The 72,089-nt window shown below is 38.5% G+C and overlaps 4 protein-coding genes across 11 annotated transcripts in view; 3 read left to right on the top strand and 1 right to left on the bottom strand.

The window, feature by feature from the left end:
• Positions 1 to 3,126, top strand: part of pou6f2 (POU class 6 homeobox 2) — a 159,477-nt gene extending 156,351 nt beyond the window's left edge. For 7 of the 8 annotated variants that reach the window (XM_066646815.1, XM_066646813.1, XM_066646817.1 and 4 more), the window contains one exon: positions 177 to 3,126. In XM_066646815.1, coding sequence (XP_066502912.1) covers positions 177 to 681 — 505 coding nt within the window. In that variant the 3' untranslated portion in view covers positions 682 to 3,126. The remainder of the gene's footprint in view (positions 1 to 176) is intronic. The other variant, XM_066646818.1, reaches the window with a different exon arrangement.
• A 23,546-nt stretch (positions 3,127 to 26,672) lies between these two features.
• Positions 26,673 to 28,791, top strand: otulina (OTU deubiquitinase with linear linkage specificity a). The gene is made up of 3 exons (XM_066642097.1): positions 26,673 to 26,906; positions 27,004 to 27,125; positions 28,117 to 28,791. The coding sequence occupies exons 1-3, from the start codon at positions 26,796 to 26,798 to the stop codon at positions 28,553 to 28,555; spliced, it is 672 nt and encodes a 223-aa protein (XP_066498194.1). The 5' UTR covers positions 26,673 to 26,795; the 3' UTR covers positions 28,556 to 28,791.
• A 4,155-nt stretch (positions 28,792 to 32,946) lies between these two features.
• On the top strand, positions 32,947 to 47,574 carry LOC136669483 (uncharacterized). Its single transcript, XM_066646808.1, has 11 exons — positions 32,947 to 33,071; positions 34,422 to 34,831; positions 35,204 to 36,655; positions 37,632 to 37,793; positions 40,023 to 40,289; positions 40,634 to 40,716; positions 41,967 to 42,073; positions 43,969 to 44,112; positions 44,522 to 44,653; positions 44,760 to 45,029; positions 45,135 to 47,574. Exons 2-11 carry the CDS (start codon positions 34,683 to 34,685, stop codon positions 45,360 to 45,362), a joined length of 2,994 nt encoding a protein of 997 aa, XP_066502905.1. The 5' UTR covers positions 32,947 to 33,071; positions 34,422 to 34,682; the 3' UTR covers positions 45,363 to 47,574.
• Positions 47,575 to 47,663: 89 nt separating this feature from the next.
• On the bottom strand, positions 47,664 to 69,380 carry ankha (ANKH inorganic pyrophosphate transport regulator a). Its single transcript, XM_066646807.1, has 12 exons — positions 68,621 to 69,380; positions 65,533 to 65,749; positions 64,068 to 64,186; positions 63,792 to 63,875; positions 61,374 to 61,544; positions 59,229 to 59,363; positions 59,039 to 59,131; positions 57,187 to 57,279; positions 53,467 to 53,596; positions 51,938 to 52,061; positions 50,610 to 50,709; positions 47,664 to 50,221 (listed from the first exon to the last, which is right to left on the bottom strand). The coding sequence occupies exons 1-12, from the start codon at positions 68,714 to 68,716 to the stop codon at positions 50,078 to 50,080; spliced, it is 1,506 nt and encodes a 501-aa protein (XP_066502904.1). The 5' UTR covers positions 68,717 to 69,380; the 3' UTR covers positions 47,664 to 50,077.
• Between the last annotated feature and the right edge of the window lie 2,709 nt (positions 69,381 to 72,089).

Raw genomic sequence — 72,089 nt, 5'->3', positions numbered from 1 at the left:
AATGTAAAGAATAATAATAATAAATTAAAAATAAATACCTTCTCACAAAGACAACTCTCTGTCCCATTGGCAGCTGGTACCAGGAGGCCCTTCTCGGAACACTGGTTCAGGCAGGAAAAACCCCTTGCCCGGTCCGGGCGCTCGAGTAAGCTTGTTCTCTCTCAATTCTCCCCCAGACACACCATCCTGAGAAGCCACTTTTTCCTACCACAGGAAGCCCAAGAGAACACTATAGCTAGCAGTCTGACAGGCAAACTGAACCCTGGCCTTTTATATCCTGCCAGGTTTGAGAAGTTGGACATCACCCCAAAAAGCGCCCAGAAGATTAAGCCTGTGCTGGAGCGCTGGATGGCCGAGGCTGAAGCCCGGCATCGCTCTGGCATGCAGAACCTGACCGAGTTTATCGGCAGCGAGCCCTCCAAAAAGCGCAAGCGCCGGACCTCTTTCACACCGCAGGCCCTGGAGATCCTCAACAGCCACTTTGAGAAGAACACGCACCCCTCCGGCCAGGAGATGACCGAAATTGCAGAGAAACTGAACTACGACCGTGAGGTGGTGCGTGTCTGGTTCTGCAACAAACGGCAGGCATTAAAAAACACAATAAAACGGTTGAAACAGCCAGAGCTCGGGCCGGTGGCACCCATGGACCCTCTGACCGATACTTTGGAAGAGCACCCTTAGGTTAAACTGGACTGGTTTCTGATATGAGTGCTGAGGAAAACTAGAACCACATACCAATGTCTAAACCTCCAACCAACCGGACTCTAAAGACCCAGGAATTTCCTACACATTGTACTGTGAAGGACTGTCAACAAGGAAGCGAACAGAAATATTACTTGCAGTGTTATCGCAACAGTGAATTGAAAGTGAGAGACATGAACAAAAACAAAAAACTAAAAAACTGAAAAAAAAAACAAAAAAAGACAATAATAAAGTCAAGTTTGAGGGAGTATAATACTGAAATTGGGGTCCTCTTCCAGGATGAAGAAAAGAATTAAAATACAGATACTCAAATCAAGGACAACTAAGAAACTACTACTACCAAAGTCTGTTGCATCTGATTCCTGAGATTTTTTAACTTGTAAATGTGTTCTAAATTTTTACATTTATACTGACAAAAAGACAAAAAGAATCTATGTGTGCTGGGGCGGGGAGGGTGTAACGGTCTATCTTTGTCTCACTTGATCACTTGGGTTTATATGTAAATATTGAAAAAAAATTTTGTCTTCAAATTGAAATCACAAACTCTTTGGAAACTTTGTCTCAGAGATGTCTGCATCATATGCCTATTGCCCGTTCTTCAGTCACCTCACCCGTTTGTAAACGTATGATTTCTAAGAAACTTTTATCTCTGGTAAAATGGGTTTCAAATGTATTTCAAAAGGTGGTCCATATTGCAAAGGGATTCTCAGTGAACCAAGAGCTTTTGGTATACCCACACTGTTGCAGCCGTGACTTTAAACTACAGTATGTCATTGTATTGCCAAAGCCTTCTAGCCAAAGAACATAAATCTTCAGCCCCAGGAAGATGCTACATCTGGGCCAAAATGTCTCAAAACTTTTCTTTTTCCAACAGCTTTTTCAGGCCTGCGTGTTCTGAAGGACACAAATAAGACGTAGTTCATTGTGGGACATTTTTTTTACAGTTGAATTTTTATTCTACTTCTTATTATTCTATAATTTTGTTGCAGTGTGTTTCTTTGTATGTGCCAGACAGAAAATCCCATCAGAGGAACGAGAATTGTGAACAGCTTCAAACATTCAAGTTATTAAACTGCCCCACTGTAGTAACGTGAACGATAGAGCTTCAAATGATTTCAGTAAACTGCTAAATGACGAACCCTTTAGGCCATTCTCAACACCTGATGTGTACCATTTGTTTTATTTTGCTTTTCTTTTTCTTTCCCCGTCTAGAACATTCTATACGACAGTTGAACATTTCACAATGATTAAAGAACACGTATTTACTTACGCCACCAAAACTCACAGCTTGGGTTATTTTAATCTCGAATAAGAAGCACAGATCCTGGCTGCTGCTTTGGGCAAAAGAACAACAGTGAAAGTCACAGCTTCGTCTTAGAACTGTCATGAAGCTTTGGCAGCTTAGCTTAATATTTTGTGTGCTCTAAACATTTTACAGCTTATGCCATTTGCCACATTATATGTTCATTTACTCCAAAAATAAAAAGGAACACGCTTTATGCAAAAAACAGTTCATATTACATTTATTACCTATTATAAATCCTAAAGGACAATGTGAAACTTTGTAATTCTTTTTGCTGCTGTGGTCATTCATGTGTCATGTTTTGATATATCTTTGACATTTCAATATCATTTTTAGTTCAGTTGTTGATGTCATCAACCTTAGGTTTTTAAAAGTGTTATTACAACATTATTTAGGGAAATAATATTTGAGCAAATCCAGGGAATTAGGAGAATCACAACGATGCACGTCGGCTTTAACATTATAAGTTCTGCAATTCCTTGCTGATCATTTGAGCAGTATGATGTCTCTGCTCTTGAATGAAGTACATGTTTGCTGAAGATTCTGAAATCTTCCAACTGACAGTATGGCTGAACCCCCATTTCTATCCAACGCATTGTATTTCATTTGCATTTCTGAGAAGCTTTGGTTTGGTTGGTTGCAGAGACAGTGTATCGTTTAGAGGCTTAACAATGAAGCTGTAACCAAAAAAAAAAAACAAAGGAAAGGGGAAAATAATCAACCAAGAAACAAAGAAATGAGTTATGCCTTTGCTCATCTTTTCAATGCTGGACCAAAGCTCAATAGTATTATGCACATTGTACAGAGAAATGGCTAAATGTTGCTGACAATCTTGAAATATTTACCTGTTTGAAGAAAATGGATGAAATTAAGTATATCGTAAAAATTACCTCATATCTGTCCTGGTACGTAGTGAGCAACATCATTTTTTTTTTCTTTTACAAAAGGGAAGAAAAACAACAACAAATTTGTGGAATTGTGTATGTGTGTGTAAGTAGTTTCCACAGACCATGGTAGACCAAGCTTCTCAAAGGCAAACAGGAGTCTATCAGTTACCTTTTGGTTTCATGCTGTGGTTTCCCAGGGTCACATGTATAGACCATTTTCAACATTGCTGTAACATGTTTTTGTTTGTTTGTTTGTATGTTGGCCACTCCCTTTGCTGTGTGAGGTACACTGATGAGTTTTATTGCCTGAAATTGCCCTATATGATAGGGAACGAAGAGAGCTTTGCGACCGAACCAATTGTCTTGGACTAAAAAGATTCCTAGAAAACACACACAGATTACACATGTAAACACACACACACACACACACACACACACACACACACACACACATTCACAGAACAAGTATGAAAAGTTGACCATTGTTGTAACTCTCCACACCTCGAAACCAAAGCTGAAAAACCTGCTAAGGTTGCTTTAAATTTTATAGACTGAAAACTGTACGTAATATATAGAGCAATATATGTTTGGTCAGTTAAGCTGCACTTTGTGTATTCCTTAACAGCTTCAAATCTGTTACATTTATTTGTACCATAACTATTAATAATAAACAATGGTTTGACATGAAACAGATGCTTTTTGATGTTCTTTCTGAAGAGTGTTAAATATTCTAACTTAAAGGCAGGCGCAGTAATGTGAATGACTTTCATTTGATCAAATAAGACTCCATGTTTGTGGAGGCCCAGATTCACACCATTTTCTGCTTGCCATAAAGGAAGTTGAATAGTTGAAAGTTTTTGTTCTCCAATGTTTGTTTCAGGTATTGTGTGGCATATTATATAAACAAAATATATAATTCATTCTTCAGGTTTGTCTTTTCTGTCCATGCTTTTATAAGCTGTATAATGTTCAGAGAAGCCCAGCATATGGCAGAGGATAAAGTGTACAAAATGTTTAGAGTTTTTAGTTATTTTCTCATATTTCCATTACAATAATATTTAATAACCTTTGAATTTTGACAGGACAGCACGGTGGAGCAGCAGGTAGTGTCGCAGTCACACAGCTCCAGGGACCTGGAGGGTGTGGGTTCTAGTCCCGCTCCGGGTGACTGTCTGTGAGGAGTTTGGTGTGTTCTCTCTGTGTCTGCGTGGGTTTCCTCCGGGTGCTTCAGTTTCTTCCTACACTCCAAAACACACATTGTTAGATGGATTGGTGACTCAAAAGTGTCCATGGGTGTAAATGTGTGTTGCACTGTGAAGGATTAGCGCCCCCTCCAGGGTGGCCTTGCACCCAGTGATTCCGGGTAGGCTCCAGACCCACCGTGACCATAAATTGGAAAAGTGGTTACAGATAATGAATGAATAAATGAATTAATTTTGACAGATGTTTCTCAAGAACCACTTTGAAGTTTAAGTTAAAAAAGTTTAAGCTGTGTGCATAAGTCTTGTGCCTGTATTATACCACAATGTTTGAAGCACAATAGCACTTCACAGTAAGACCTAGCCCGACTACAGTGACCCACCCCCCCCCCCAGGCAAGCTTAAATTTAAAGTAATTCAGTTATTTTTCAGTTGTATTTTTATTCATTTATTTATTTTTAGGTTTAAGAATATGTTAGTTGTGATACTTCCTCCTTCCAGCAGCCATGAATATATTTTACGTATTACGTTGGAAAACTCAGAAAACACAGAAAAGTATGTAATTAACAGTGTTTGCCAAAAGTTTTCAAGTTACTGCTCAGTCAGTGACAATTCACACTACCAAAATGGTGAGCTGTAATACTTGCACCTGCGCAGCTTTCAGACAAGCTGTTCATAAAAGTTTGGTGCTAGTAACAGTGTTCATACTTTCATGTATTATAGAGATTAACAAGTTCCTTATATGCAAAATGGTCGCGCTGAAAAACATAAATATACAATGTTTTGCTAGTTGTGCATAGGCTTATTATTCTGCAGAGAAATAATGAAATAATGGCTTCGGTCATTTTGGATCATAGAGGCAGGAATACTTATCTCAAGTTTATAACATCCCACACTAGCATGGGACTGAAGAGGATTATTTTTGGAAATGATCAATCCAGGTGTCTCAGTGAACTGGGCACTAGTCTGTTTGCCTTTTTTTTTTTCCTTTTTATGGCACTCTTCTTTCATGCTATTGCTGATTGGCAGCGAAAAGCCACAAAGATCTTTCCATTGTGGTATTCACACCTAAAAGCAAAATGGACAACACGCAGTGCTCCAGGGTTTTGGCGATGATTCATTTAGGCTCCCATAGGGTCAACAGAAAGGAATCTACACCAGGACTGTTGCACATCAATATTTCATCTCTTAGCCATACTAGATAACAATAATGAGACAAGTCTGTGAAGGGGGGCTAGAGAGGAAGAGAGACAGAAAATGATAGAGAGAGAGAGAGAGTGAGAGAGAGAGAACGAGAACATCTCTAGACTGAAAGCCTCTGGAAACTAAACTCCAAAGTTTTGAGGCAGCTTTCCTGTCCACAAAGCCTTTCAAAAGCTGACTGGCTTACCGAATGGAATAGTAAATAAATAAATAATAATCATAAAAAAGCACACACAACATAAATTATTAACATTAGGCTGAGAACTGATGTCGAAGATGTTTGTGTCGTCCTTTTTCTCCCCCTCACCCCTCCCTCAGTGTTCTTTCTTCCCCCTATTTTTTTTTAAGTGAGGAGGTAGAAGTTGGACTATTTGATGTTCTTTTGTGTCCCTTTTCACAGCTGTACCATTTTTACTCTTTTAGAAGAGTAATTGTGCAGAGACATGCTGTATCCCTCCTGCTATTGTTTATCAGTTCTCAGTCTGTTTTGGCATAGCACGTAGAAAGAAGAGTGAACCGGGGCTTTTAGCAACTCACTCAACTGTCTATGTTTCAGTGGAGTATACATACTGTTTAAGACTTTGTTTAATGTATTTAGGGCAAAAAGTCTATGCGCTAATGCTTCGTAAATGTGCGTGTATGCGTGAGGCAGCCTAATAAATGTATGCCAAACCTTCTGCATGGCAATGAAGCAAAGAAAGTTTAGACATTGATTTGGAATGATTGTATACATTCTTTTAAGTTACTGATAGGGCTGTGTTTCAAGCTCATTCCTTTCAGACAACAAACTGCCAAAACACTGTAATATACACAGAAACTTTTTCTGTAACTTGTTTTTAATGCGTTTTTTGCTTTTCCTTATGCCACTCTACTATTGGGAGATTTGGAATCTACAAATACACAAACTGTGAACTAATACAACCCAGTGAGTTTTATACGCTCTTAACAATGGCGGCTAATTACAGTTATGAAAGCGGCTTGCATCAGTAACAGTCAGAAACTGGGAAACACAAATTTTCCGTCTTGTAAACAGCACCCTAACTGCGGACAAAGTCGTATTTACCGTTGGTATAAACTCGGGATTCTAGTTGATACACGAATGTACGAGTGGTGACGTATCGCGACCTTTAACCTCTTCCCCAGGAGAAAAGGGCAAATATGCATTTGAGTAGTTTTATTATGAATATTCTCTGTAAATAAAAAACCCGTTTATTTGTTATTTAATGATAAATCGTTAAATATGTTATTTAAATATTTTATTTAATGATAAAGTTTTTGGGGATATTGTGTACAGTGGGTGGATATTCAGCTAAGCTCCCAAACGCAGTGGAGTCGTATTTACTACTTAACCACCCGGTATATACCACCTTCTGATGAGTTAACGTTAATATTAACTGTGTTCAGGTTGTGACATGCAGCAGGTTAACCTTAGTATCTGGCTGTGTCCCAAACTGCACACTGCTGCACGGAATAATATTATATATATATATATATATATATATATATATATATATATATATATATATATATACACCACCCTTAGCAGGGCTGTAGTGTAGTATGTAAAGTTCCATAGTGTGTTGTTTGGGACACAGCCTCAATCTCTAAATTAACGTTAATCTAATGCTGTTCCACATCATTATAAATGCAGTATTTACTCCCTTATCTACATAGGAGTCTGCTTAAAGCGATCTAATATTTTGGGTATAGGGTGGGCTTTGACTCAACAAAAATGTTCATTCTCTAAAGTGTCCTAGTTATTGTTAAACACTGTGTGGAAAGTGCCATAAACCTGACATTTCTATAGAAGTGTAGCTCAAATTAACATGACACTAAATGAAGCAACTCTGGCTGCTAAAGTAAACAGTTCTGCAGTAAACACTGCTAAATAATGTTAACGACTACCTCAAGGCAGCTTTAGTGATTTCAGAAAATTTCACATGGCCTTAAAAATAACTTTTAAAAGCACCATGCTTAAGATTTTTTCCAAGGTCTCTTTTTATCTTTTTCAATTCAGTTTGAATTTGGACTCTTTGGAAGGATATGTACAGCATGTTATTCTTTGATGAAACCCATTTTTTTTATTTCTTGGCAGATTACTTGATTAATTAACAAATTACTGACAGATAACTTTCATATTTTTCATGAAGTATGTCATCTTTAATAATATTATTGTGAACAAAAATAAAAGAACAACAAACAAAGAGCAGTATACAAACAAAAAACAAACAAACAATATAAAAAGGGCAGTCTATAAACAGATCAATGTGAATTAATAATTTTGGAGTTATATTGTATAAAATATTCAAGTGAGAATTAAAGTCAGAGAAACCATTAGTTTGCATCATGTTACAGGCCTCAATCACAGCATCTTTAATATTGTAGGCTACATATATTTAATATGATTTTTAAAACATTTAAAAAGTAAAATAAAAAAGTCCCCATGCTGAATTTCAAACTCTTCTAGCGGAGACTATCTCTCTTTCACTGTAATCAAACACAACTTTTAGGTCACAGGAAGTGAGAGAAAGAAAAGGGTGAGATGGGGGTTGGGTGGGGTGACATTATGACTTGTCAGCAGCTCAAATGGATTATGTTTCAATATCAGTCGGGACACTACAGAAAGAAAAATGAGAGAGTGCAGTGTACGTTTGCACGCGAGGGTGTGTGTGTGATGCAGATGGTTTTAAATTGCTCCCTTTGTTTTTCCATCCGAAGAGAGGTGCTCTCATGCCTTATCTCTCTTATGGACGGCCAGCGAAGGCCGATGTTCTGAGAAAATGAACTGTCGTGGCATCGCTCAAACGCCACTCCTGTACCTCCTCCTCCTCTTCTCCCACACATACACACACACCTTCACAAACACTCTCACTCTAATTTCACACCTACAACCCCCCCCCCCCCACCTTTGCCAGCACACTCACACACATTCTTATTGTCACACACACATACTAGTAAGTAACATATAGCCACTCTGCTGCCTTTTGCACACACCTTGTTGCCTCCAGAGGGGCAATTACCAATGCTCATACGCTGTCCAAGGCGTCTGTGCATAGACTCGTACTTTTGGCCCCTCTGGCCCCTGTCCATCTCAGCCCCCCATGATTAGTGAGGAAAATAACGCCCTCCACGCTTTGTGCTGATGGAGCCGTGACTGGGACAACACAGGCCCTCACCCTCCGCTCCATTTACCTTCAGTGGCTAGAGCTGAGGAGCCACGCCAAGGGGAGTTTTGTACAGATTTCCAAGCAACCGATGACACATTACAAGAATGATTCTAAACTGTTTTGTTAAAGGCCAAATATCAAATGTAAAGTTGCAACCAAGACACTGGTGTCTGAAGTTTGCTTTTTTTAAATTTTTTTAAATGTGAGCTATCAAATTATGGTTAAAATAATAATAATAATAATAAAGGCATTTACCGACCAGTAAGTAACAGCGGTATCAGAAGAGGAATAAAATATATCTACATCAAACTGATATTTAGCTTTGAGTGATATTTAACAATGTGTTTATCATACTACAGAACAGTAGGGTCTTTAGGGCACACTGGGCTATAAAAAATATAAAATAAAATTTTAATTTATTAATTTTACTGTAGGTTGAGATAAATGCACTGATTATTTTAAATTCAGCAGAATTCAGATTTGCAGAAAGGTCATACTGCGACATACTAAACAAATCTGATATTAATATTAAAATATCAGATCTAAAAGATTGTTAGCTCATTGTTAAGCTCATCATTTCTTTAAATTTATCGAATTTCTTTAATTTCTTAAATTAGAATTAAAAATGGAAACTTTCACAAGCTGTTTCAGACCCGCGGACACTATATTTAAACCTGCCACATCTCAGTCTAAATACTGCTAGACAACAATGTCTTCTTTTTCTCTCCATGCGAGACAGAGAAAAAAAATAGTGGGAAGAAACACGCTTGGGGCAGAAGCCTTGGCTGGTCGAGCAGGAGGCTTCGTTCATTAGAAGCTGCGCCCTGACCACTTTGGGCTCTCCTGGTCTGCTTTTCTCCCTCTTTCTCCTTCCTCTCCGGGCCATGATGAAACCCTCTTCAGCCACTCGGAGAAGAGAAAGAAAATGGCTGCCGAGGGAGGGCCAAATCATAGAGGGGAATCACACAGAGAGGCTGGGTGTCAACAGGCCCATAATGATACCTGATGGGCCCTGGAAAACACTCTTCTGTCTCTTTCTCTGTCTCTCTCTCTGTCTCTCTCTTCTCCTTTTGCCCCCTCTCATTCCAAGCCACCTAAGTTGCAATGCACTTGAAAAGATAATTAGAGGTGGTAGGCTAAAACAGAGAAGGTGCAACCATCTGTAAACACACACACATACACAAGCACTTCAACCCCTGTTTTCAATGCCTGAGCCTTTTGTTTTATATACCTTTTCCCTCAAAAGTCTTGCTCTGCCCCTTACTTTGAAAAAAGGTGGATAGAAAAAGGAGAGAGAGAGAGAGAGTTCCTTCTGCAAGTCGCCAAGGTGCTCTCTAGTCCATTGTGCAGTGTGCTGTCAGGTTAAATTAGGGAGTACAGGCTCCGCGAGTGTAAAAAAATCAATACTTGATGGAAGATTGCTCCCCGGAAAATCTGTTTTGATTCCAGGATTAATTCTTGACCAAAGGCTCCGGCGAAATGACATGCCATTAGGGCCGAAAATGAACACATTCGGCGGTGGAAATTGGATGGAAATGTGTCAGGTGATTGCCCCGGCCTGCTTGTTTTGCTCTCCCAGAGAGAGAGAGAGAGAGAAAGAGTGAGGGGGGAAGAGTATAGTGCGCCACTGGAGCAAAGCACAGGCTGCAAGAAAAAAAAGGGGGCCAGAAAAAAGCCTCAGAGCCTCCAGCCCCCTTTTCCACCTCCATTTTCAGTGGCCCTCTCGAGTATTCTCCCGCACTATTGTTGTCCGGCCTCCTGCAAATGCACTGGGCGCTGGGGCTCGAACGCATTTGTCCATCGTCCGCATCTCTCCTGTGTGTTTCCTCCCTTAAAGCACAAGATGAAGGATGGCCACGTCTTAAGACAAAAGAAAGTAGGAGGGGGGGGCACTTTGTGTCCAGACTTATTGGTGTCACAGAAAGAGAAGGAAAATGCAATATTGATAAGAGGAATAATGCGTTTGTCATCACTAATAACATGCTCCCAGCACCTGTATAAGAAACAAGCAACAGAAAAAGTGCCCTCCCATTTCATAAACGTTCAGTGAGCGTGAAAGGAAAAGCATGTTTTTGTGTTAGTCTTTGAGTTCTTGAAATAAAAATTAGATGAGAAAGGTTATCTGAAATAGGCCTACGGTTAAGAGTTTGCCAAAATGCACCACTGTCAAAATTCCACCAAGTGAATGAATCATTAATAAACTTTTACATTTGCTGTCCGAATAATAGAAACAGAGACAGACGTGTTACTTAAAAAAAAAATTATTTAGAAGCTTATTTTATTTATTTCATAGTAAAAAATCAGCCAGTGGACCAGCTCAGCAAGTGGGATAATCAGGATCACTCATGTCGGCTCAATCAATCCATTATTTAAAAGAAAAAAAAAATCTGAAATCTTTATTTCACCAAAATACACTGTAAAACTTTAAAATTCTTAGAGGCTGTAGTCAGTTAAGTACAGAAACACTGGCAGGTAAAATAAGCCAGTTATCAGCTCCATGCTCTTGTCTACACCTGAATTAAAGCATCGCTGAGCTGGATAACGCTTTGATCTGATGGCATGGTGGATTTAGCAAAAAAAAAAAAAGCATGAAAAAGTTAGCAAATATTATGTTAATAATTTGGCAAGCAAAAAAGATTATTATTAATCGATGATAATAATTAATGCTGTAAAAAAACTGATTATTAAACTTGACTCACACCCATCCCTATTCTGAGTATTAAATATAATGTTTAAATTACTCTTATGATTTTTCCGTTATTTTATATTTTTGCTTTCCTTTTGTGTAGCATTTTAAGTTGCATTATTTGATACTATATAAATATTATTATTATTATTATTATTATTATTATTACATACTGTGTGGTTACATTGAACACATTTTTCTCAATAATAAAAAAATAGAAAAATAAAATAATATTAAAATTATATATACACACACACAACACCTAGCTTTCCAAGTCCAGAGTCTGCATTTTTAATTACCAACAAGTTAAATGTTGTGGCCTGTATCTCAAACTGCAAACTGGGCCTTCAACAGGAGAACTACATAATCATGACCTGCCACCGCACACAAACATATAGAAATGAAAAATTGCAACGATGAGAGCCATGCCAGGTGGTTTTATGTTAAATTTGCATAACTGCAAAAATATTTGGCCCATCAGGGTGATGATTAATGAGGGGGTTTAATTAATTTTATTGCAAAGGTCACATATCTGGCTTAAGTGTGGCATTTTCACTTTGACCGTCCGGGCCTTAATAGGTGGAGATTTTAACACGAGGTGAACATGTGAAGGAGAGTCTAATAAATCATGTTACTCATGAGTCGTGGCCTTTCCTATAGGGTGACTGTAGCCTAGTTTACTTAAGTAATATTGATTTTTCAGTGTGTTCATTGATTTCCCTAATGTTTGACTAATTTGTAAACTGTTTGGGCATAACATTGAGAGGTAAAACATAATCAATGTCAAATGGACAACACTGCTGAAATGGCGGTGTCGCTAATGAATTAGCAGGGTAAATTCACATTATTTGTACTATGGATGAGACCAGATGTGTACATTATTGCACGCAAATGACTATATTTCTTAATTTCCGAACCAGAATACAGGTTTCCCGTGAATGAAGCACGGAATCTTTTGGATGATACCGGATACAGAAACGAACGACATTAAACACGAATGTGGCGCCATCTAGTGGCAAAATGTTTCTGTCGCTATAAGTTTATAATCTTGACATTTTAAGGGGTATTTCCTAACGATAATGCTTTTAGGCTCTCCAATACCCCTGTGAGGAAAGGGAGCTACCCTTCAGAAAAAATACACTGATAACTAACATTGAATTCTGTTTCACTGTTTTAAAATTGGACTGATTTGCTGAAAAGGATTAAAAAGGATCACAAAATGATAAAAGAATTCCTTACAACCTAACAACTTCATACAGATTCTAAACGTGAAAAGTGCTCATCTGGTGTTTACTGCAATTCAAAATGTCTCTTTATCTGAGCCACTGTCACAATCTGGTTATTCCTGCAATGTTTATGGTCACAGTCTGCATTTACACTGTGACGGCCTGCCACCTTGTGCTGTGCCTATAGTGATCAGGATTATGCAGTTAAAGAAAATTAATGAATAAATTATTATTATTATTATTATTATTATGCTTTTATGTCAAATTTAATTTAAACCTGGGATTCAACCCTGGACCCTGTAGAATGGAGAGTCCACTTCTGAAGAGTCCACTACCAATTGTATATCCCCCAGTGTGTTTCTACATGACAAATATCAGAAAAGTAAACACATACATGTCAAATGCAGGTATATTTTAAACAACAAAACTGGATTTCGTTTGATGCTGTGTAACCATATGCACACAGACCATATACACAACAGTTTGTAGACACATCCTTTAAAGTCATAGGGTACTTAGGTAAAAAAAGTAAGTGTTGAAAGCCAAGAGATATCTTGTTATTTATTTATCAATAACTATGTACATCCCAAACTACAAAATACAGAAGAGTGTTTATTTGCACATGAATGCCATCACCGTTAATTTAGAAAATGGCATGCTTCTTTTTCCCATTGTTTTATCCAATATAATAAACTCCAGAATCTGCCATGGATGTACAGCCTCTGTATGTCTATTTATATATAAACATATAACCTGCGGTAAACTGGACTGCTTTCAGAATATTTAGGCTATATAGCGTAGGTACCCCAAGTTCCGGCCTCTTTAATTAAAATATTGGAAATCTTAGCTAACTGCTTGACTTTGAAAGAAAATATGTTTTTAGATAAAAACGCTTTTGTTTAAATAGGTGCCAATACTGCTAAAATTATTGGTGCCCCCTAACTTAGGCCACCTCCCCTGCTTGTGACAGTCAAACGAGAGTGGTTTTGAGAGGTTCACAATAAGATTACATTTGTCCTGTGTTATTATCCGTACTCTACATGTAAGGGCTACAATGGCGGTAGATTTTCCCCTCAGATAAAAGGACGCTAACCGCTAAGCTAACTTTTACACTGAGGGAAATATCTGTCAAGAAATGGAAATGTGTTGTGTTTCACATGCAGTTTTGCACACAAAGAATTACAACACTGTTAGAGATACTTAAATATTGTTTAGATGTGTGATTTTTTTGCAAAACTGATGTTTAAATGCCCTACTAAGGCTTGAAAAAAAAAGTCAATCAAATAATTGTGGCTAATGTTCTATGGCCAAGTTATAGTTTGTATCATAAACGCAGGTAAAATAAGCTAATAACGTCCTTACCACTAGCGGATATTTATAAGACATTGTGTACACTGACTGACGAGAACATAAGCCTAGGTTAGTATTTTTATGTCCTCCATCCTGTATTAAGTAATCTTCAATGTGAGAACACTTTTTAAAACCACCATTCACCAACAATAATAGAAAATACTATTGTTGTTTGTGGGGTGAGTAGCTAGGCCAAGGCTAATCTGCTTTTTGGCCCTGGATAAATGTGGCAGTTTTTATGTAGCTAGATGGTTAGGGACAAAATGTACAGGAATGAAAGATAATCACACTTTTAAAAAGTATATAATTTTGTCTATTACCTAGAGTCATTACTCTGATGGAGTGAATTCAAGAGACAGAAAAGTAAATATTTATTAATGTATTATCCCCTTATAAGTCTTCAAAAGGTTGAGATAGGATATTGTAATTCCACAAACAAACAAACTATCTGAAGTTAACTAATTTAGTCTTAAACATAAGTTGCAAAATACAACCTTGAATATTCTAATCTTATAAAATACCATGATATTTAATTGACTGTCAGGAAAATGCCTTACTGTCAATTAGAAATGTAATTCTTACAATAATCACTATGTTAAATAACTATGTTAAAATGTGTGTAGTATTCAGTATATTTTACTAATGAATGTCAATTATGTGAATTATGTCTTGGTTAGGAGTTCAAAAGAATTTTTGGAGAACTGTATTTAATGACATTCTTCACAACAGCAGTTCTTTTTATTTCTGTGTGTGTAATTCAGTCCGACCTCTGAATATTAGTGTTCTCCAGTTACCAGTGACAAATTGTTTATAAAAAAAAAAGAAAAAGAAAAGTAGCGTTTTTTTTTCTTATCCAGCACTCAAACAATCCCACAAGGCACTGCAAAATGTAGCGTTCAATCCATGTACACTAGCAGATATCAGATTACTCATAATCCATTGCATTGTTTGGTGAAAACCCACATGAGGTAGTTTTTGAAATCATTCACTATTCTCCTGAATTCAGTTCCCTATAATAGTGCAGTATATAGTGAGCAATATAGGGTGCCAAAGTGAATAAGAAGCCATTTTGGACACAGGGACAGTGAAACTGTTTATTAGGAGACAGTCCCTTGCCATGGATTGACTAATTTGTTAATATTAGATTATTGCTTCATTTTACATTTTAAAAGGCTAGTGGATTCCTTTGAAGTTCGTATCAAACATTGTTTTTTCACAAGAACATTTGAAGAGCTCAGACTTTAGACACTTTTAAATCATGTCTAAAAACATTCCTGTTTGAAGAGGCTTCCAGCTTGTTTTAAAATACTCTTCACTTTTTATTCTGAAACGGCACTTTAGTTGACTTTCGCTTTTTATTGTATCATTTTAATTCTTTCAATTGTTCTAATCACGTTTTTTGTTTTATTGCCAAATGTAAGTAATCTAAATGTCTTTTATGTATTTACTTTTATTGCACTGTTTTAAATGCCTTTCATGTTTTCTTGTTTTTATTCCGTCTCTTGATTTAACTGCTGTTTACTTTTTCTCTTTTGACTCTGTAAAGCACTTTGAATTGCCCTTCTGTATGAAAGGTGCGCAATAAATGAACTAAAAAACATCTGAAAAAACATAGTTAGCTTTTTACTATTTACTAATAAAGTTTTGCACTGTGAGAATGGCAGTTTATTTGTTAATGGAAGTCCAGGTGATTATTAGAGTCAATGTTTCATAAATAGTTTCAGACATCTTTGCATCTCTTATCTTTTACATACAATGTCAATTAAACCTTATTTTTGAGTCAGGAAAGTTGTGCATGTTGTTGAGCCAGGAGCATTTGTTACTGAACCATGAACGTTCTTACTGAGCCAGGAACTTTGTTGTTATTGTTGAGCCAGGAATATCATTATTATTAAATATTCTTCTTATTATTAATTCATATTATACATTCATATTCATATTTTACATTGTTATTATTGTTAATTCATTCCAAAATATATCTTTTTTTGGGGGGTGTTTCAAACCCGTTACTGTCTCCCTTTAAATGCCAGACATGTTGGAAGGTAGGGGCTTCTCCCTGATTGGCTGTAGAGCGACCCCTCACTCCCCCTCCTGTGTTTAAAAGATCTCAGTGGGGGAAAGGCAGCCAATAAAAGAATTCCAAAATTTGAAAACATGTTTATTATCTTGATTATTGTATGTTGAGCTTGTGGCTGCCAAATAAAACCTTTTCAGTCGTCTCTCGCGCTGTGTGGGTCTGTTAGGCGCTGAAAACGCATGCGCTCTGCTGAAGCGTGGGTCTGTGTAAGTCCATCGTTCTTAGGTGCGGATCGCCATAGCCCTGCCCCTGATTGGTCTACAGACTTGATTGACATGTTGTTGGAAGGCTTAGAGCCAGCACTCCACAGGGCTAACATTGTTTTGTAATCCTGTTGCCAGTACAATTTACATTTACGTTTTGAGGGGGACAACCGAAGGTAAGCGCTGGTATTTTCTGTGTTTCTGTGTAAGATGCTTCTGAGCTCTTCGGGCTTCATGATGCAGCGGTTTTGTTTTTGTGAGGAAGAGATCTGAAGTTTGCAATAACTATTTATTTCGGTTTTAATTCCGTAGTCACTTCATAGTAAAATGGCTTACCTCTTCGTAATGGCTTACCTCTTCACAGAGAGTCTGCCCGATCCATTGATGTATAATATGTACACATTGGCCCAAACATGGCTCTGTAAAAATATGAACATCTATACTGTCACTAATATTTTTCGTAAATTTCACGAGCAAAAGATTAAATGGGGAATATGAAATTAACACAACTTTACAGTCTACCATTAATATAGAGCATGGTATAATTACAGGGGTTGGACAATGAAACTGAAACTTTTTAAACTGAAAAAGATTTATTAGTATGGTGTAGGGCCTCCTTTTGCGATACAGCGTCAATTCGTCTTGGGAATGTTCAATTCATCTTGGGATTTTAAGTCGTTCTTCTTGCAGGATAGTGGCCAGGTCACTACGTGATGCTGGTGGAGGAAAACGTTTCCTGACTCGCTCCTCCAAAACACCCCAAAGTAGCTCAATAATATTTAGATCTGATGACTGTGCAGGTCATGGGAGATGTTCAACTTCACTTTCATGTTCATCAAACCAATCTTTCACCAGTCTTGCTGTGTGTATTGGTGCGTTGTCGTCCTGATACACGGCACCACCTTCAGGATGCAATGCTTAAACCATTGGATGCACATGGTCCTCCAGAATGGTTCGGTAGTCCTTGGCAGTGAAGCGCCCATCTAGCACAAGTATTGGGCCAAGGGAATGCCATGATATGGCAGCCCAAACCATCACTGATCCACCCCCATGCTTCACTCTGGGCATGCAACAGTCTGGGTGGTACGCTTCTTTAGGGCTTCTCCACACCGTAACTCTCCCGGATGTGGGGAAAACAGTAAACGTGGACTCATCAGAGAACAATACATGTTTCACATTGTCCACAGCCCAAGATTTGCGCTCCTTGCACCATTGAAACCAACGTTTGGTATTGACATGAGTGACCAAAGGTTTGACTACAGCAGCCCGGCCGTGTATATTGACCCCGTGGAGCTCCCGACGGACAGTTCTGGTGGAAACAGGAGAGTTGAGGTGCACATTTAATTCTGCCGTGATTTGGGCAGCCGTGGTTTTATGTTTTTTGGATACAATTCGGGTTAGCACCCGAACATCCCTTTCAGACAACTTACGTCCACAGTTAATCCTGTTGGATGTGTTTCGTCCTTCCTGGTGGTATGCTGACATTACCCTGGATACCGTGCACCAACCATGTCTCCTCTTTTGAACTCTGGTATGTCACCTGTAATGTTGTGTGCGTTGCAATATTCTGAGCAAAACTGTGCTAATTGATCCTCCACACTCTACTCTTACTGGTGCAAAGTGCAATTAATGTAGATTGGCCACCAGGCTGCTCCAATTTAGCCATGAAATCTCCCACACTAAAATGACAGGTGTTTCAGTTTCATTGTCCAACCCCTTTATGTTCCCTAACTAAAGGACTGCTTATGTACCCTTGAGGGAGCCACCACAGTGACAGTTTTACTGAGAGTGTAGACTGTAAAACATATTATTTGTTTGGTGAAAGTTTTATCTTTGTTTGGTTTAACTTTGTCTTTGGTCGTCTGTGTTTTCTTATTGTACAAATGCAGTGTGTTGTACGTTAGAAACAGAGACTGTGTATAGACCTAAATGTGAGTGTTGCTGGTGGAGGAATTTGAATATTTAAATAATAATAAATGTAATAATAATAATGATAATAAAATAGCAAATGTCTTTAGTTCATGGTTCTGCTGAGAATCTGTTCTGCAGTTAAAATGTCTTTAGTGAGAGCTGTAATAGGTCATAACACATAACATAACATAAACTTGGCATGTAGTATGTATTTTTTTCTTTTACCTTAACTTTTAATTGGTTTGTCTTTCAGGAACGCTGGATCTTTACTGAAGAACACTGTTGTTTTCTGGTGTTTTGCTGCGTTTCTATTGGTGGAAACAGTCTTCCCATAATGCAGCTCACCCTAAACCTCATGCACTTTTTCACCCCAACTGACATTTAAAAAAGTGTTTTGTATATTTTACCAAACCAGCCAATCAGCAAAGCCAATTAAAATGAGTCTTTATATGCCTTGTGAAATGACTAGGGTTCTCAATGACGGTGAAGATGAAAAAAAAGTCAGATATTTAAAGAATTCCACCATGACAGAGAAAACTAGTTCCACAGACTAAGTATCAGCAGCGACTGCAGACTCTTTCAAACGGATTCTTAAAAGCTGAGCTCATCTGCCAGATCATACTCTCCCTTTATGAGGCTGGTGTGGTGTTCCCCCAGTCGGAAACTCGTTCCCCTTGAGGTCTTTCTCGTGGGGGACAGTAGACCATTCCCCCTTCCCGAGGAATACCTCATTCTTCTTCAGGCTTGAAGCACCTTCTGATCCACATAGAACCAGTGATGCTCTCTGGCCCGGTGTGGGCAGAGAATGAGGTAAAGTCAGGCTGGCAACTAGCCTCTCCTGCTAAGGTGTGTGTGGAGCATACCAGCAGTGGGTGGTCCCTCTGGCCCCACCCACACTGGGCAGAGCTTAAGGCATGCAGGTAGGAGGCTCACCCAAACTGAAGGTTCGGGTTACCTCAGCACCACCCACAGTGGAAGATAGAGGCAGCTTGACCCTCGCCCAAATTTAATAAGGTGCGAGTTCTTTCTACAGAACTTCTGCTTTAACACTCGGTCTCAGGTTAAGGGGAGATGTGTGGGCGGTTCTGAATGGGTCATGTGATAACGCTGGGTTTTTTTTTTAGTCACCATGAATGAGGAGACTAGAGCTCTGAGCTAAGCTTGATCAAACTGAACCCACCATCTGGTTTGATCATTTGATTCTTAATCAGGATGCTGTGTTCATTCCTGTGGTGTTTGTTATATTCTGTCCGAAATCAAGAGCTGTTCAAAAGCTACTGTTTTTTTTGTAAGTTTTTATATTCCAGTGTATTGCCTCATTTTGGAGTTTAAGCTAAAACCCTTAAACACCCAAATATATTATATATTCAGGATGGAGACTGAATGAAACACCACCCTTTTTTTCTCTAAATTTTTCAGACATTTTGGACTAGTTTTCTCATCCATGGTGAGTGATTGTATGTATAATCAGCATGGCGTTATGAACAAACAATGTTATTTCTACATACAAAAGCTGTAAAACACTCTTTTTGATGATAAAAAACACTTTTTTTTGTCAACAGTGAAGCCACTGAGGTGTGATATGGGAGGGTTGTGTTAGGAAAGGCACTCGATGTAAAACCTGTATCAAGTCTCTTGTATGGTTTATATTCTTGGTTAATGGGTAACCCACTCTTAAAACCTCTTGCTGAAGCAGCTGAAAGTGGAACATTTGTCTCATTTTTAAAAATAAATTTGATGTGAAACTGCAGATTTTTTTTCTGCTACCACTTAATCGCACATGCAACCACTGTTCATAAGTTTTTTTTTTTGTTTTTTTTTTTTTTAGACTCATGATTTTTATAGCAAGCTTTGAGGCTGTAAATCGGAACACAAATCAGAGAAGGGCTTTGTTTTTTTCATTACATGAAACAAGCCAACTATGGTGTGAACCTCACAGAAACTGAACTTGGACCACTTCAGAACATGGTCTGAGTTTAGTTCACGTTTGGGTCCCTGTAGAGACGTCTGAGATGGTTTCTTGTGTTCCCACATGCAAAAGACACCATGAGTCTGTAGACATGTCCAATTGAATCACTGGAAAGGCCTTAGCTTGAAACCACTTTAGTTAAAAAAAACTTGCTTTAAGACACTATTACAAATCTTCATGCATAAAAATACAAAAATACAATACAATAGGAAACCTTGTTCAAAACAGGAAATTGTTCATACCTACATCTTCATTAAGTAGTCAAGAACAAAGTCAGCCAATCAGGAGTGGAGTTTGTAAAAGAGCGACTCTAAAGTGGAGGAGGACAAATAGCTCCAGAGTCAGGTAGGATAATCACAGTTTTAAAATAAATAATGCATTTTTAGTAAACAGTGGGACAACATAAATGTAAACACAAACAAAAATAGAAACTGTGAGTATTTAGTGAAGCATAGTCTGTTTACAAACACCTAAAGGGAGCTGTTTATAATTTGTAATTTTTTCATGTTACTATGCTACCATACATGCTAAAAACATTAGCATTGTCTAACTTTTTGCCATTGTACACACTTCAGAGACTAATTAATCCTAATAGTACTATTTAAGACATAAAAAGATATTTAGGTTCTAGAGAATCATGAACACTGATAAGGAAACAAGAAGTAAATTATTATAATCAAAAGCAAACAATTAACAAACTAAGTGAACAAAACGACCAGTGGCACACAAGGTAGACTGGATTAAAATGCTAAATATTAAAATATTCTGGTTTTAATTGATTTTAATAGTTCTTGGAGACACTGAATATCTAAGTTTGGAATTAAACAAAAGCACTGAGGATAAAACGCTTTAACTTTGGTTCTACAAAGGACTTTTAGTTTGAAAATAGCTTTTAAAGTGCTTTAGAACTTTAAACTGATCAAACCAAAATATTCAGTCAATCAATCTGAAATTTATTTAAGCAAACTGTCTATTTCTGTTGAAGGAGATTTTAAAATTAAAACTCACAAGTGTCTCTTTTGTCTAAAAGCTTATTTGTAATAATTAACTTTACCTGTTTGTTGTCAACACCAGGCTTCCATTATTGGACCGGAATATCGCCCCCTGGAGGCTGACTTGAAATATCAGTGGAAATATGAGACAAAATAGTTGGTCTAATATTGTATATATTTTTTATTTTAAATATTTGTGTTTTTTTAATACTGGAGAATTCACCTTTGTGCTGTGACCAAAACATGTCACTAGAAGTATTTAGCTGTGTTAATAAAATGACTATGTTTTAACTGAAAGCAGTTTTAAACTTAAACATGTGCAGTTATAATGTTAAATTCATTAAGTCCACATGCATTAATTGTCAGTTATAGCGCCCAAAAATGGCTGATGTAACCTAAACTGTATAAGGGTTACAGATAATGAATGAATTAATTAATCATTAAATGTAATAGTCTAATAGAATTCTGTAGAATAAACTTACATTAATATTAATCTAAATATAACAGCATATGTACGTGAATACATATATGTTTGAATATTGTTTCTGATTCAAACTAATTTGCTATTTTCTGTTACAAAATATATTAAGTATTCAATGGCAGTACAATCTTGAAAAAATAGATCAAACCTTCAGTAAGATCAATCTATTATTGAGTGAAAATACTGTTTTGATACTGTTTAATTCTTTTATTAAATATGGTGTTGCAGTGTAGCTTTGATGAGTCTAAGAGCCTTGATTTAGTTTAGGAGCAGGAAAACTGACACACTGACGTTTATAAAGATAAATATCTTTGTTGCTGGAACTAATCCCTTTGTTTACATTGTTAATTTTTGTAAATAATTTCAAAAAGACGAGATGGTCTTTACAATGTGAGAAAGTATGATGATTAACAGAACAATAGAAATTGTCTTAAAGGCTTAAAAACTTCTTACATTAATTCTGAAAAACTAGAAACAGAAAAGAAACAAGTTATAAAAACATTAGTAGGATATGATTGGGTAATGTTACTTGCATATCTTTTTGCATGTTTCTTTTTTTTTTTTTTTTTTTTTTTGCATTTATACAGTTTTGTTTGCTTATTGTATCTAATTCATATATTTAATTCATTGGAAACCACTTGCTTTGTTTTGGAAGCTACTACTGGAAACAAGACTAATCCACATTTATCTGCTCCTACACTCTCAGTAAAACAGGAACTGTACATTATTGTCACTAAAGGTACAAACAGTGAAAATGTATCTTTAAAGGAACACCAGAGATAGCAGATGTGAATATTCGTGAGCTTTTATTATGGAATTTTGTAAAATAAACTAATAAAAAACAAGTCCTGGAGATTAAATGGAGAGAATGAAATTAACACAACTTTACAGTCTACCATTAACACAGAACATGGTACAATTATGTTCCCTAACTAAAGGACTGCTTATGTACTCTTGAGGGAGCCACCACAGTGACAGTTTTACTGAGAGTGTAGACTGAAAAACATATTATTTGTTTGGTGAAAGTTTTATCTTTGTTTGGTTTAACTTTGTCTTTGGTCGTCTGTGTTTTCTTATTGTACAAATGCAGTGTGTTATACGTTAGAAACATAGACTGTGTATAGACCTAAATGTGAGTGTTGCTGGTGGAGGAATTTGAATATTTAAATAATAATTTATGTAATAATAATAATGATAATAAAATTGTCTTTAGTTCATGGTTCTGCTGAGAATCTGTTCTGCAGTTAAAATGTCTTTAGTGAGAGCTGTAATAGGTCATAACACAACTTAAAAATGGCATGTAGTATGTATTGATTTCTTTTACTTTAACTTTTAATTGGTTTGTCTTTCAGGAACGCTGGATCTTCACTAAAGAACACTGTTGTTTTCTAATGTTTTGCTGCGTTTCTATTGGTGGAAACAGTTTTCCCATAATGCAGCTCACCCTAAATCTCATGCACTTTTTCACCCCAACTGACATTTAAAAAAAGAAATTAGCATATTTTACCAAACCAGCCAATCAGCAAAGCCAATTAAAATGAGTCTTTATATGCCTTGTGAAATGACTAGGTTTCTCAATGATGGTGAAGATGAAAAAAATGTTTGTTATTTAAAGAATTTCCACCACGACAGAGAAAACTAGTTCCACAAACTAAGTATCAGCAGCGACTGCAGACTCCTGTTTCAAACTGTTTCTTAAAAGCTGAGTTCATCAGTCTGATCCTATTCTCCCTTTATGAGGCTGGTGTGGTATTTCTCCAGTCAGGAACTCATTCTCCCGCAGGTCTTCCTCAGGGGGGACAATAGACGCCCCCCCCCTAGAGAAACACCTCATTCTTCTTCAGGCCTGTGGCACTTTCTGGCCCAGAGTGGGCAGAGAATGAGGTAAATTCAGGCTTGGCAAACAGCGTCTCCTGCTAAAGTGGGTAGAGCATACCAGCAGTGGGTGGTCCCACTGGCCCCGCCCACACTGGGCAGAGCTTAAGGCATGCAGGCAGGAGGACCACCCAAACCGAAGGTTCAGGTAATCTCAGCGCCACCCACAGTGGGAGGAAGAGGCAGCTTGACCCACGCCCAAATTTAATAAGGCACAGTTTCTTTCTACAGAACTTCTGCTTTAACACTCGGTCTCAGGTTGAGGGGAGATGTGTGGGCGGTTCTGAATGGGTCATGTGATAACGCTGTTTTTTTTTTTTTGTTTTTTTTTTTTAAGTCACCATGAATGAGGAGACTAGAGCTCTGAGCTAAGCTTGATCAAACTGAACCCACCCTCTGGATTGATCATTTGATTCTTAATCAGGATGCTGTGTTCATTCCTGTCATATTTGTTATGTTTTTGTCTGAAACAAAGAGTTATTCAAAAGCTGCTGTTGTGGGTTTCTAGAGTTGAATCTTAAACACTGCCATTTTTAAAAAATAAATTTCTCAGAAATTTTGGACTAGTTTTCTCATCCATGGTGAGTGATTGTATGTATAATCAGCATGGAGTTATGAACAAACAATGTTATTTCTACATACAAAAGCTTTAAAACTCATTTTTAAGTCAAAAGTAAACACTTCAGGCTTAAAACGTACGAAACGTGATTGTATTTAGATTAAAATTCATTTTAGGAGCAGACTTCACATTTATGGTAAGAGCAGAGCCCCTGAGACACTGTAAACATGGGCCCTGGAGTAGCACACAAAGCATAAGCCATCATTTTTAGTCCCACATTGAATTTGAACAGTTTTTTTGTGTGTCCCTTTAAATGGTAATGTGAGCATCACACTGAAGACTCTCTCTAGCCCTGTCCAGAATGGAACTGTAAGCATCTGGTCTTCCTCCTAGTCTACACTTCGGTGACATCAACAACATGTGGACCTACAGGGCATATGGTTGGGTAGAGATGGTATGGACATGCTTCTATACCAATCCAATAACTACGGCATTGTCCCTCGCAGTAATTTTGGACGAAAATGTCAGTGTCTAGTCAATGTACTTTGTACAAACAGTTAAGATCTGGTGTGCCATAAAACTCAGTGTAGATGCGCTAGTGGAATGAACCGCCTTCCCATACTCCACTGTGACTTTACAATTTTCAAAATATTATGACCTTAATCTCCAAATAAAAATGACTTTAATTTAAAAATACGTGACTTTATGACACAGTGTATAGTTTGTTTATCCTAAGTGTCCTCCTCTGGCTGCAGTCCGGCCCTCCAAAAGACTGAAAATGTTCAAGCTGGCCCTTTGATTAAAAAGTTCGAGGACCCCTGATTTAGACCCTCTTTAAACCTGGTGTTTCAGGAATAGTCAGGATACCTCCAAAACATCAGCCCTGGAATCACATGACTTCATTTTAAGATAAGACACAACAAAAGAGTTTTCCAACAGTAAAGATTTTATTAAAAAATCAGTTACTGAGAGTTTTCTTGAACGAGAGTTCTGTGTTTCACAACACAATCTTTCTGTTTTACATTTATTTAACAACAAAACATCACCCATACACATAAACTAGACCATGAGGTGATTAAGTGTATTAACTAGTCTTCTTATTCATGATGGACTTCATGACCGCTCTTGTGATTATTACCTTTATTAGTTTATTGAATTTGTAAACTATGTGAACATCATGTAAAACTACAAAATTAACATAATAATGTAAAAATAACAATAAAATAATTGCACCACATGGAAAGGGCATTTTCAGGAAAGTGCTTTTCAGGATGGAGGTTTTAAGAATATAACTACCATACAAAATGGTTCAAAATAACTAATAAATATATTAAATAAAAAAAAAGATTATTCATACTGAAAGTCACAAAACAAAGAAGTGTAAATGATGAGTTCACATTGTGTGATCTACTGGCGGCAGTACTGAGGCACGGATAGAAATGTAGGACATGCTTTTTCTTGGCTTGTAGATAACAAATTATTAACAAAAAACTTGGAAACATCACCTTAAAACACAGTGGCCCTTATTCTTCAAAGTTGTGTACAGTTCTTCAAATCTGGGCAGGCCGGGCAGCACTGTGGACCACTCTGTGGATTAGTGAACAAAAGTTAGTGTCTCTAACAAGCCAGCGCCAGTTAATTTCTAAACCGCATCAATTTATTTATTCATTTTTAACATTCTTATATTTACTTTTTATCTTTAGAACAAGAAATACTCATTCTGATCAGTTACACAGTTCATATTGATGAGTTCAGTTATTACAAAATATCTGCCTTTGTTATTCAGTTTCTTCTCAAGCACCTTATCAAATTACAACTACAGACATTCTGGCACAACAACAGGGACAACATTCCTGGCTCAAAAACAAGGCTTAATTGACACAACATGTAAAACATGAGATACAAGGGTGTCCGAATAAAATGATGAAACATGAACTAACTAAGCACTGAGATTACACAGGCATAAATACAGTATGCTGGCTTTATTTAAATAATCATACGATTTCCATTAAAACTTGTTTTCCTTTCTCACAGTGCAAAAAGGTGTCAAGTTAGGAACCTGTTCAGACGAAGTAAATAGTATAAAGCTAAGTACTTTTAATCAGATGTTATTCAGTTTAGCAAGCTGTGAGACAGATTATTATGTAAGTAAAACCAATGTTCAATACTAAGCTTGAACTTGCCTTTAAAAAATTTGTGAGGCAATAAACTAATATCAAGAAGTTAGCATTAAAATCAACTTCCCAAAACTGGGCTATTGTGTATATTCTCTTTCAGATTTTGCTTCCCATCCACAATGTAAAAGCCTTAAAGCCACATTTTAATTTCACATACAAACGCATTACCACAAATTACAGAAAATATATGATCTTTCCTGTAAACAGTGCATTCCAGACTAAAGCTGGAAATGAGATTAACTAAATCTTTATGGTAACTTTACATGGTCGCAGCTGTAATGACGTCACAGAGATGTTACATCTGATTGGATACGATGGTTGTTGGTCCTGGATCTGCTTGGTAGATGTAGTTCATTTTTTGTGAACCGCACAAAAGCAAATTGCTCCACAACCCTTAAGAAGGTTAATTATTGCCCCTTATATCCGGGAGAAAATTTGAGCTCACCCAGTTTTGCCAATCTCCATCTAAAAGCCTCCGACTACAACAAAAATGATACAAAGTATTGTAGCTTGATATTCACCGGGTGGGGATAAGGTCCAGTGAGCCCATCCCATTACATTTTTTAAAAAGAACCGCATACACTGCTGTTAAATACTCCATTTCACTTGGCGTGTGTTTGTATACGCTGTATGATCAGCGTGTTAGTCCTCTATCCGCCTGTAGAGGGCGGTATTTTGTTTGTCTGGAGCCGGTCACTCCCGAAGAAGCTGTAGCGATCATGTGAGCGTGTGTTCAGAGATAGATCTAAGCCCCTCTCCGGGGTGTCTCTGACTGGGTCAGTTTAGCCCTGTACAAAGGCTGTACCTGAGTGGACAGAGGTCAACAACATGTCGTGGGTGAAAGCAGTGACGAGTAGTGACGATGTTTTCGACGAAGACGAGGATGATATCAGCCTTCAAAACAAAGAATGGAGATACAATATGGAAAAGAGAGTCAAGGTAAGAGTCTGGTCGACAAAGCACGTGTAACGTCTTTTATTGCTTTAGCTGGTTGTAGTCGGAATGGACACTCTCAAATGTGTTTTTTTTCTATTAGGGTGGTTACAGAGATGGAATGGATGCAGGAAAAGAGGCTTCACTGCAGGTTGGCTTCAACTTGGGCTACAGAGAAGGTGCTGTGGGAATGAAGGCCATTGGTCAGTTAAAAGGAATCGTTAGGTAAGCGTCTTTAAATTGTGCTCCCACCTTCCGCAAATGCTGGAATCTCGAAGTTTCGGCCATTTTTGCTGCTGTCATAAATAGTCTCTGTTTAATAAATAACGTCCGTTTATTTTATTATAACTCTTTTTACTTTTTTTTTCTATTTCTACATTTAAAGAACAGTTTACATAGGGGTACCCAATCCCAGTCCTGTGGAACCCAACAATTCTTCATCCAGCACCTGTCATTAAATTACTACCTCCTTATGTTTTGTCAGGAAAAAAAAACAAAACAAAACAGACTTAACTTGATGATCATAAGATCATCTTAGAACCTCAAAAATGAACTCTAGACCCTTAAGTCAGAGGTCTTAAACAGATTTTTTTTTATTTAATCTAGGTAGCAATCAGTTTAGATTGCCACCAATGTCTACTCAAATTCAGGACTGGACTGTGGATTTAAAGTGTTAGGCCTGTCATGGTCGTCACATTTTAGCTAAAAATGAAATGCTGTTTAATAGTTGAATTTAGTATTTTGTATTTATTTGTTAACTTCAATTAAGTGTTAAGACCAGCTAGGTCTAAAGTAAGGCTGTTGATTCTGTAAGGCTCACAAATTGCCTCAATACTGTGACTTATGCTTGCTTGTGTTTACATGCATTTACTTCAAGCCAAATTATGAAAACTCACATTCACTTTTGTTTAATTTGGCATCAATTATTGCGAATGCTGACAAATATGAAAAACGTATATACAGTAATTGAAAAAAAAGTAGTCATTTTGACAGGTCTAGTCGGAATTGAAGACCTGTTCCCTAGATGTTCCAAAGACATTTAGGCAACATTAACACTTTGGGGCATTGTCATGACAGCACCAGTATTCAGGTTAAGTCATGTGAGTTCTTCATTATGCTTGACTTCATTATGTCCATTCACTTTCCTGCTCACACCAGACATCTCTCTCATTGTCCATAACGGTTGTTCCATATGCATTGTCTGTGCTTTCCACAGTGCTCTACAGTGTTGGTGTCAGTCTCAGCCCTCTAGGATCTCACAGCTATCCAGCATCACAGAGCTGCTGCAGAGGATAGATCAGCATGAACAGGACTTGGTGGATGCCATGCGGAAAGCTCAGGAGCAGCCTCCTCCCAGTGTGACGGAGGTGGCAGGAGATATGGAGGACTTGGCTGTAGATCAGAGTGAAGACAGTGGAAGCTTTGGCTGTTGTAGAAAAGATGGAGATATTGATGGCTGCTGTAAAGATGGAGAGATGGACTGTGGTGGGAATGACAGGGACATGACTAGAAGCCTGTTCAAGATTTCTTCACAGAGTCTGCTTCAGACAGGACAGAGTCTGAAGCAGTTGCTTCAGAGTTGTATGGAACTAGTGACTGATATGGGGCTGCCTGAAGAGTTGATATTTCATATCCAACAGTTGAGACATGTGTGAATTGTTCAAGGTTTTAGTAAATTTCTAAACAACCTGCTGAATATTGCTAGTGTGATATGACATTGACATTCCATTTTATAAATTATTATGCAAAAGTTTACTTTTACAATTCAACGATTTGCTGTGGGCTAGCTTATTGGGATGGATATGTAATATTTAATACTGCATGGACCTCGATCTGACTGGATTGTAAATCCATTTAGATTATGTACACATTTCTTGTCATCCACAAGACAGTAAAGAATAAATTATTATTATTTTATTTATCGGGCAATGGAGAGTTTGTTTGTTTTGGGGTGTATTTATTTTACTTTTTGACACAGGACACCTTACTAAAGGGTAATGGAATTTATTACTTATTTTACAAAATATTTTAAAGCCCTATCAAAACTACAAGTGAAAATTTGGTCTGACAACTGAAGAGGACAAATGTCAAAGTTATGAGCCAAAAATATTAATTCAGGCATAATGCTGTGTAAACAAATAATGACCACAAATGCACCTTTACTGCATGCATTATGTTAATAGGTAAATGCAAAACAAAATATTAACAGGTATGATCATAGATACTTTATAGAAGTTCCAGATCCAGATGTTGTTATAACTATTTCAACAAAATGGATTGATGTTTAAAAAATTAAGGAAAAGGAAGTAATATCAATGACCATTAAAAGGGTTCTTGTTTTTTTGTCACTGCCTACTGTAAACAGAGACATCTGCTATGAATTAATTTGATTAATTTGGGTTACCTGTGTAATTTAGCTCTACATATAACTTTGTACATCTTTGAGATAGGGTTGTAATTGCTATGTAGTAAATATGAGTTATTTTGCAACTCCATCCAACCAACCTCAGCCACCATAATTTCACCACCACACATTTTCAAAAGATGAGGGACATATCCCTTCTTTCCCCATGAATTTGCATTAATAACAGAAGACATAGGCAAAACGGGACCTTCATGTGCAACTAAAAAAGTAGTGTCAATGATGTGAAGAGTAATAGCACCCTCTTTTGGGGTAGTTTTTAAATGTGAGTGGGTAGAGAATTATTGTCGCTTGTGGTGCAGTTAATGACAGTGAGTGATTGGGTATGAGTTACAAGCTGGTTCTATTATGTACTTCACACCTAGAAATTTTGTCTTATCATATTTCTGGAACCAAACAGTGAATCCACTACTGCCTTCACATCAAGAAACATTCAAGTCAGACATGGCGAGCTCCAGACCTTTTTTTAGGCGAGCGCCAACGGCACCAGTCCAAGAAAGTAGTACACAACGTTGAGTTGTTATTCTACCCTTCAGGGTTGTATTTCATAGGGTTATCTTAAATGTGAGCTCAAACTAAATAACAGACAGCTGGTGTTTGTGGAGGAAGTGTTACACTAAGCTGTATTAGCTGTGTTCCGTGTAAACAGACTGTTAAATATATTGGGGTTGTGAAACAGGTTGAATATTACAGAACGAGTCTACAAACAGCGGTTTTTTTCCCTTTCGCTCTCTCCCTGTCTCTCAACGCACTCACTTTCTGTGCTGTGATTGGTTAAGAGCGAGTCGTTTCCTGTGCTCTGATTGGCTGATCGCTGTGGCGAGTTTGAGCCAGTGAATCAGTTCAATTGATTCGGCACCAATATTAAAGAATCGACTTGTTTGACTCTACGATTCTTCATACAAAAGTTATTACTTATCTGTAATTTAGTCTGCCTCCTGGTTAAGAGCCAATTGGCAAAGAATTACATAGAAATCTTCCACCAGAAACAAACTAGACATAAACCGCTGAACTGACTGTATGTCTAGTATGTCTAATTAGGTCTAGGCAAATGTGTGGGTGTATGTGGCTAGTGTGTCTAAGGCAAGTGTAATTGGGTGTGGGGGGAGCAAATTTTACAACTACCATTGTCACAAAGCAGCTTTACAGAATTCCAGGGCCCAGCTCTTAGTGAGCATTACAAATGTGACACTGGCAGAACACTGGTAAGGAATACATTTGAAAGGAACTACAACTGCTAAATAGGTTAACCCATCTCTAAACAGTTCATCTGCAATTGTTTTGCACTAATTTACACATCCCATATTTCAATCAATTAGTGCTTCTGGGAAATTGGGGAGGCAATTCAACATCATCCAAAATAAATAAAATAGAAAACCTGAACCCTCACAATTAAATTTAAAAGTGAAACTCATATAGATGCATTACAAAGAGAGTAATCTATTTTAAGCATTTATTTGTTTTAATATTGATGGTTATGGCTTATAGCCAATGAAAACCCAAAGGTCATTATCTCAGAAAATTAGAATATTCAACTCGAAACACTTGCAAAGGTTTCCTAAGCCTTTAATATGGTCCCTTAGTCTGGTTCAATAGGCTACAACAACACGTGGAAGGCTTATTATTTGAAGATTGAATGGAAGGAAAAAGTGTGGTAGAAAAAGATACACAAGCAACAGGGATGACCATAGCCTTAAAAGGATTGTCAAGAAAGGGCCATTCAAAAATAAGGGTGAGATTCACAAGGAGTGGACTGCTGCTGGAGTCAATGCTTCAAAAGTCCAAAGACTTGTTTTCAGATGAAAGCAAATTTTGCATTTCATTTGGGAATCAAGGTCCCGGAGTCTGGAGGAAGAGTGGAGAGGCAAACAATCCAAGCTGCTTGAGTCTAGTGTGAAGTTTGCACCATCAGTAATGGTTTGGGGAGCCATGTCATCTGCTGGTGTTGGTACATTGTGTTATATCAAGTGCAAAGTCAGGCCAGCCGTCGACCAGGACATTTTAGAGCACTTCATGCTTCCCTCTACTAATTATGGAGATGCGGATTTCATTTTCCAGCAGGATTTGGCACTTGTAACTGTGCTTGATTGGCCAGCAAACTCGTCCCATTTAAACCCCATATAAAATCTATGGGGTATTGTCAAGAGGAAGATAAGAGACACCAGACCCAACAATGCAGATGGGCTGAAGGCAGCTATCAAAGCAACCTGGGCTTCTATAACACCTCAGCAGTGCCACAGGCTGATCACATGCATGCCACGCCGCACTGATGGAGTATTTAATGTAAAAGGAGCTCCAACCAAGTACTGAATGCATGTACTGTACATACATTTCTGTATTAAAAATCATTTTTTAAAATTGGTCTTATATAATATTCTACTTTATTGAGATAATGGCTTCTGGGTTTTCATTGGCTGTAAGCCATAATTGTTAACATTAAAAGAAATAAATGCTTGAAATAGATCACTCAGTTTGTAATGAATCTATATGATCAATGAATTTCACTTTGTCAACTGAATTACTGAAAATAATTTCCTTTTTGATGATATTCTAATTTATAGAGATGCACCTGTATTTTGGGACAGGCAATTTTTGGGTCAAAGGTTTTGGTACTTAAGGACTACTACCAGTGAATATCACCTTACTGCCATAACCATGTGGTGGGATGGGGTTGTGCTAGAAGATATAACATGAGTGAAATAAACAGTCAGCATCATGGAGGAGCATTTAGGCTTCGAAACTGTTCCCCCGACAATCTCAAAGAGGCACATTCAGACAGCCAGGTTTTCTGGCAGGATAAACCTAAAGGACCAATACTTTCAAGGTGCTGTCTAGTGTTGGAGGTGTGGTTGGAAAAAGAGGCTGGATGTAAATGAATATATATTCATTCATTCATTGCCAGTAACAGCTTATAAAGTTCAGGGTCACAGTAGGTCCAGAGCCTACCCAGAATCACTGAGCGCAAGGTGGGAGCACAGCCTTCCAAGGGTGCCAGTCCATTACAGGGCACTACACACTCTCACGGACTGTGGGAGGAAACACAACACAGAGAACAAACTAAACTCCTCACAGACAATCACCCGGCTCAAATGGCAACCCCAGGACCCCAGGTGCAGTGTTATATCTAAACCAATTTTAAGGCATTTAGGACAAGAGTGACCACACTCTCTGGGCTTTAGATTGACTTTTTCCAGGGCACAGGTCATTGGGATATAAAAGGTGAGTAAAAAGTCGCAGGACACCGTTTCACTTCTGTGATATTCATGACCACCTTCCCATTGAAAAAAACTTGATCCAATATGGTGGCTTTCAAAAGGGCAGCCATAGCCTAAAAGATGGGTCCCCTCACTAATTACAATTGATGTATTGGGCAAACTTTCAATAAAAGAATTTTGGAAATCAATTCTGAATATATTTTTCTGATGAATAGAGATGAGTTTTGAGAGTTTAGCGCATTAATCTCCCCGACCCACCCAGGATCAAACCATTATCTGAGAGTAATGTAAGGAGGGCAAATCGACGAATGAATAAATTGCCAGAGTCGACTCGAACACGAACGACACAATCACTGAAGTGAGCCTCTGTCCAATCAGAGCGAGGAGGCGGGGCCTGTCAGAAAACGGGTATAGAGAAAAATAACGCTTCCGATGAGGGAAAGTGAAACTACAGCGAGATAAAAATCATATAAAAGTTCCTGCAATAGAAAACGGGGAGCTGTCTGCACCCCGGGGAAACGGCAGAGGACTTAGGTAAGAGTAATTCCACTGTTACAAACGTGCTCTAAAGCTTTAACCGAGAACCACACGCACAGAGAAAGAGGGGTTCAGTTGTAGCCGTTAGCCAAATGCGTCGCAGGATTGCAGCTAACGTTAACGCTCTGGAGGAGCGATAATAACAGCGGGGTACCTTGGTTCTAGGCGGTGTGAATTGGATAATAGATGTAGAAACCCTATAACGGCCGAATGTGCTGAATTCGGGTCTCATTTCGGCTTCATACAGAGTGTCTGTGGGGGCTGTGTAGATAAGAGGTGTGAACAATCACTCTTTTCTTTGGTTTATATGCGAGGCACGTCCGTGCTGTGTACAGAGTGATACCACGATGAGGAGAGACCAACTTATAGCTAAGCCTCGATTTAAAACACTCCGAAAACGACAAGCTTACTACTGGATCGAACCGTGTTGAAATAACACACTGCACATAGCGCGAATACTTCAGTGAAAGGGAACCCCGGAGCTCCAGGTCTAATTCAAGTCTTTCTGAAGCTTCACTGACTTGTTGATTCAGTCTGACAGCTTTAGCTTCAAGAGTTACGAGCACTGCCCTTAAAGAAGCATTAAAGGTGCAATAAGTATGGTCTATTATTTTTACACTAATTTTATGTGCAATGAAGAAATAAATTGCTAATTCGTGATGGAAGGAGTCTGTTTATGCTCCTCAGGCTGGGTCTCCCACATATGTGGCCATGTTTAAAACATGTTTTGTGCAGAATATTTTGATACAGACAAGACCACTATATGGCATATAACATACAGGGGTCGGACAATGAAACTGAAACACCTGGTTTTAGACCACAATAATTTATTAGTGTGGTGTAGGGCCTCCTTTTGCGGCCAATACAGCGTCAGTTCGTCTTGGGAATGACATATACAAGTCCTGCACAGTGGTCAGAGGGATATTAAGCCATTCTTGCAGGATAGTGGCCAGGTCTCTACTTGATGCTGGTGGAGGAAAACGTTTCCTGACTCGCTCCTCCAAAACACCCCAAAGTGGCTCAATAATATTTAGATCTGGTGACTGTGCAGGCCATGGGAGATGTTCACCTTCACTTTCACGTTCATCAAACCAATCTTTCACCAGTCTTGCTGTGTGTATTGGTGCATTGTCGTCCTGATACACGGCACCGCCTTCAGGGTACAATGTTTGAACCATTGGATGCACATGGTCTTACTGGTGCAATGTGCAATTAATGAAGATTTTCTGCCGTGTTTTTTCCAGAATCTCAGAAACTTCCTGATCTTCTGGAATGCAACAAGTACATGGCATACAACACACTATAGCAAATTTTCTAATTCTTCTTTTTGTGCTTTGTTGCTTTCAGGTTTGAACTGATGTCCCTGCACAGATGATCAACTGTAAATGGAATATAAACTCACATTTGTGCTTGATGAAAAGACAGTGGACATGTCACAGTGTATCTAAAGGAAGTTGGATATATGGCAGGGGATGTTTTTGCCTATGAAGAGGAAGTCTATGCGTTTTTGTTACAGAACATTGTACATTGTAGATTTTAAGTGGATGCGTTCTGCCACACTGGGTCTGTTGATTGTGGACTTGGGGAGAGCAGCTATAAACCACAGACATGGGGAACTTGTGCTGTCCATCGAATCCCTGCAGCAATACGGTAGATGAGAAGAAGGTTCTGCTGAGCCCGTCCGAGTCAAAGGGCTCAACCAAGGCAGACGGGACAGAGGAAGTTGGCTTTATCCCAACAGGAGAAGATGAGGAGAGGTGAGGTATATGTTTACATGACTGCCTATGTTAAAATGTTTTTTCTATATATTATTTCAGCCAATATTGTCAGTCAGAACAGGTATTATTCACCCTATAACTGTCATAAAGCCACAGTAACAAAAACAGCATGTTGAATTTTAACAGATTGAAAAGAGCTTAACAGTCATGTAAAATTGGCTTGTTATAGTTGATTTTAGTACGTAGATCTGAAAAATATTTCCTCTGAAAGTGGGACAGATTTAATAAAATATGATAAAGTTAGATTGAATGCCATGAAAAAAAGTTCCAAGTAGTTTGAGGTGTTAAATTTCAATTCACTTGTATTATGTTATTAGCTTATTTTCTTTTAATATATTTATTTATTCACAGCTCCCAAAATGAAAAAGAACTCACAGAACCAGACAAAGAGGTTTTCACCGATCAACCGAATGTAGATAACAAAGCTGCAAATGTGCAGAGTTCATATACTGCTACAATAAACTCATTGCACACAGAAGTCTCTCGTGCTGCACAAGTTAGTCAGAGTTCTTCACCAGGAGTGTCAGAAGAACCAGTGGAAGCAGTCTTAGAAATCACAGAAACCAAGAAAGAGGATGGAAAAGGAGAGTCTCAGATTACTGCCGAAGACCTATCTACATCAGGAGACACACATAAAGCACATAAAGAGGCAGTACTAGCTGAGGCGGCAGAAGAAGTAAAAGCTCTGATAACTGATAACTTGCTGGTAAATGTGGATGAAGCTGCAGTGACTAGAATCAAGGATGGATCTAAAGATGATGAGACAACTTTGGAAGCAGCTAAAGTGGACACAAAGCTTTGCAAAGTTGAAATGAATGTGCAGGAGTTGGATTCTAAGGTGGATACAGAGAACAAAGCTAAAGTGAATGTAGAGAAGGAAGCAGATAAAATTAATGTAAAAAAGGAAGCAACTAAAAATGGTATGGAGAATGAAGCAGCTAAAATTGATGAAGAAAATGAGACAGCTAAAGTAGAAGTAGAGAAGTTGGCTGCGGGACTGGACCTGAAACTGGAAGCTGAGGTGGAGAAAAAGACTTCCAAAATAGAGACAAAGTTGGAGGATATGGAAATGGACGTAAAGAATGTGATAGCTGAGGTGGAGACTAAGAAAGAGGCTACTGAGGTGGATGTAAAGGAGGTGGCTGGAGTGGAAGCAGAAAAAGAGGCTGCTGTGGAGGAGATAGAGACGGTTTCTACTGAAGTGAATAAAGAGAATGTAAAAGCTTCTGTTAATGTTTCAGTTGAGAAAGATGTGTCTCAAACCATGCAGCACGCTCTGAATGACTCTACAGCTAATGAACATGAAGAAGAAGATCTAATTCCTCCTGACGTAGCACAGAAAATGAACAAACCCGATAACTCAGCGAGAGAAAACGGCCAGACTGAATCTCAGACACCTCCACCGGTGCCCACAAGTGACTTGGTTGTGGTTGAAAAACCACTGTCAGCTGAGGTGATCACTGAAGAACCTGTTGGAATGCTTGTGCATAAATTGGAGGAGGAACATGAAAAGGACATCGGAGCAGATTTGACTGAAGTAAAGGAAGATAACTTCCTCTTTAAAACTCAGGAACATTCAGAGAAAGTGACCTGTCCTGTAGTGGAAATTACTCATGAACACACTCCTCACAACACAGAGAATGGGCAAGCAGAGGACCTGAAAGATGAGAACTCATTTAATATGGATGCTGCCCTTGTATCAGAGATGCCCCAAGAGACAGAGCTACCCCAGAAAACCTGTGAGGAATCTTCATATATTGAGAGCAAAGCACAGCTTCCTGACACCTCGGCCATCAATAACAGGTGAGGATCTCATAGCATTTCAGTTTGATTGTAATTAATTAGGAAATGATTCGCTGTACCTCAGGATGATTCAGTAACTTATACAGCATTTTTATTTCTACAGTAAAAAATGTTTTGCCTTATTTTTTGTCTTGACATAAACACATGCTTTACTGAGGATTATTAATTGTGGGTTTTATGAAGTTCCATATCACCAAAATCAGACAGGTGAATAACAGTTGGCCAATCATTAGCAGCTGATTCCCATCATTCTCCATGTTGTAGTATTTATTCAACCTGTGTCTGAAAATGTGCCCTTATTTAATTTAGAAATAGTGTCTTAAAACATTATTTTAAGCAATTTTAAGTGCACTCAAACAATCCCACAATGCGCCACAATAAGTAGTGTATGACCTATGTACATTAGCAGACAGAGGACATCCATAATCCACGGCGATGTTTGGTAAAAACCTGCATGAGGTAGTGTTAGAAATCGTGTATCTAGTTGTAGTTATATAGTGTTTTGAATACTATAGGGAATAGTGATAGTAGGGAGCCATTTCAGACACCACTCTAGTCACATGTAAGAGAAGGATGCGAGCTTTATTACATTTGTCATAAATTACCTCTGCTTCATGTCAGTGTACGGTGGATAAATTAAATGGAATATAATATCGGTTTGATTTAGTATGTGTTTCTTTGCTTACTGTAATTTCTTTTTTTGCTTGTATTTAATGAAACACTTTAATATCTGATTATGATTTAAATGTAGTAGTTTATGTATAGCCCCTTGTAATATGATCAGTTTTTTTCTTATTCCAGTTTTATGAATCAGTATTTTAAAAGGGCAGCATGTCTCAGACTGAGCCCCTAAGACTGAAAATAACCGCTGCTGAGTGAATAGACTTTCTTATTACAGTATTATTAGGCTGATGTTAGCTTAGGTAAACTGTTGTAATGGTCAATGTCATTGAAATCTCATTTCTCCTCTCCTTAGCACTATAGAGAATGTGGACAAGTCTGAGATCAGACATGATGAAGAAGATGTGGAGAAGGTTTTAGAACCTATAGACAAGAATCAAGAGGCTGTAGACTTTCTCCAGAATGGCTTCGACTCCACCACTCCAGCAGAGAACTCTGAATCCACGATCGCTCAAGGGTGTGTATTTTTCTGCTGTTTGCACTTATCACCAGCAGATGGAAACAAAGACAAATGTCTCCATAGTCTGTTGCAACGTTAAAAAAGGGCAGATGACAGTAGTGCAACTATTATAGTCCTCACACGAGGATCATTTGATGGAGGTGAAAAATGCCCATGTGATGACTTGCAGTAAATCATTATTTCTGTGGACAGTTGATGGGCTATGCCTTTAATTTTATCCTTCTCACGTCATCACATGGGTATGTGACACCTGTTTTGGAGGATGTGCACACAGGTGTGGTTCATATCTGGAGCCATATGATGTAGTAATAATTAGCAGGCACGTGCTTATGGCTGTACACAACCCACCGTTTGGAGCATGTAGTGGAGGAACCTAATGTGTTCAGATGAGCAAATTTTAGGTTGTGCTAAAATACAAGCTAAATAATTAACATATAAGGTGTGCATACAAACCAACAAACACTTCCTCAGATATTTTACTGAAACATAAACAGGGTTCCAGACAAGTTTCAACTTCACAAATCTGAACGGGGAAAAAAAAGCATCTGTGGTTAAGTTGTTTTCGATGGTTATCAACTTCCCCTGTTAACCCAGGTTAAAACACTGCAGCCAGAAGCTCACCCTGATTAGTAAGAAAGCTTACCTTTGTTTAATCCAATAGTTGTTTATAGTCTGAAATGTTTAACTTAACATGCATTGGATCATGTTTGCCCAGTAAGAAAATAAATATTTTAAATCTATCCTCCCTCACAAGGCCAACATTCCAGGGCTAGATTTAACTGAGGTTAAAATTAGCTGGTTAAGCAAAAGAGTACGTCTTGTTCCTGAAGCGGCTTCATTTTATTAAGGCTTCCTGGCTGTCACTTTCACAGGTGAGGTTTAAAAACGTCTTTTATAATCACAGACTTAGATATCTAAGTTAAGATAAATCCTCGTGCTCAGACACATGAAACCATTACATTAATTCTGAACAGCCAGTGGGCTTAACTGAGCTGAATGGCTTATTATTTTAAAAGAAGGAAAAAAGGAGATCATGCTATGTAAATGTGTATAAAATGAAGCATATATAACTGTAAATATTAGCTGAATCACTACTGCCACTGTGTTTGTGCTTATTGGAGTATTAGAGTAGTTGCTGAATACTTGTTTAATTCAATGAAAAATATTTTTTGATGGTAAAAAAAAAAAAAGACAGAAAATGGATGGCTGTCTCTGATTGGTGAGAAACTCAATGGTTTGTGTAACATCTGAACCTGAACCAGAGGTTCGGGCTTTAGAAAATATTGTCATAGAAGTCTTGGTAAAAACATTTGTTTAAAAACAAGACATTGAAAGACGTTTTCTTTATGATTCTCCAGAGCCTTTTTGTAATATATTCAAGCTTTCATAAACATTTTTTAATTTAATAGAAAGTAAAATCGATTAAATTGTTATAGTCACCATTTGTTGTTGTTGCGTAGTCATTATTGTACCTCAAAACTGTTCTGAGGTTTCAACCATTGACTCATGCGTGCAAATGGCAGCAACGTGTTATTGTGCTGTTGAGAGGGTGAAAGCTAAAGTGCTTTGCAGTGAGGAATTCAGAAGGATAATTTTACAGTGGGAGGTACGGCTAGGTGACTTTAGGACGATGTATGTTTTGGATTTTTCTTGAAGACTAATTTAAATTGCAATTATTTTCAATATATGAAACCACCAGGGTTTTTCTACAGAGCATAACTTCTCAGTGAAGCCTCAGTCAAGCCTGACCAACAGGAAAAGAGCCGAGGGACATCCCTGTTGGACAGTCCTGACGTTTGGGCATAAGTTATCTGCCTGAGAAATCCTGGATTGTGAAAATACCCCCAGGGATTTTTTTTCTTTTTTTTCCCCCATTTGAGCAGAAGGTTGTGACATCAGTTTGGTTGCTTCTGATTGGTCTGCTGTGTTACTGGGCTAATTGTTCATTTGGTGAAATGTCCCAACTTGAATATTGTTGATGAAGGCTATAATAAAAAATGCAGCTCTTGCGTTTTGCAAATTGCACACTTGCATATTGCAGTTGAGATATAAAAATGATTCATCTTTCAGCCCTAAGGTGAGGGATCATCAGTGTTTGTCACACCCAACAAAGATGAATGTAGGCTGTGAAGACCATAGGCATAATTATGAAGTTTCACATTTACTTTCATTACAAAAGAGGGATTCTGGCTCATTCTAACAGTCAAATTTCTTTTCCATTTGCAGTGATTTTGTTGAAGTAAAGAGCATTGAGCCTACTGGACAAAGAGATGACTTCACACTGGGTGACCACATACAAGAGGTGGAAGAACCAGAGCACCAGCTGAGCAAGAATGAAAAAAAGAAGGAAGAAATAACCAGCACTGTCCAGGACACAGTACAAAAAGAGGATACTGAAAGCCACAAGTTTCAAACAGGAGAGATTATTCTGAGCAGTAGCCATGCTGTGGAAGTCGCACTGATACCTGTGAATGAAAACGAGGAGCTCGAGGAGTAAGTACATGTGACATTTTTTAGATCCTAACAAGATTGTAAAAATTATTTTGATGGAGCATAACTGCTTATATATTAAATTGAAGTTGCTGATTCAGGTGTATTAGTTTCGGAATGTCGCAACTCATTACATTTAATGTAGTGTAGAAATTAAAAAGAACGAAAAGCTTTTGTTATTTTATCATCTGACTTGATTAGAGATTTCATGGTAAACCATTTTGCAGAGAACTAAAATTGAATCTTTGTGAGGCTTCAGATTTACAGATAAATTTCCAAGAATTGGACGTGTTTCTCCTCCTGTCTGTAAAGAAGGTTATATTTTGTGTTTCTCTATTTTACAAAAGTGAAGACCTCTACAGGGGAGCTGAAGAGATGGAGGAAGAGCTGCCCAAAGAAAAGCAATCAAAGCCTCTACTGGAGTTCACAAGTATATTATCTTTCATTTGTTTACATCATTTTGTCTCTCTAAATTCAGAAAACAGGTCTTTTGAATTCTTATTCATTACCAGACCTGTCAAGGTTACTCTTAAATTCTGGACATGGACCTTCAGACTTTCCACTTCTCATAATACGAGACTGGTCAATATAAAAATACAGTCACAGATTCTTATTGATTTATTGCCAGACCGCCTACAGCCATATTTCTCATTCCAGTTTGTGAACTAAATTTGGAACCGTTCGGCACATTCCCACCAACATAAACTGGTTCACGAACCAGAAAAATTAATTTACAGCTGGAACAAAAGAACAGTAGGTTCTTCAGCATGAACCATGGCTGAATAAAAGGAAATAATAAACTCTACATTTGTATGTGTTTCTGGGGCTGTGTTTGGCCAGATCCTTGGCTCAGCATTGGTTAGTTCAAAGGTCAGCAGGACGGCTCAGAACTCTGCAACATTTACACACTTATTATATCTCACAGAGAGAGAAGGACTGCTGAATTTGTCTTATTTCATGTGAGTGTGTGTCTTTGCCTGAAATATTGTAAATGGAATTGGGGAGACAATTTGAGGCATTAGTGTGTTTATAAAACTCCATATAGCTACACACAGCCACTTTAAACTTTATGTGCTTTAACCTGTTATATTTTAAATACATTGAACAAGAAAAACTGATGCCGGTGTTATTTATGAACAAAATTTTGTGCTTTCATTTGTTCATTTATTAGTCCTGACATATTTTCTGTACAACACACTCACATAATAAAAACCACATGTATACAAAGATTGATATGAAGCACCAATGCTTCTCCAGACCATCCAGTGACAAGGGTATGGATTTTGGGCTTTCCTGTTTTTGAAATATCAGAAACACCTCTGTGACAATGGCTAATGGCGGTCCGGCAAAACTAGGCTTGCCTAGTTTCTCTTTGCTCTCTTTTGCTTTAAAAAATCAAGTGTCCTAATGTCTATGAATCTTCACCCTGAGAAGACTTTACTTTATTTACTCAGTCTACTCAACCTTTTGGTTGTAGTATCCATCTGAACATGGTGTATGTTTTTAAATAAACGCTTGCATTATACAATACATTACCACTGTAGTATTTGACAGTGGTCTGCTAGATGCACATTAGCAATACAACCTGCCAACAAACATTATTGAAAGAATGACGTCTGTATTGCAGCAGTGGAAGAGCATTGGAGTGACATTAACTTATTGTAATTTGATGTTTCTCAGTTCCTGGAGTGGAGGAGAGGTGTAGTTTGGCAGCTGCTGTTGACATTCTGGCCTACAGCGAAAGGGAGTGGAAGGGAAACACAGCCAAGAGCACACTCATCAGAAAGGTGAGTGAAAGTGTTAAAGGGGTTTTTCAGGTAGGCTCAGAATGCCCTGTCCTCAGATGCTACCCGACCCCCAATGCACCAGAAGCCGATTACTACCTCTTTCACAGGTGGTAAGACTTTCACTTATATACATCACTTGCACACTTCATATATATATATATATATATATACACGTCGTATTTAATATCTCAGCACATCAACCAGAACAATCAGCTGTCCTGTATGCCTCATGTTTCCAAGACACAGAGAAGCAATGTGTTGCGATTCATTTGACTTTGTTTACATATTGATAATCCCTCAGTCAGTTCCTTGCGGAACTGAGCTTTCATGCAAACCAAATGAAACAATGGCACTGTTCAACACAAGTTATGAAGAGCATGTGTAGGCAGAAATTATAGCAATGCCAGACATATTCATAGCACTGAGACTGAGGTCAGAGATGGAGACGCTCTTGTGCTTGCCTTGCAATAACAGCAGAGGGATTTCAAGTCGTGTGCCCACAAACGTCCAAATAAAAAATGTCCTCTCAGACACATCCACCTGACAGATTCAAAGAGGTGCATGCCATTATGATCATTAAGACTTTTAATGCAGGCTCAGCAAAGGCTTGAATTATTACACTGAGCATTACATACTAAAAAATGAGATGTGACCAAAGGTTCCCTGCTCAAGACTTGAGAGGTTGTGTAAATGTAAATATACGAATATCCTACTGAATTAATTGCACGTTGACTTAAGTGATAGGATGACTTGTTTGCATGAATACCAATGAGAGCTATGTTCTCACAATGACCAATATTAAAAGGAAACATCATTAAAAATGTGTTTCAACTAACTGTCGGCCTGTCCCTCATGAAAGCTTCACATAATCTAAATGGCAAATTGCATTTTTAAAATTATTTTTCCAATTGAAAACACTAGAAATGGAGACAGCAACAACAACAACATGAATCAACATTAACGAATGAGCAGTTTCTTGGGCCTCAGCAGTTTAAGTGGTTGGGCCCTATTTTGTTGCTCAGCAGAGTTCATAAGGTGTGCAACTGTCTCACCAGATTGGATTGATGATCTAGCAGTTTCTGAAGAATACAGAGATCCTTGGATGTATGAATTGTTATTTTCTTCAAAAAGCAGTCCAACAGAAAGAGAGCAGCAACCCAGGAAGTTCTTTACGAAGTCTGGGGTGCAGAAAATCAACAGTTACAAATGAATCTTTTCACAACAGCGTGCTTTTAACTATGTTATCCCAACAAATCTCACTTCCTAGCATTCCATTCATTATTATGAGTGTTCCTGTCTCAGCTAACAGCTCCCCTTAAGGCTGGAGGTGGAAATGCACAAGTTATGTGATGTAGTATATTGCGCAGTCAAGTCATGCTAATTGTTGCTTTGAAAAGGAAAGGCCCCAAACCATTAAACACCGCCCAAGACCATTATATCCATGTCACCAGAGAATTCCATGTTCCAGTAGCAGTGTGCTTTACACCATGCCTGTGATCTTAAACTGGGAGTCTAGATCTTGGTGGTGAGTGTTACCACAGAGAACAAGTGATCTTGGTTTCATGGCTGAGCTGATGTTGGTTCTAAATGTATTTCTGGTCGTTCAGTGTATTCCTTCTAAATAGTCTTTGTGTTTAATAACAGATTAAAACTTTGGAAGATTTTGCGCATCATTACACTGCTAGTCTTGAACGATTATATGCTCTTTCCTGAACACAGACAGTTTTAGGGTTTAAATAGAAGACGTAGGTTGCAAGAAAAGGTTTGCTATTGTACATCCTTAAAACGGCACATAATTATGACAGCTGCCTGTTCATGAAAGTTGTGAGTCAACAAACCATTTAGTTCCCCACCCCCAGTCGAGGCTAATTCCTCCATGCTTTTAATGTCCTCAGGGCTATTCAGAGATGTCCTGCAGTTTTACTGGCCTGCGGAGAGTAAGAGGAGACAACTATTGCGCTTTGAGGGCTACTCTATATCAGGCGCTTGCCACCACCACACAGACTCCTGCTTGGCTGCTAGATGAAGAGTTCACAGCGGTGAGAGTTCACAAATGCATTCCACACCGATTAAATCATTAGGAATCTCACAGCTGAGATACAGAACAATGGAGGATTGTCCTGCTAAGGTCAGTCAGTTTTCTGCAAATGTGTGATGCAGTACCAGCTAGTCAAACGGCAAGAAACACCTCTGGTACACCGCCTAGAGCCTCAGATACAGATATCTAACACAGAACTGTTTGCAGTGCTCAAATACATCCATGTACAGCAGAATATATTAGTTATTAAGCAGTTTAAAAAAAGCAGAAAATGTTTCAGGACTGTGTTTTTAAAACAGAATGTCTCTATAGGACTTTAAATAGTACTCTCTATTTACATCATAAGGCTTGTGCAAATGGAAACGATATAGTTGCAGTATAATCTCTCTCTGATTGGTTCATTTCCTAAGTTGCCAGAGAAACTTGAAGCTCAGGAGCACTGGATTAGTGGATGGACGTTCCCTTCAGAGTGTAGGAAAGTAGGAGAAAAGGAGGATGCAGTAGAAAAACTGAAGGACTATATGGAGCTCCTGCAAAAAAGGGTAAAAATCACTGTGTTCCTTTTATGTAGTCTGATGTTTGGAGTTAAGCTCATCAAACAAAACCTTAATACATAGTCTGTGTGTGTCTGGTTGTTTTTATACCCAGTGGCAGGCAGCTGCCGAGTCCGAAAGCCCTGAAGAGAAGCAGGCCGTGTGTGAGCGTGTGTTTCAGGGAGGAGCGGAAGAGTATGGTCTCCTGGAGGTGCTGAAGTTCCTCATGTTCGCCAGGGCAGTGGAGCTGCATGGCAAAATGCAGGCAGGAGAGGAAGTGCCTGTGTTCTGTTGGCTACTGTTTGCCCGGGACACATCCGAAAACCCCAGAACATTTCTTAGCAATCACTTGAGTCAGGTTGGCTTCAGCGGAGGGCTAGAACAGGTGATTGTAACAAAGTGAACACCTGTTTATTTTCTGTATTGTGTATGTTTTAAATTAAAACTGATTACAAGAAGTTACATTTTCCATACGTTTCCTGTCCTATAGGTGGAGATGTTTCTACTGGGTTATGCCTTACAGCACACTATTCAAACCTTCCGCCTCTACAAGACGGACACAGAAGAGTTTGTGACGCACTACCCCGATGACCATAAGCAAGACTGGCCCTGTGTGTGCATTGTCACCGAGGATGACCGGCATTACAATGTCCCCATCAGGAAACAGGCACAACACCAGCTTAACCATGACCTCTCAGCGCTTTTGCCTCTCCTCTGATCGGCCTTAAAATGAACTTGTGGTAGGAATTTGTGCGATTTCTTACTGACAGCTGTTTTGCTGGTTTATATTTAACGAACAGAAAACCGTAGTTTATAACGTAATGGGTTTTCTTATGTGCTCAGAGTATGCGCCGAAAAAGTTAACATTGCGTCACATGACTCTGAATGAGATGCTATTACCTACAGTGCAATGCAGTGATGTTCAGAGCAGGGGCCTCATTTAGAGACATGGCTTAGATTTTTATATTAAGTATGAGTTTTGCAGTCACTTGCCAAAGCTTAAGTTTGCACTAGTTAACTACACAATGGTTGTTGGTTTCAATTTTAAATCAGACTGAATTTTTGAATTGAATTTGTGAAAACATGAGCAACCTTATTTAATATTAGCACAGTATAAACCTATTAGGGAATGGATAACAGTACATTTTTCAGATTGAATCAGGTTCTTGTTGGACACAAAATAATATTACTTATGCCTGAACCCACACTACAGGAGTGTTTAAATACTAACTGATGTTCTGAAATGTGAGAGACACCACACAAAATAACACTCAACTCTGCTCTTAGTCATGCTTCAAAAATCCCCATAAAAATTCCCCATAATGTAAGGTTTGCACATAACAAAACAGGTTGAGTCCTAACCAGTGCTCTCACCTTGCACTGTGATTTTTGCTTATCTGTTTAATAACATGTTTAAATGCTATATTTAGTATTAATGTCATGGAATGTGAGAAACTAATTGCTCAAGATCTTCCTTAAATTTGGGACACATTTTATGAAGGACTTGATCCAATTTTGGCACTCGTTCTTGGTCATCCTGGAGTGTAGGCCAGGCATTAACTATGCAGATGTGCAGATGCTATTTCATGACACCAGATGTACATCTGCATTTTAAGAAATGATTAAATAATTTATGCAGTATTAGAAACGCACTTACTGAATTTGAGTCTTTATAAGCAGGTGGCAAAGTCTTAAACGTAAGGAAAGTCTTAAGTGTTGTGGCCAAAGTCGAAAGGCAGATTTGTCTGCCGTGTTTGCTAGAGTTTGCATACAGCGAAATTTGTGTTGAAAAACACTGGCAAGAATTTTGTTGTGCGGGTTCTTATCAAACCGATTTTTGTTGTGCAGTTATGATCATATTGTTTTGGTGTTTCATAAGTGAGGCCCCAATGACTCCAAAAAACCCATTTATTGCCTCGGTAAACGCTAGTCTACTGTTTTCCAATTGTTGTTTTGCACTGTTGGACTTCTTCACACGTTCCCTTCAGACCACGGGGATACCAGCCAGTCCGCATTTCTTTGTGTTTCAGCTCTCAAAACATCCCAACTATGTAATCAAGGGCTATAAAACGCTGTTTATCTGGCTCAGGTGTATTGAGAGCTGAAATATTAAATTACGTTTTAGATATATATACACTGGAAATCCTTGGGAACCTCCAGGTGAATGAATGAGTTTCGCAGGGACTTAATTTACACTGGTGTAACAGCAGAATTTCAGAGTGTTACTACTGCAGAAAGTAAATCATTTTGGGTATTTGTTTTTCCATTTTTTGTTGTCCTTTTTAAAAGATGTGGAATTACTTTAAAAAGATCGACGAGTGAAGGTTCTGAGAACTGAAAAAAAGATGGAGGTTTTTGCAACACACAAGCAACTTTAGTTAGTTTGCCATGAGAGCCGAAAACTGTAAAGTTGGGAGTTACAGTAAAAGTTAAAGAACAGAAATGAGCTTTGAATGTCATGGAATCATTACGTCATGCAGATTTTCACATCTTTTCCAAAGAAAAATCAAAAGTTTGTTGCAGAGTCTAGGACTTGAGCTGGTTTTAACAAATGCTGCCAAAAATGTTCTCTTTCTTTAAATCTCAGTATTACTCATCTGTAAAGTGTAGATAATTTAACCTGAAAAGAGAACTTAAATTAATGAAGGTGCTCAACACAACGTGCCAAACTTATACCCAGAAGACTGGAACTTATCAAGAGCAAGAAGTGCCCCCATCGTTTTGCACTCAGTCATTATGGGTATAAGCTACATCAGGCCAATGTTCTTTGTCTGATTACAAAAAAAAAATTAACAAAACAAAACAAAACAAAAAAAACCCTATTAAAACTATTTATTGTCAGCAAATGAGTATGGTTCTGTATTGTAATGAAACTGGAAACAATGTAACATGATTGTCTTTTGTGGTGTAAGGACTAGCTCATTTGTTTGTGGAAGTATGAATAAAATATTTTATGAATAACTTGAACTTCATCTCCATATATGAAAAGAGAACAACTGAAATAGAAACAATCCTTTAGTCAAATGTTTATTTCATAAACAGTATAATGAGTTAACAATAAATTAACGTCATCATGGCCTTAAAATATCTAACTAAGCAGCTCACACCCGGCCCCTCTTCAGACTCCAAGAAAGCATGGAATGACATAAAAAAAAAAGGAAAAAAACAAAACAAAATGCTGACAGCACCTTTCGCTAAACATTCCAACAACACAAATGGATTTTCCTCTGTGCCTGGTCCAAATGCAATGATGAAGATCACAGTATGACAACCCTAGCACCAAGAGAAACTTTACAAACTTGAACGATGAGCAGAATTCATGGCATTTCCAGATCATGGTGTGCTGGTAGACCACCAAACACCCCATCTGAGAGACAGTACTTAAAGCTATCAGCTTTGAAAGATTCATTCCTTCGGAAGACAACTGAAAGAATGTGTAGCTGTCAAGAAACGGAAACGGACCATTAAAAACATTTGCAGTAGAGTATCTTGGTCATTTTCACCAATGAGAACTAATTTGTGAGAAGTAGATGGTGCAAACAACTTTTTAAAACCCACGGTGGAGAAAAATATCCCCATGATTTCTTTGAAAACCTGAACCAACGATCCCAAAATGAATGGAAGATTTAACAAAGGTAAAGGGTGGACGCACTAACAAAAGTAGTCCATTACTCTCCCTATGTGGATGAAGCTCTTTTCTGAGGCTGGAAAGTAAGCAGCATGTACTTAATGGCCGATCTGATTGGGAATAAAAGTGTGGTTTTAATACTGCATTGCTTTTAAAGGGTAAGGAAGCAAGCCTTCGTGGATGTTCTTATTTACTCGTGATAGTTTGAAGAGGTCAATGAGTGCACAGGAGTGTGAATTAGGGATTGGACCTTGGGAACGGGAATGGTTCTAAATGTTTTTGCGAAGCTATCATTATTCCAGAGGCTGGAGGGTTTTCAAGCCACTTGCACAACCGGACAATTCTAGCTAGAATCTTTGCAGTCCATTTTCTGTTCCAAGTATGTTTTTGACATCTTTTTGTTAAAACTAAAGATGAACCATCCATGAGGGAAGACCAGTTTACTCCAAATGATGATACACACCGATCCAGAAAAAAAAGCATAATATTTCACCTTTCAGGAGGAGGGAGGGGAAAAAAAGGGCAAAAATAAGGACCTGAGCAAATTTGATAAAGCCAACCTGTGATGGTCATAATGTTTTGGCCACAGTATCTGCAAAATGGCAGGTCTTGGTAGGACACTTTTGGTGGGTACTAACTAGGAACAGCCCACAAGACTGCCATCTTGATTTCCACCACTTACACTTCAAAAACTGACTATTCACTTGCTGTCTAATAAATCCCAATCCTCCACTGTGATGAGATAATCAATGTTATTCACTTCACCAGTCAGTGGTTTTAAACTTGAGGCTGATCAAAGTGTGTTTGTGTATAAAAATCACCTTGTATATATACACACACAGAACCAGAACAAAATATACATTTCACTGGAATAAATCTATAAATCTATGAGCCATTGTGCGTTAACAGCTATTGTGCATTTAAAGGCCAAAACAAGAAAAGCCAAGAGGTTTTACTTGGGTTAAGTTCAGCAGCTAGAAGCGCCGCGATTGCGGCATCCCCCTCAATAGCTGAGCTGGTGCATCTGAGATTGGAGGATTTTATCTCTTCTCATTGCTGCTTGTTTGTGACAGTTGGTCTCAGAGAAGAGCACACAGATGATATCCAGCTACTCGCCACTTCACTAGTCCTGCTGCTTTGGCAAGGGATGGTCTATATCAGCTGCGTTGCAAGACATTTGATAAGAACTTTGTAAGAAAGTGCAAAAAACAGTGTCCATCAGTGCAGAAAATGCAATAGCAGAGACACAATATGCCCAATGTTTTGTGGACACCTGCTAGTCCAACATTTCTTCTAAAGTCTGGAGTATTACTAGAGAATGTTTCACCCTTTTGCTGTAGCTTCTTGGCTTCTGCTTTTCTGGGAAGGCCTTCAGCAAGGATTTGATCGCATTCACCCACAAGACTATTGCTGAGATCTCTCAACTCATCCCAGTGATAGTGAATGGTACTCCACCACATTGCCTGCTTCAACTGGCCATACTGGTATCTCTCTGGAGATTATACAACCTATATGCGAAACTGAATGTGTAAACAATGGCTGCACCTTCAAGTAACCGAACGCACCAATTACAATGTGATCTGGAAACGTTTGGACATGCAGTGGGTGTAAACTCAGGCTTTTGTCCGATTGTCCGCATTCCACTGCAGGTGATACTTTATGGGTCTGGTGTCTGGACGTGGCATACTGTGGGATCCCAGTGCATCAGTCTGTCCTTAGTTACACAGCCAATTCAGTTAATAGTCAAAAACTTGACCAGGAATTAGTTCTCTCCCTCCTGTCAATCCCCCATCACTTCCCCCGGTTCATTCTTCAATTCGTCCTCTGTCTGCCTCCTCCTCTTCATCTGCAATCTCCTGGATGTCGTCTAATGAAGGCCTGGATATGATCTCCGTCATCGGGGCAGCATCATTTGCCTGCACATCCTGCTCCACCTCTGGCTTTTTCCTCTAGGTATTGGATTTAGAAAGAGAAACAAATTACGTATCCAGGCTATAAATGATCAGTGATCCCTACCTTACAGGTCAACACACCCTGTCTGACCAGAAGGGATTTTTAATACACTTTGGTTTGTGGCTCAGAAGTTGCTCTTGTGATGGCTTGTGATCCAGGACTGGGTGTTGTGATCAATACTTGATTTCACTACTACTTCATTACAGAAATGCTCCAACATTTAGTATAAAGCCTTCTGGGGTGTTCACAATTTTTTGGGATCTCTCGCAGAACTGAGCTGTGGCTCATTCTCATTTAACAGAACAGACATATCCTTCTGAAAAAACGTTACATTAAAAGAGTTAAATGTAATGCTTTAGAGCAATTTGAACGATGCTTGCTCACCTGTTTTCTGTACACAAAGCATGCAGCCATTGCCACCATTGTGGCCTCTCCAAGGAAACCAGCCAGTAGAGACCCCACTCCCAGTGTAGCACCATGCACCCTGCACAAGAGCATAGGACCAATTACAGCATGAGCATTTTACACACAATAAATATACACGGATACCCAATAATCTGCATATAATTCAAAATAAATACATGCTTTGGAAAAGCAAAACTGTATTCCATTAGATAAAATAGCACACATGGATACTTTGTGCCAAGGATTGAGAGGTATGAAATGACTGCCTTTAAGCCCTGTATTTTCAGCTCTAGTATTCCACAAATGGATGTCTTTAAATCTGATTTCAAAAGCACCCAAGAGCAGTCTTCAGCCTAGTTTTTGGCCACACAAATGACGGTGGCATGACTTTGAATTAGTTCTGTATACTGATGGGACAGTAAGAAATAAAATAACTGAGGGATAAGAAAATATATCTATTTTTCACTAACGTTATATATCTGAAAGGTTTGTGGACAATCTTGTTCCAAAACATATTTTCTTTATTTAATTAAATTCTTTATTTAATTTAACACACCGGGAGGCTGTGGAGCAGCTGTACATGACTCTAAGGTCAACATCAGTACCTGACTTCATTACGGTTTATGCGGCTGAACACAATCAAAATATTACAGCATTGGCGCACCCTCTAACGTAACACCTTCTCAGGGGCTTTGGAAAGTGATTAATTTCATATTAATTCCATATTTTATTCTGATTCTTTTATACTTTGTTTTAGGTCACTAAACTCTTTCAGAGCGGTTTGTTTCTTCTGTCTGTCTATCATCGGTTTATAACCTTGATGTTTGGGGTGTGGGGGGGGGGGGGGGGGGTTGTTTATGGAACAATTGAGGGTGATAACAGTTTCTATAATATGTGTATATGTCTCCCACTGAGAATAACCAAGTCGCGACCAAGAAACATCTCTTACTCTCTTCACACGCACATGACTCTGTCTAATTCATTCTCAACAACCTCAACCAACAGGGATTTCCCTATTAAGTAATATCCTTGATTTCAATTTAACGTTTAAAATGAATTTTCCTTAAACAGACCCTCTAACCTACAGAATTAACAAAAGATTTACATAGATGTGTTTACAGCTGGGAAAGATAGACATATTCAGTCCAAAAATCAGTGAACCGTTTTTTTAAAACAAGGTGAAGTCTGCGCTGAAAACAGGGCAATCAGATAAACCAAACAAGACGAGAAACGAGAAATACTGGAACTTATGCAACACTATATCATAACTTTGTTTTTGTGCAGTCGTTGCTGGTGTTTTTGCATACCCCAAATAAGGAAGCACAGTAAGGCTCGTTATCAGCACGCCGATCCTCAGAACAGAACTGGGCGCCAGCACGAAGGTCTTTTTCAGGGTCATGAGCCAGCCAGTGAGATGAGCCCGAACAGTCACTGCATCATATAAATAAATAATTAATTACATTAAAACATATAATAAAATAAAATAAAGGGCCACATGGGGCCATTGCAACTCTTTATTACAAGTTCTCTGTTCAAAACTCTGTTCAAATTCTCTGTTGCAAAAATAATGCACGTGTAGCCACAGGTGGTGCCGTTTGGACATCATTAATGGAGTAATAAAAGAGTTCAAAAATAGATTTTTAGTCTATCACTGGAGCTACGAAAACCTATGCTAAGGTTTCCTAAAGCAAAACTAGGTAGTATCTTTACCTTAACATTACAGCTTCAAAATGTAATGCTTCACTCTCCTGCAACAGGGAAAATACAGTCATGACTACTCCAGGCTCTGCACTGTAGAAACTACACTATGTAACCTTTGGAGGTGGTTACCACCCTCCTGGCCCTTGATTTTAGAAGTGCTGTAGAAATAAACAACACTCAGCAAATGTAGGAGCCTAGGAGCAAAAATATCATCACCTACCTATTGACCCATTAAGACTGGGATGCCTCAACCCTAAATGGATAAATGAAAGACTAGAAGTACGCGTTCATACTTACCGCAACAGTCTGTCGCTGCAAGCGGTGGCATACTACCAAATCAGTCAAGCAACCATCAGGTTTTAATTTACAGATATAAGTGACTTTACAGCAATCTCCTGAAATCAGGGTGGGGCAGGGGTGGTGGGGGTTGTTTCCTGACCACCAAAAACTGTAGGACTGACACACCTACGTCCCCCTCTCAATATAATAACCTCCTTGGCAATGATAGAAGCCTCTGCACTCCAAAAGAACCACCCTTCAATCAGGCAAGAAGTTTGCCACAGCCAGGGAAAACTCTATGTTATCACAGTAATTTTTGGACTTGGGAACTAGTAGTATACTACTTCAGGAATGATCCTAATAAGCGACCTGGGTAGTCTCTCTGGGCTCCCCACAGTTTTACTACTGGAATTTCCTTAGGGATTAGTAAGATCCACTTCTAATTTTCCAGTATACAACATTAACATAAACACTCTCACTTTCAAGTTGTATGGTATGGCCTCGGTTTCTGTATCTGACCGCCTTTCCAACATCTCCTTCTAGAATTTGATCCACCACCAAATATATAATCTCAAAAAGAGGCAACTGATCCACCTGCCTAAAAGCACTCTAATACAACAACGCACCTGTCACCGCAGACTCCCTCAGAGAAAGTTAATCCGTCACATATTCTCAAAAATCTTGGAGTGAATCTTGATAATCAGTTTAATATAATAATTTAATCGGTTTAAGGACTTTTCCTTGTATTTCACATTATAAAGATGATGGAAACAATACATCTAACTGTCATTTTTTAGCCCAGGATAATTTTCAATGAGGCTGGACACATGAGTGGGAGATATAAATTATTTCTGACCTGGCACAGGGAAGAAGGAGAAGATCCGAAGAGGAACAATACACAGCTGAGCGAAGGTTGTATCCACCCCAATTACATCCACCAGAATTCGCTCTGACAAGCCAGGGATCCAGAAGACCATGAAACATAGCTAGTTGGGAGAACACATACGCACAGTAGTTTGTAAATATAAATCTTTGTGGTGAAAAAAATAATAACAACAACAACAACAAATAAAGACATTTGCAGGAAAGTAATTCAAAAAATTGGAAAAATACGCAACAGTACATTTTCCAAATGTGTTCACACTAGCAGCAAGTCGCTTGTGTTGTCCCACACCACTCCACACATTTGTTTCTTCTGGGTGGTGTTAGGGGCAGCACATGCTGTTGTTTGAGGGTCTGTGCAGTCTCTGAGATTGGTCTGAGGAAATGACTTTTCAGTGTTGTATCTGCATGTTATCAGTTGTTTGCAGAAATCGAGAAAACCCTCAGCTCAATTTGTTTTTTTGTTGCTTGGTTACTGTGTCACCTTCTACCACAGCTACACGTTTAAGCAGGTCAAAATTAATCAGCAACAACCCAGAACACAGCTGGACTGCCCAAGAATGTAAAAACAAATCTAAAAAATGATTCCTACAAAGCAGGCAATTGCTATTAGAAATTCCTTGTATAAACATATGTTACCTCAATAGAAGAGCATTGCTAATAGAATGGGAGTCATTGATGCAGTCGTACATGTGCCTCAGGACACCATGCCCAATGCCAACATCAGCTAGATGAGTATTAAGCCCCCAGCACTGAGCTGAAGCAATAGAACACCATGCAGTACTTTTGGGATGATCAGTACCTGTCTTGCTGAATGCAGTGTCATCAAATTTTTAATTCATTCTTTCATGCAGACACAGGGGGAACACAAATTCCACACAGACAGTCAGAGACAGAGACTGAACCCGGGACCCATAGTAACTGCAGCACCACCTTACACTCAAATCCTCACTGCGGATATTACAACTACATCTACTGTAAAGCCTTTCTAAAAGATGAGAAGATGCACTGGTGCAAAGAAGAAAATGATTACCCCCAAATTCAGAAGAAATTTAAAGATGTTTTAAAGTTAAAATATTTAGACATAGTGTAAGTAATATGGCCAGATGTACCCAAACATTTGCACGCAACTGGGCAGGTACATGTACACACGGAAGTGAGCACAACTGCATAACCCTTACAGCATAGCTGAAAGCACCAATTAAAATAACAGATTGTGCACACAGAACAGGTCGCATTTGGCAAAACAACAAACTAATCCGGTCCATCCTGTTCTGCACTGTGCATTGTGTCTCGGCTGGCTGTTTTGCTTCTAATGTGTGGTGTTTTTCAGCGCGTCCAGGGTCTGGAATGCCTGTCATCATTCTAGCACAGACATGCAATCAGGACTCGTCCCAGCTGGAGCAGGATTTACATGCTGTTTTTTTTTCCTCAGCATTTGCCCGCTCCCTCGCCCAGGGCCCAAAGCCATGACTGCCCGTTATGCCCCGTCTTCACCGCAAGAGTACACTTGGACAAAAGGAGTGGCATTTGATAAAAAGAATACAGTGTTAAACATGGTGATGGGTTAATTACACATTCAGGGTTGTGTCACAGACAGTGGCATAGATACAATGAATAAGGAATTCCATTGCAAATCTAATGTGGGTGGTGTTTTGACTGCTCCTAAGCATGCCAACAAGTCTTGCCTCTGCAGGAATATAGCATTCTTTTTCACACACTGTGCCTACTCCCTTGCCCAGCACATAGGGTCAGGCCTACTTGCCCTGCAGCTCGGAAACTGGGCTTGGTGCAATTTGATGAAAAGTAAAACAAATGCCTTTTCAACTCATAATCCTGGGTGTGGATCTAATACACGTAAGGGTTGTGTGGTAGCCAATGGCACAGGAAACACTGCCCAGGTAAACGTAAGGACGGACTGCATTAAACATACCTAACCTGCTGTGTTTCTGACTGTGCCCTGGGGCTAAGAACCTGGTCATCATTCTAGCACAGACATGCCATCAGGAATCGTCCCAGCAGGATTAGGGTTTACACTGTGCCTAGGGTTTCACACACATGCCTCTGTGCCCTGCTGCTCACACACTGGGCTAGTCGCAGGCCTGACTCATTGTTTACAGCGCACAGTCTCTGCAAAAAAAAAAAAAAAAGCGCCATGTGTACGTCCCCTAGCACCTTGCTACGCCCTCCTATAACTCAGCCCAGACCATGAAACATCCTGTTATTGAACTGAGCAAAACCACGTTCCAACCACAGTCTGTCCTCGGGGCTTGGACATCAAAGCCAAACTGCCTCATCCCATCCCTATTGACCAATGTGGTTTTTATTGTGTTATTTTTTTTCACCCCTCTGGCACACACTGTCCTGATGAACCAGTTTACAGTCTTCCATCTAGAACTGCATTACAATTCTCTTTTTTAGTTAAATACTGGAAGCAAACACGGAATGTGACCTAGAAATTCATTTAAAATCAGGGGTGTCAGACATCACTAGTTTAAAAATAGATTTAATAATTGTTTTTTGCTCAACAAATTTACAGTATCCAGTAAATAAAACATTTTAGATTAGAAATCGTGATCAGATTGTTGAAGGACGTGTACTATGATCTCATTATGTGGAACATGGGAGTTACAAACTACAACCAGTAAACCTAAAAAATCATAACACTATTTATACTATTCTTGCAGTAAGAGGCCAATATTTAATGGTGATTGTACATTTTAGTGAATGGAAAACTGTGCAGATTGTTAATGGATTGAACAACAACATATTCATTTGTGCATTTCAGATCCCAAGGCTGACAAACAAGCATTCCTCTGTACTGTAAATTGGCATCTCTCATGATAAGTATGTCTCCAACCCAATCTGACTATCCAACCTGTTTACTTTTCAGGTGAGACAAGCTCTGACTTGTAAATACATATGAGCAAGATGTTCTCTGATTTCTATTATGAGCTTCTCCGGTGCTGCCAGGTCTGTGCGGTAAGTGAGATGAAAAGTGAGCCCAAATCTCCATCTCTCAGGCTTTTACACAATTTCTTCTCCGCTCCTCAGAACATGTGCACACAAGCCAAACAGCAACCACATTTTATTGTATGGGTCTTTTACCATTATCTGTTATAGATCCTGAACGACACAACAGCTATTTCTGGCAGGTTCTGTACTTACCCTGGGATGCTTATAATTTGAGCTCCTTTATTCAAAAATGACTGATGCATCAGAAAAAAAGGAAAACACACTTTAAGCTCACCATTTTGCCACCAGCAAATACCTGTGTTACAATCCCTCATCCCACACCTATTAAGCAGGATCTGAAACGACAGTCTGCTATGAATTTACATAACCACTCACTTGTGCTTTGTATTTTATTTAGTTACTGATGTGAAGGAATGCAGCTCTGAAGCATGAACACTTTACTGCGGTCAGGTTCTGATGTTGAATGATTAGTCCTGGATAACAATCACCACTACATCACGTCTCATTCCACAGCTTAGCGCTGGCAGATTTTATAGAGCCCTAGCCAACATTTCCATTAGCCATGGTGACCTCAGGGTCAGTCTTAATGTGTACTTTTTTGTTTGCAATACATTTCTTTGAAGATGGTCACTAATTATATTAAAACAAAAATAAAGGCTAGATATGGTTTGCACAGAATATTTGTGTTGCATAGATTGGCGCTGAAAAGTTTTCTTACCGTTAAGGACAAGGTAAAGCAGGCCAACGTGAACCTCTTGATTTGAGATCTGGTCACTGAAGCACCAGCAGTCAGCTTGTTGCTGGGATTATTCTGTTTAGGGAAGAGGAAGATAATACCTTTTATAATAAATTCAGGTACAAGAGAAATAAACTCACCTAAGGGAAAGACCCTTGACAAATCCAGCTAGTGAGGTTTCTGCCCTTACCCCAAACACAGACAATAAGCCAAGACATGTTTTTTGCTAATGTCCCTGTTTTACTTATAAAAACTGTGCTATTATTTCTATTAGATATTAGATTAGATTTTATTAGATATTAGATTCTATTTAAATAATATATATTTAAAAAATTGCAAAAATATTGATACAAACTCCAGACCCTGAGCGTTTCTTTTAAATATTCCTCATTTTATCACCTGGACATTTGTGTTTTCATTTGGCCAAGTATATGAAAGACATAAATAAAAGGGACTGGACACTGTTTTAAAAATATCTGCAAGAACAAGGCACCACTCCGTCACTATGCAGTGTGGTTATGATCACTGACCATACAGCAATGAGGGGGAAAAGTAGTTTAAAGATTTATTCCTATATTAGGTTTAGGGTGAAATGTTCCTTGTTCTTTCACTGTGCCTACTGCAGCTAATGTAAATTCAGGAAGAAAGCTTTTACTATTTAGAATCACAATTTAAAATAATAATAATAATAATAAATAAAATATAATAAAAAACACACATTCAATTTTACTTTATGCTGCTTTTATCAAATGTGATGAAGGCTGATCAACCTGCTCCCCCCACACTTGTGAGTGTGTTTAAAGGGATATTTCATTTCTAATTACTACCAGCCACAGTTTCCTTATTGTGGCACTAATACTCTGCCATACACTAATTTATTAAAAATAGTTTTTCATAAATAAATGTGATTAAAAGAATCTTGGGTCATACTGATATATTGTGCCTATATTGTACATACAATTTAAATATACTAATATACGATGAATGTTTCGATGAATACACTAATTCATCTACTACACTTAGTTCAATACAGGCACCTTCACTCACTCTAGACACAAAGTCAGCAACTGGAAGCTTAAAAATCATAAATAAATGAATTAATTAATTAATTATAAAAAAATATTTAATGGAATTTTTCATACTGAACAAATAAGACCAAGGTATTTCAGCTATTTAAACAAAAACAAAAAACAAAAACAAACAAACAAACGAACAAAAAAAAAACCATGGACATTGTCCATGTGATTCAGCCCAAACCCAAACACCTGACTCATAGCCATTCCGGTAGGTTTCTACCACCACAGGGGCTATAGTCTTAGTCAAACAGTCACCGTTACATGGCTGCTATGTAATTACACCCAGGCTGAGATCGGCGTTGTGTGGTGGTTCTGGAATATTCCTACTGTCTTATGATTGACTAGGACATGTTTGTGATTTGATTTCATTATTGTAAAATAAACAAAAAATAAAAGAAAATATTCAAAAGCTCTGACATAACATCTGCAGCTCACATAACACTACTACAATATTGAAATTATTATTTATTCTAAGTGTAAAAAAATAAAAAAATATCAAAAATAGAAAGAATATTTCTCTCAAATAAAGATAGAATAATATAAAGATAAAAATAATATTCAAGATTACAGATTAGACAGATTTTAGGGTTAATATATTTAAGTGTTTACTTCTTTGAAAACAAATTCTTATATGGGCCAGCTACCAGTACATCACATCCGCCAATGTAAATATTTGTGGATTTGAAGGGATATAAACCAAGGGAAAATTCACTAGTCACTGCAGTCTTGCTTGCTAGGATGTAAGACAGGAAACACACCTTGTTGAAGGCAGGGTAGACAGCTCGCAATTCTGTCAGCCAGCCATAGGGCATGTGTCCCACGGGATAGGTGGCTGTGAGGACTGCTACAGCCTTGCAACAAAAAAAAAAAAACATTTGAAGTTTGAAGCAGGTTCCCATTTGTCACAGACATAGGTCATAACACACTCTGAAAGGCAACAGAACTGACCTCTGTAGCAGCAGCACTGCCTTTGAGATCTCTAGCTACAAAGAGATTGACAACTGGCCTGCTGATCCTCTGTGTGGCCAGAATGAGAGCCAAAGGCCACCAGAAACTCAGCATCTTCCTTACGGTTGTGTCTCCCTAGAGAAGGACAAAGGCAAAATCCTTTTAATGCCTCGGTCACCGCTAAAAATTTAATTCAACATTAAGTCGCCAAAATTGTAAAGCTATTTATACTACTCATAGTTAATTCTGTAAAAAAGAAATGACTACACATTGGAAATCATCTTAAAGATGTTGGTCTGGCAAAAATGTACACAATTTCCTCTTACAACAAATGTAATCAATCAGCAAAGATATGTTTAGTGTCTAAAGTTGCTGTTTTTAGATTTGCACTGGTACTATGACGCTAATGGAGCTAAAGAAGCAGTTAGCGTTCAGCCATGAAGTTAGCATTAAGCAAACATCAATTTCAATCACCAGCTTGCCTCAACATACGTCAGATTGAGTCATCCAAAATAGACTTCCACAGGTGGTTTCTGATATTACATGACTTAATATTGTCCCTAAAAACTGCACAAAATTTCATTGAAAAACTTAAAGCTTAGCCATGCTTCATAGAGCTTAGCATTTTCATACCCTGTCAGAAACCACACAAACAAATCTATTTGAGTACTCTGAGGGAAGTGGATGCAGTTTGCAGCAGTTTGGAAAACAATGAACATTAAATATATTTGATATCTGGCAAAACAAGGTGGCGTTAAAAGAATGGCCCACGGTGGGAAATCAACCGCAAGTTGATAATACAGCTTTGGCACTATCAGCATCAATTACTGCAATGTCTATTTCCAGTAAACCTGAAAGAAGAGATCAATGCAAAACCATGCCCATGTGCTGAAAAATTACAAATCAAGAATCAAAAAGCTGCTGGAATTCAAAAATCACTGAACTTGTTTATGATTCCTCAGATCAGGACAAGCAGAAAATAAGACTTGACTTTTGAGGGGTGGGGGAAAGGAACCCTTGCAGATATCTTGGAAAACCCAAGAACAACTAGAAAAAGGCGAGACCAATGAATAAAAAAAGACTCTAATATATTTAATTTCAGTGAAACTTACTGTTTCTAAATTTTCCACCTGATGTTGAAAAAGGAATTCATATACATGTAAAAGCTTTCCCATTGCCCCACAAAAAAGCTCTCTTTAGAGTAGAGTAAAGAGTCTACTTTAGGGCAGTGTACCGTACAGTGTATCACTGATTGCTAGACATGCCTTTACAACATACTCAAATACATTTTGCCCTGTTTACAGACTTTGAGGAAAGACACATCTCTGGACTGAGAGAAGCAGGATGATCATTTTGACAAATTGCATCTAGACTGTTCTGACCATGCTGTTAGGACGTGCTGGGAGCAGTGGCATCATGAATGAGATAGCTGGACTGCTACGGACATCCTCTTTAGCACTGCATCCAGCATCTGATGATGGTCAGGTTTGAATTCAAAGGCCTCAGGATGAGTGCTTCAATTCTACTTTTGCTGTGGAGTGTGATGATCTGGAAAGCTAGCGAATCAGTCACCCTTAGTAGCCATACAAGGGACAGCTCACAAAGGACAATCACAGCTCAGCGATATGTGCAGGACATATTCCATTTTTCATCAGCATTATGCTTGCTGACATGCCAGCTTCAGCAACATAAAAACGTGCAAGATCTACAAGCACAGCTGCAAAACCTGTGAGCAAATGTGCCACGGGATGGCATATCCCATCTTGTATCCAGGCTAGAGGCAGCCAAACAGAACTAGTGCCAGTTTCCACATTTTGTAAATTTTACGTAATAACTATATTCTTTCACTCAAATAAGGAAATAACTTTAATATATCATCATTACATTTACACAAAGTTTCATTATATTCCCAAAAGTCATTGGTGTATTTTTACTTTTATTTATTTATTTGTGTATTTATTTATTATTTTTGTGAATGTATAAATATGCTAATATCATATAATTAATTCACATTATACTGATAGGAATCATTTCATTTTATTATCACACAATGAAGTGCTGATATTGCCAGAATAATATTAATATACCTCAGTATCCATAGAATGAATGGAAGAATAAATAATGTTATGAACTGTGTGAATATACCCCCAATTCCTGACTGCAGGAGACAGGGAAGGTGTCGTGGATGTTGCAGTAGTAGCCAAGTCCTACAATGGTAAACCTCACCAGAGCTCCCATGTACAGAGAGAGTATGGGAATGAGCAAGGGTTCGAGGCATTCCAGGTGACTCTGCAAAAGAATCGCTACGAACACAATCTACAGGAGAGAAAAGGTTAAACACTTCACAGTCTGAGGAACACAATACATATATTTAACATGAGTAAACACAGATATTGTTACACCATTGACAAATAAATCATCACAGCCGAGCGCAAAATGCACCTCTAAAGACATGGACATTTTTAAATGGCCCAGTCTGAAGGAACTGCAAATGACCATGCCCAATGTCAACTGTAGGCTTGAGGATTCAAAAGCCCCAGGATTAAGCTGTGTTCTCTGAGATGATTCAGACATTTGGAATTAGTTTAAGTTGCTTTTATGATTCAAAAATAATCATCCAACAACAATAACTGATCTCAATAATTCATTTGTTGCTGAATGGCATTAAATCTTACCAAGAACTTCCCAGATTAATAGAGTATTCATCGTTTATATGAAATCCCACACTCCAGATCTAAAGAATTTACTATTCAAACAAAACTGATATTTAGGGTTCAAGCGCTCTAGTGCATAGAACCCTATTGCTTTTGTTTGGATTTTTCTTTTTCTCCTAAATAAATAAATCTGCAGAAGAAACTGTAACAGCTACAGACACCAAAATTGGTGGGTAAGTGTAGTTTGTGTGCATCTCAGTGGACAACAAACATTACACTAATTGGTCAATGGGTGGCGCTATCATTTAGCTAAACGTGTTTTGCCTCATAACTCCAAAATGCTGGTAGCTATGTACAAAATTCTAATTTTTCCTGATTCCTTGCATGCAGGCAAACAACTTTGCTACTCAGACCATATATTACATTTTTTTATTTTGTCTACTAAGCCAAATGTATAACATCTATAAATCATGTGCATGTAAATACATTAGATATTACGTATGTCAACCCCAAACATGTTGATTTCACCATACAGACATTAACAAGCTAACAAATTGGGTAAATAATTTGCTTCACCTGTATTTGTGCAATTACCAGAGATAAAGGCTAGACTGCAGTAAATCCAGATTACAGCAATATGTGCATGTGAACTAGTGTGAAAGCCACAAAATGAAATAATCCAAATCAAATCAATTCCTAAATTGCCATTGGTATTATATATTACATGACCAAATGTTTATAGACAAACCTAGTGAACTGAGCTATATTCAAATAATTTATTGTGGATACAGACGTTCATTCGTACACAGCTTGAAACATTTTCTTGAAAAAGGTGACAGTACAACCTGCTTCAGAGTCTGATCCTCTAAATGAGAATAGGCCTTTGTTTACTTCAGATGAGAGATGCAGGAACAGAAATGCTGGGGAATTTTTTTTAAAATTTTCACTTTGTTCTCCTTTCCTTCATTTTAATTTTTGTTTTATTAACTTCATTTTGCACTGTCACAAACATGGGTCCAGCTCTGTGATTGGAGAGATTCAGAAAAGGATGTGGGAACAACTCTGAATTACCTGCCATCTACGTAAGATGCGACACAAAATCAAAACAAGATTTGAATTTTTCCCAGCGTTTCAGTCGTTCTATTTCAATTTGTGGGTTGGTAAGAGCTCCTGATCACTATATTATCGTGCTAATGCACTGAAAAATTTGATTGTTTTATTAAAAATGTCCTCTTTCCAATTAGATAGGACACTATAGAACAGAATCTAACATCACCAAAATAAATGCCTTGCATAGGTAATAGCCCCACAGAGACCAGACGGTTGAGCAGTGAAATTACAAAACTCTGGACAGATGGCACTCCATCCAGTAAATGAATAATCATCCATCATCAGTTCCTCACCCTGAGAACTCTGCAGTTAAAAAATTAAAAACCAATTCTACCCCTCACTTTTATTTTTACCTCAAACAGCACGGAAGTGATTTACTACCATCGACATACTGCTGGGTGCCGTCATTATATTTTACAGCAGAGCTGCAATTACCAGCTGCATTCCTGCACTCATTATAAACCTTGCATATATATTTCTACAGAACCAATCGATTCCTCATCTGTGTCCACCCATGACTAACAGTGTATGGCCATTCGTGAATAGACTTACTTAGAATAGTTTGGTAAAAAATCAAATGTACACAAGTTTCTCCCCTTACATCAAATAAATGCAATTATCCAAGACATGCTGAAGAGTACATTTATATTACAGCATTGCAGCCATGAGGCCGTGAAAACGTGAAAAATAGAATAGAATAGAATAGTTATAGTTGCATAATTTGGTAACAGGCGAAGGTCTGTGAGGGTCTGAGGGTCTTGCAAGCATATGATTATACACTTTAACTGTTGGTATTTACCTGTGCTACAACATCAGAGATGGATGCAGATCCCACAAGTAGGCTGTGCTTGTGCTTTAGAAGGATGCCTGAATGAATCCATGCCTTTGTAAGATACAGGAGTCGTCAGTCAGACATATTTAAAATGTATTCAGGCAATCCTGTGTGTCATGTATTACTGAGTCTCATGATAACAAGGATATATATTATTTAAATGTATTCAGAGTTAGAGTAAAATATATATCAGGTGTGGACTCTTGCTAGGTAAGTCCAGGTAAGCTAGATAAGTATACTCACCATTGAATCCAGTAAGGGAAACAATGCGAGGTACAGGAACGCTTTTCTCGTCTTGCTGCCGACGGATTCATCCACATGGTGGAGCTTGTTGATGATGTAATATCCGAGATCTGTATAAGCTAAAATAAAGATAGCACAATAACAGAACTTTTAAAGCACTTTAGTTATTTTAAAAACAAAAAGTTCACCTGTGAATATATGTATTGTTATTGTATATGGCATCATAAAATCACCCTCTCCTAAGAGAATATCTCTTTGTTTCACTTATTCTGAGCACTTTAGAATGAACAGCTGCTTCCTTTGAATGCTTCCCATCTGAGCCAATCAGCATCCTGCACTGGAAAATGGTCAATAACAGCAGTGACTCATGTTGTCAATAGAAATTTTGCTCAATGAAAGCTGGCAACAAGTGAGTTGTCTTTTGTGCTTCTTTTGAGTCCACCACTGTTGCCTGAACTGCCTCGATCATGTGTCATGCCAGGTCAGCAGCAGTGCTGTTTGGAGCAACACACACATATAAGTGTACACTGCTCAAAAGTTGGAAATCATCAATCAAACCGCACCAGTCATTTGAAATAAAAGGTTTTCAATAATAAAATCTTAGGAATTATATTGTTGCTAGTCCAGTGCAACTTCACAGTTTTCACATGATGAGTAGAAATTGAATAATAAAGATTAATGAGATTTTAAATGTATCCAGAGTTATTTCATGACAATTTTGAAACTGTGGTAAAGAACAAAAAAAAAAAAAAAAAAGAAAGAAATTGCTGGTCAAATTTAAAAAAATCTCATCTTTCCCAAAATGCTGAACAAACAGAAAAATAATAGCTTTTCGTGTATTATTTAGCTAACTGCTTGGAAAATATCTGTGACTAACAGTGAGAAATTAAAACAGAACTCTGCTCCTGGTCATTTTTAAACAGCAGGAGAAAACACGGGGATGGTTGTATTATACTGTTAAAAAGAACACTGTTCTAAAATTCTCTTTTGCTTCATCTGAAGCAATATAAGAAGTCAGAAATTAATTTGTCAAGAGGGAACACCATTTGGTTCAATCTAATCACCATCCCACAACACTACACAGTGCCCAGTCCACCTGAGTGCATTCAACCAGTGCAGATCACCAACCCAGTTTCTAGAATGGCCTTATCTATGTTATCTACCCTATGGTATTAATGTACAACCTATCATCACTTAACATGCTTAAAATTAAAGCATTTTCATGTGTGAAAACACTAGTGTCTTGTTTGCAAGAACAATAACCAAATTTGTGACCTTTTTCCAAAAGTCACTTAATCATTACAATGCTCACTTTGTCTAGAATATAATTTTTAACACGATTGTGTGAATGCAGTCATGTATTTAAAAAAATGGAGGTCCATTTGTTCTGAAATGTGTCCCAATTTAAAAAAAAAAACAACAAAAGTGAAATATAACCAAGTCCACAAAACATATGCACACTTACCTATGAGAATGTGGAGGATCATGGCTATGATGCCAGCCACAACCATACAGAGAAGGGCCTTGATTCTGTCCTTCCTGCTGTGGACAAGCACCAACCCAACACTCTTAAAATCACTCATGGGTCCAGTGAAGAACTTCATTAGGGAGTAGGCCAATCCATAACTGGCTAGCATCTCCACACGATCCTCCTTTACTGAGGCGATACCTCGGTTCAGGGCCTGTAAAAAATAAAGAAAGACCAGAGTCATATTTTTAATGGATATTAATTAGTCTAGATGGACAGAAATGTCATATCCAGGATCTATCCATTCTCAAACTAGCAGTACAAACATCCAGGACAAGAGATGAAATACATGTACAAAAGGCTTGTAGGCATCCCTTAAATTTAGTGAATGTAGCTACTTTGTTGTGAACCCACTGTGGACACAGATGTTCAGTTGTACACTCAGAATGGGACAGAATGCTGTGATCTGGAGCAGCCACGTAAGCCCAATATTCAGCTCGAGTCAGCTAGAGAGGTGTAAAGCACTCAAGCAATATTTTTTCCCCCTAATGTCCTAATGAAAATCCATATAAAGTGGTTATATGTACAGTCATTTTTTTTTTTTTTTTTTTTAATGTTATCAGATTCCTGTAATTTCATTTAAGTACCAACTAGGGGTGGGCGAGAGGGCTCTAAAATAATATCACGATATCTCAGGGTATTTTTGCGATAATGATCTTCATGGCAATATGGAAAAAAAAAATAACTGAAATATATTTATATTAATTTCCAGAACACACTATTGCAACAAATGCAATATTAATATTAATTATATTCAATAAATATTATATAACATTTTATTTTTCTTCAAATCTAACAATTTCAAACATTCAGAAGGAACAACAAATAAATGTGTAAGAATTTTATTTTGTAAACAACCATAACTTACCAAGATTTGATACACACACATACCCATACACACACACTCCAGTTTGAAAACATTCTTTATCACACACTTCACACAGTTGTGTTTCTGCAATAACCCGTTTCTATTAATACATTTTCTCTTACACACATTTTGCAAGACTAATCTCTGCCCTCACTTTTACAAGCGCACACACACACACACTGCAGGGAACTCACTGTCCCCTGAACAGAAATAGCCAGAGAGGATGACAGGACACACTGCACTTCAGCAACCTACTACGCACCTCACAGTAAATACTTTTATACAGTGAAACCTGCTGTACATTACTGTCTGATTTTGTCTGAGCTTCTGTCACAGGCTCATGCTGATTTTCAGTTTTAGAAGTTTGGAAATCACTTAAATCATGCAAAGCTGAAAATGTAACCAAATTCTAAAACTGAACTGAGATGGTGGAAGAATATCCGTGCAGATTTCTGTACTGAGACCCAGCTCTGAATGTACTACAAGGACAGCTGCTAGACACGTGCCAATCTATACACACCCACACCCATAATAGACTCAGCAGGAAAACAAAACAGACAAAGAACAGAAGGTGAAGGGTGTGCAGGAATAAAGACAAAACAATAGACAAAAGCACCTGAAATACTTTGAATGATCTGAATGCCATTAGTCCCAGGACTAAGAGTTTATGAAATGGCCATGTGTGTGCTTTCAATATATATATATTTTTTATTACAGATACTGAAATCTCGCACTATACTACACCTTTAGTTCTGCATTTGTTTGCCCCCTTTCACCTTGTCCTTCAGTAATAAGAACTTCTGCAGGACCACCAGAGGAGGTACGATTTGGTTGATGGATCATTCTCAACACTGCAGGGGTTAATGGGTGTTATGTTTGTAGGCGTGGATAAGACACAGCAGTGCTGCTGGAGATTTAAAAACTGTGTCCACTCACTGCCCACTCTACCAAACACACCTACCTATTATTCCACCTTATCATTGTAAAGTCAGAGACAGTCGCACATAGTCGCACACTGCCCTCTAGTCCATAAGTGGACACAGGATTCTGTTGGCTGGATATTTTTGGTTGGTGGCCTATTCTCCAGCAGCAACACGGAAGACTTTAAAAACTCCATCAAAACTACTGTATCTGATCCTCTTGTACCAGCAAAACACACCACACCACGTCAGTGTTACCGCAGTGCTCAGACGGATTAACCAGCCAAATCAGACCTGCTCTGTGGTGTTCCTGTAGAGGTCCTGACCACTGAAAAAGGGTGAAATGGAAACACAGTATGCAGGACAACAGACAAATTACAGTGTGTAGCTGTAAAACTACAAAGTGCTCCTTTATTGTTAGTATGTCTAGAGTGGAGAGGAAAAAAAAAGAGGTGATCATAATATTAACTAATTGGTGTATATCATTCTAAAAATTGTATTGCAGTTCTAATTGTAATAACTTAAGGATGTGGATTTTTTGGTAAACAAAACCACATATCATATTGGGACCTCAGGGCATAAGGCCAAAGTGCTATAAAAATGTGGCCCTTTAAATGGAAATTTCACCCATTTATGAAAATGTCTACAAACAACAAAGTCATTGAGTCGGCTCTGATGTGACATTGTTCCCTGTGGAGGAACTTACAGACTACTGTTTCATTACAGTACTGTGTGAGATAGGACTTCATGTTTGTGAGGTCTACAATAAAAATAAGGGTATTATATATATATATATATATATATATATTTTTTTTTTTTTTCCCCCAGTGAATGTACGTGAACACTCTGAGTAATATACTTATTATAATGGTACTTGGTAAAATCGTGTCAAATCTGAAAATGGGCACTACTTTACCTCACAACATTCGGCATGTACCCCTCCACCAAGTGTCTCAGTAATGTTGTGTAATAACATTTTGTGAAGCAGCTTTTTATGGACAACCGGATACCTGCTCCTATCCCCACCATTGTTAAAAATATAAAAATAAAGTAAACAAAAATAAACAAAAATCACAAAGAAATGGGGCTCCTGGTTTCTCTCTGATACAACGTTTCACACCAGTTCGTTCTAGAGGACTTGTTTACATTTTAACTGTGTCATTCTGTGGGAAGTTTTAAAAGTCAGTGGGTTTCCCCTTAAATGTGGAAAAGTCTATATTTAGTAAAGCCAACTTACCTGTTCTCCGAAGTCGATGGCTATGTTGGTAATGGCAAGAGGAAGAAGGAACCGAATGAGAGGCCAGTATGAAGTGAGAGAAGTCAGTTCCACCATAATGGAATAAGACAGAAGAAGTCCTCTGAGAAATCTACAGCAGCAACTGTAATCTAACGCCTGACCCCTTAAAACCCACCGCACTACAACCAGTTACCAAATCTAAAACCTTCCGCAGTACAGGTGGACAGCTGTCGTCTCTATAAAACCCACCGCACTACAGGCAGCCAGCCACCGTCTAAACTCTGCCAGCAAACGGCACACACCTGTGAGCTCTCTAAACCCGCCTCTGGACAGACAGGGCGTTAGGAAATATAAGTAAACCGTATTATAAATAAACTGGAACTATACCCACCGCACTAGAGGAGCCAGCTACCGCCAAAGTGGGTTTAAAACCACAGTAGTACACAGTCAGGTAACTACCCTAAAACTCACCGCAGCACAGGCTAGAAACGCTCTAAAACCCACCGCAGCACAGGCAGCAAGCGTTAGCGTGAACTCGTCGCAGCTTCATTCTGCAAAACCCTTTACTTTGAAACTGATAAAAGACCCCAACACCAGAGTAACTCCCCACAGTTCCTCCGCAGATAAAAGTTCAGCTGCACGCTTCAGTTATTAGCAGCACCGGGGACACGCAAAGACAGTGTCTGTGTTCAGTCCATAACATTACAGCGAGCTCCGCTCCTACTCCAGCGCTCAGCACTTAGCACGCACCTCTCTACTGTCATTTCTCACTTTTCACTGAACACGTGGGGCGGCACAACACACAGGCCACGCCCACCGCCCCTACGACACGGCCAAAGAAAGTTCAAAAACAGATGATCCACTCTACGAAACGTAGACCACAGAAATGGCCCAAAATTACTCTCATTACCTTAACTTCCGTCATAAGTTAAGAATAAGCTCCCCTCTATTTAAAAGTCACAATTTTGGAGTAGACGTGCACTAGCAATTCTGGAAGAGACCGTTTGAGGTACAAATTGATTGATTCATTAGGTATATTTTTATTCTATTAATACTCTTTTTAAAAAAAATAATATATATAGACAATACTCACTTGCATTTAGTGACAAGACTGCTGTTTTCTTTAGTTTATTTGCTCTTCATTTTATGGATCTTTGCTGCCACCTGCTGGAGATCTCCCGCTGTTCAGCTATAATGCCTTTCACTTTTCTGTGAAGGCTTTCTACAAGATTTTGTTGTTTGTCTGCACAAACTTTTGCCCATTCATCCAGAAGAGCATTTGAGTGATTAGACACCGATGTTGGATGAGAGGCCCTGGCTTGCCATTTCCATTCTAGCTCATCTCAAATGTGTTAGATGGGGTTGAGATCAGGGCTCTGTGTGTGCCAAACAAGATCTTTCACACCAAATTCACCTAATCACGTCTTTTAGGACCTTGCTTTGTGCACTGGGGCACAGTCAGTCTGGAACAGAAAATGACTGGCATATACAGAGGCATATTCAAATCAGATAAAATGTTTCAGTGACCTTTTTGCTAAATAAACTGTCCACCTTTAAATGTTCAACAGACCATACATTTAAAATAACAGACAGTAATCCATCTGTTTCTCAGCATACATTTTTGCTCCCTGTTCTTCAATGCTCAGGACCCCCAAGAGACCACAACAGACTAAGTTTGATTGGGTGTGACTGATCATTTTCAGTGCTGAAGTGGCACTAATGTTTTGGTTGTCTGTTAGTGTGTGCCGTGGTGGTATGCGTGGATCAGACTACAGGGCTGCTGACGTTTCTTCTTTGTTAAAACTGGATAGAGAATAGGCCACCAACCAAAATTTCAACCCAGCAGGGTCCTGTGGGTGACGTCCGGTTACCACTAATCCACTGTTGAGGGACTAAAAGATGACCATCACAACACACCAGCTACTGTACTGACTATAAATCTAAAACAGAAACGAAGCAGGATGTGTGTGCACATCCTTTTAAAAGCTCCAGCAGCACTGCTGTGTCTGATCCTCTTGTGCCAGCACAATACAAACAAATACACCACCAGTAAGCGTCACTGCATCACTGAGAATGATCCACCTCCCAAATCATACATGACCTGTGGGGATCCTGACCATTAAAGTACAGGGTGAAAATGGGCAAACAAAGAATACAGAGCATTCTGCACCAACATTGTGCACCTGAAAGGTCACTGGAGCTGATCAAACTGATGAAATAAGATTTTAATTAGATATTACCAAAAAGAAACATTTTGCCATAAGCTATTGTGAATTGACCTCATTCTTAAACCAACAGTTGTCTAAACAAATATGTTTATAATGGCAGATCAAAGGCATTCATTCATTATCTGTAAGCGCTTATCCAGTTCAGGGTCGCAGTGGGTCCAGAGCCTACCTGGAATCATTGGGCACAAGGCGGGAATACACCCTGGAGGGGGCGCCAGTCCTTCACAGGGCAACACACACATTCAGACCTATGGACACTCTGAGTCGCCAATCCACCTACCAATGTGTGTTTTTGGACTGTGGGAGGAAACCCACGCAGACACAGGGAGAACACACCAACTCCTCACAGACAGTCACTGTGTGACTGCGACACTACCTGCTGCCCCACTGTCCTTCACAGGGCAACACCGGAGGAAACTGGAGCACCCGGAGGAAACCCACGCAGACACGGGGAGAACACACCAACTCCTCACAGGCAGTCACCCGGAGCAGGAATCGAACCCATAACTTCTAGGCCCCTGGAGCTGTGTGACTGCGACACTACCTGATGCACCACCGTGCTGCCCAAGGCACATACAAAGCATGCCTTTTAGGCATTTTCATGCTTTTTTTGCTTTGTATTGTGTTTTCAAAATCCTTCAAACTTTCATTCACTCATTTATTTATTCACTCGTTTATTCTGTAATGGCTGTAACATGTTTAGAGTTGAAGTGGGTCTTTAACCCACACTGGCTCGGGCACCAGTCGTCCATCACAGGGCATCACACACTCACACATTCACCTATGAACACATTTGAATAAGCAGTCCACTTACCGGCATGTGTTTTTGAACTGTGGGAGGAAACCAGAGCAACTGGGAAAAATGTAGACATACATGTAGATGTAGACGTGGATTGGCTTTGTGACATTTTCCACAGGTGTGAGTGTGTGAGTGACTTGGTGAATGAGTCCTGCAATGGACAAGCACCCCATCAAGGGTATGCTCCTGCCTTGTGCCCATGACAGGCTTCATACCAACCACGCCCCTGACCATGATAACGTGGTTATGAAAAACAATTGGATTAACAAACGAAAGAATGGATGGATGGATGGACAAGTGAATGAATGATTAAATGACTCAATGCATATTTTGATGAATGGATGAATGAATGAAGCCATGTTGACTATGTGGTTTAGCTTTAAATATTTCCTATGGAAGTTAATAATATAAAGTTAAACAGAAATAAAGGGAACACAGCAAA

The sequence above is a fragment of the Hoplias malabaricus genome, chromosome 1 (assembly GCF_029633855.1).
Source record: "Hoplias malabaricus isolate fHopMal1 chromosome 1, fHopMal1.hap1, whole genome shotgun sequence".
Lineage (NCBI taxonomy): Eukaryota > Metazoa > Chordata > Actinopteri > Characiformes > Erythrinidae > Hoplias > Hoplias malabaricus.
The sequence above is the reverse complement of the archived record's forward strand: the minus strand, read 5'-3'. Positions and strand labels throughout refer to the sequence as shown.

Bases quoted from the DNA above. Each gene is read 5' to 3' on its own strand.
- otulina (XM_066642097.1), top strand. From the start codon at position 26,796: ATGTCGTGGGTGAAAGCAGTGACGAGTAGTGACGATGTTTTCGACGAA. The intron at 26,907-27,003 runs GTAAGAGTCTGG...TTTTTCTATTAG, and splicing joins ATATGGAAAAGAGAGTCAAG to GGTGGTTACAGAGATGGAAT. The intron at 27,126-28,116 runs GTAAGCGTCTTT...TGCTTTCCACAG, and splicing joins CAGTTAAAAGGAATCGTTAG to TGCTCTACAGTGTTGGTGTC.
- LOC136669483 (XM_066646808.1), top strand. From the start codon at position 34,683: ATGGGGAACTTGTGCTGTCCATCGAATCCCTGCAGCAATACGGTAGAT. The intron at 34,832-35,203 runs GTGAGGTATATG...ATTTATTCACAG, and splicing joins ACAGGAGAAGATGAGGAGAG to CTCCCAAAATGAAAAAGAAC. The intron at 44,113-44,521 runs GTGAGAGTTCAC...TCATTTCCTAAG, and splicing joins TAGATGAAGAGTTCACAGCG to TTGCCAGAGAAACTTGAAGC.
- ankha (XM_066646807.1), bottom strand. From the start codon at position 68,716: ATGGTGGAACTGACTTCTCTCACTTCATACTGGCCTCTCATTCGGTTC. The intron at 64,187-65,532 runs GTAAGTGTGCAT...TCTTTATTTTAG, and splicing joins GATCCTCCACATTCTCATAG to CTTATACAGATCTCGGATAT. The intron at 59,364-61,373 runs GTATATTCACAC...GTCCTTCTCTAG, and splicing joins CCTGCAGTCAGGAATTGGGG to GGAGACACAACCGTAAGGAA.